Source organism: Crassostrea angulata, chromosome 9, assembly GCF_025612915.1.
Source record: "Crassostrea angulata isolate pt1a10 chromosome 9, ASM2561291v2, whole genome shotgun sequence".
NCBI classification, from domain to species: domain Eukaryota; kingdom Metazoa; phylum Mollusca; class Bivalvia; order Ostreida; family Ostreidae; genus Magallana; species Magallana angulata.
Window position 1 is genome coordinate 1 of NC_069119.1, and position 53,800 is coordinate 53,800.

Genomic DNA, 53,800 nt, shown 5'->3' on the forward strand with positions numbered 1-53,800 from the left:
AGTCGCTTTATGACCTTGGTTTCTCCGCAAATCCACGCCTCTCGACTCCCGTAGCAAGCTACTGCAGTCAGATTCTCTAGTCCTGTTGAAAAACTAGATATCACTCTAGCTTTTTTCAACAACTGCCCATTTGTCAAAGGAATAGCTGAAAATCTTTCTGTCAAAGATTTCTGTTCTGCTTTAGTGCGGTGGGCTACTAGTATTGTCTTTGTTAACTCTTCTACTGGATTTTGTTTAGATTGGTCCAAAGACGTTGACCTATCTCTTGTAGTATTTTTTATCACACTGACCTCCATCGTTTTCACAGCCGTACAAGCCATGTTCTCTGTAGGGTGCAGATCTAGAGTTCTTGACATCACTTGTGATGGACCTAGAGAACTAGGACATGTAAATGTAGATTCCGGTTTTGTTTTTCTTTGAAGACATTTATCACCTTGTTTAATCAGCAACAATTTTTTAGTTGCCTTAGCAATGCTATCTGCTACCTTACTATAAGATTTTGCTACTGGTCTTCCATTTAGTGCAGAAAGGGCACATAGTGGTATTGATTGCACATTTTCATTTGATGTTGAATTGGTGATACTGGTACATATACAATCTTTTGGTAAAGTTTCATTTGAGATGCTCTCCATCATGTTACTAACACATGAATTCTGAGTTAGGGAGGCTTCAATGTTTTCCAGCTGTAAAGAGAGTTCCCTCCCTTTGTTTATTTTTGTCTTTAGTATCGGAATTTTGATGTCGGGACCAGTCTTAAATTGATAGCAGTCCATCAATCTAGACTTGTGGGCAGCTATTATGGCAGCCTCCTTTGACATCAATATGTCCCTGTCCTCTTGAACTGTTTGGTACATAACATTGTAAATCTGGGCAAGATCAGACAGATGGTTTTGTAGTTCTCTGAGGCTTTTCTCCTTCTCGCTGTGAATTTTCATTCTGACCCTGTTGAATATACCGTCTGCTTCCTGATGCCAGATTTTCCGATGAATCTCCAATTCATGGATCATCTGGTCGTATTTGACTTCAGTCATAGAGAGTTTGGAAGCAGTGTCTGCTTTAGTTTGTCTACACTGGGGGATGACTTTTTTCAGCAGCTCTTCTATCTCGGCCTTAATCTCATTGAGTTTCGTACTGACAAAGTGAGCCATCTCAATCAGCTCATGACGATCATGGTGAGTCTGGGTCTTGCATTTATTGCAGACGGGAATGTCGCATTGTTTACAATAGGAATGACAGATCTGATTTTGATGGATGGTACAGCTAGGAAACAGCAGTTTGTTTAGGTCCGGGAACAGCACTTTGTCATGTAAACCACACAGCCCTCCTTTTCTGTGCTCTGTGTCACACTTACCACACAAGCTGATTTGACAGTTGTTGCAAAATATCTGGAGCTGGGCCGCGGCACAGATCTCGCATGTCTTGACTTCTTGTGACATTGAGTGTTCCTGTGGTATGGAGTGGTCCATACTCTCTATTTTAGATGAACACAGTTGGGAGAAAGATTGATCTCTTGAAGCTAAAGCTGCAGTATAAAAATAACGTGATGTTTGAAATCTTATGTTATTGTTGATAAGAATTAAAACTGGTAAACCACAATGTTAACAGGCAAAATAATACAGTACTTGAATAAGAAGTTTAAAAGATGTCAACAATTTGCTGTTGAACATTTTGCATGTATTTATACTACATAATATATTTAATAATACAATGATAGAGTAGAAATATCAGGAAAATAAATGATTTACATACCTGATTTCAAAATCCTATTATTTAAAAACAAATTTCATCCGATCACAACATGCCTGTGTATTAGACGAATTGTTATTATTGTTTCTTCTGGTGTATTGTTCCGTGAAAGGAAATTTTTGCGAATTCAAATTAGTTAGATATGTTACCTGTGTGCAGGTAATACAGAAGACAACACACCTGTCAAACCATAGGTAAATTATCTCACCTGTACACTATGCATCAGTGCTCTCATTGTCCAATACTTAGTGAAATTTTCATGACCCATTTCATTGCATGCTAATTGGACCACAAATTTTACTTTCATATTGGAAAATTTTGTGTCATCATTGTTATATATTACGAAATGTTTTTTCTGTTTTTAATTTCATATAGCAAGTTGATGTCTAAGATATTTTATATTCTGAAATTCCTTAAGTCCAAATATTGAAAAGCCTTACATCTGATCTCATTTAAAACTATTACAGTATAATAAATTTAAAACAATGAAAAAATTTAAAGAAAATTAGCCCACAAAAATTATGAATTTAAAGTGTTAAAAGCACATTTCCATTTGTGTACATGGAAAATTTGAAATTCATTGCCATTGAATTATTATGATATTAACTAGACTTTTATTTTACTTAAATGTTAAACTTATTAAAAAAGAGGTCGCAGAATGTAAAATGCTTGTAGTTTAAATCATTCATCTCTTAAAGAGTAACTATTTTATCAAAGATTCATTTTTTTCACAACAGCTTTCCCTCCCTCCTTTAAAAAGAGACCGCTGGAATCCACCACCATTGGATCACTGGGGGGATCTGTGACCATCCTGTGCCACCCAGAGGCTGCGCCCAGCCCCAACATCACCTGGCTGTATGAGGGACAGGTGATTCCAGGTGATAGTGGACAGGAAGGGACACCTGTCCACCTTCAGTCACTGACCAGTGGTCACCTGAGGATTGTTAACCTGAGCTACACAGACCAGGGCTTGTACACCTGTAAGGCTGTCAATATACATGGGACAGTACAGAGCTCCACTGAGCTGACAGTGCTAGGTATTTCTCTCATTTCTTATCCTATTGACTTCCTTCCTTCCAATATCTTGCTGCTCCTCTTTAAATTGCCCCACCCCTCTCTCTCTCTCTCTCTCTCTCTCTCTCTCTCTCTCTCTCTCTCTCTCTCTCTGTCTGTCTGTCCACCTCTCTCTTTCTCTCTCTGCTCATCTTTTTTCTTCAGTCTCTTAATTCTCTTCTCATCATGCAGATAATAGGTAAGTAGCTCTTATCCCTTCATTATATATTTAAACAATTTTTCAATTTGAATAGAATAATTTGTGAATGTATATGTACATGAAATTAATTTTATGTCGACAATTCAATTTAAACTCTGTAAAATACAAATTATGATGTACATATATTTAGGTAGGACAGTAATGGTGGAGCGGCCCTCAACTGTTACAGTGGTGGTGAATGGAACAGCCCTGCTGTCCTGTCGAGCTTCCTACAGCCCCGGTCTAGAACTCGTCTATACCTGGTCCTTTAACGACCAAAGTATAGATCCTGAGCAGGATAACAACTTTAAGATGGTACTAAATAGAACTGTGTACAAATCTTTCTCATACCCATAATTCAATGTCCTTATATTACAGTGTTCAAATTTAGTCAATGACATATTACTGTATAAATTATAATTTAAACAACATTCCTTCAAAAATCATACCATGTACAGACAACAATCTTGACATGGAGCTTTATATGAATTAAAGACACCCACTTGATTTTATTTCACTTGATTACAAACTTGTGTCTCTTCACGTGAAATCCATGCTAGAATTTGCTCGATGGTCATGGCCATTTTTTAACTGTAGCTATCTCCTTTAAAAGAAGACTTCTTTATAAAAATGTAGGAAAATGACGAAATTTAAATGTATAATTTCATGGGTTTTTTTATTTACTAAGTAATAGTTTTCAGCTGAACAAATCATATCTGTAAATTTAAGGTAGATCTGATGGTTAATTTGTTGTCCACCCAGCCACCTTAAAATGATGTGGAAAATTCCATTGCATTTACCATTGGTAATGTTTACATTACGTTTATTATCTTGAACAGAGGAGTCCTTTCACTGGTGATCTATATATAGTGATGACACAATTCAGACATGCTGGAGTGTACACCTGTACGGCCTCTACCCAGCTAGACTTTGTCAGTACGTCAGCTACACTGTCAGTTCTAGGTAATGTAAAGGTTCATATGATGTCATATTATCAATACTGCTATCAGCTAGGTAATGTCAAGATTCAAACTTTCATATTGTCAGTCATATTGTCGTTCCTAGGTAATGTCAAGGTTTATATGCTGTCATATTATCAATAATGCTATCCGCTAGGTAATGTCAAGATTTGAAGACTGTCATATTTTCAATCATGCTATCAGTTCTAGGTAATGTCAAGATTAAAACTTTCATATGTCAGTCATTTTGTTGGTCCTAGGTAATGTCAAGATTATAAGAAAGTCACATTGTCCGTATTTCTATCAGTTCTAGGTTATGCAACAGTTCATAGACTTTGATGTTGTTAATCATGCTGTCAGTTTTAGGTGATATCAAGATTCAGACTGTCATAATGTCAGAAATGTCAGGCATATTGTCAGTTCTAAGTAATATCAAGGTTCATAGACTGGCATATTGTCAGTCTTGCTGTCAGTTCAAAGTAATATCAAGGTTCATAGACTGGCATATTGTCAGTCTTGCTGTCAGTTCTAGATATGGTCAAGGTTCATAGACTGGCGTATTGTCAGTCTTGCTATCAGTTCTAGATATGGTCAAGGTTCATAGACTGGCATATTGTCAGTCTTGCTGTCAGTTCTAGATATGGTCAAGGTTCATTGAACGTCATATTGTTATCATGCTGTCAGTTTAGGTGACATCAAGGTTTTTTGACTGTCATTTTGTCAGTCAAACTTTCAGCTCTAAGTTAATCAAACAATCATTGATTGTGACGTCAATTTGTAGTCATGAATGATGATTTGCCAAATTGATCGTGAGATCTTGTTGAAATCCTAAATTGTTGGCTGTCCTTCTGCTTTCAATTTATGTTTGTTAACCGGGTTTTCCAACGGAAAAATCCGGTTATAAAAATGGTGAAAATGTCGGGCGGATGGGTGGGTGGGCGGTTGGGCGGGCGGCTGCCAAAAGGGTACCCTCATTGTACAGATAACTCCTCCTACAGTTTTCAAGACAGGAAGTTGTTCTTTTGCAGATCAATTGTACATATATCAGAGGTGTGCATATTGCTAGGATTTTGATTTCCGATAATATATGAAAAAAATACCAGCTTTTGAACTTGGTCATTTTTCGCAAAATATTGCATATACGCCATATAGGGTATCCTTTCACCTTATCCATTTCACTGGATACGGTTTGACATGGATTATGGATACAGTTCACATAAAAGAAAACCCGGTTTGCTGTCACATTGACAGCTTTTCACTTGTTTTACTTAATGTCAAGATTCATAGACTTGTTATATTATCAGTCATGCTGTCAATCCTAGATATTGAATGTCATTATCCCCTTATGTCAAGAAAACAATTCCATTTGAAGTTGAAGACAGCTCTTCTTGTTTTTTTATTTCAGTCTATGTGACTTGCATTTTCAGATGTTTATTAGAATAAGAAAATATGAGAAAGATCATCGACAAAGACTTTAATGGTTACAGATTGGGTTTTTCTCTGTCTGCATCAGCTGTCTTCCTTCTGTAAAATGAGAATAAATTACATCAAGTGATTTTTTTCTTCTTAAACTTGTATTTAATTTTTGCTAGGACCCCCTGGGGAGCCCTTTGGTGTCCATGTTGTCAAGAGACAATCATCCATTGATCCATACATTATTCACCTTGCATGGCAAGATGGGGCCACTCATGGGAGACCAGTGCAGGCTTACTCCATATTCACCAAGTCAAATTACTCTGAGAGCAAATGGAACATGATAATGAGTGAGTGAAAACTTTCAGTATTTATTAAAAGTAATGGGGCATTAAGATCCTGCATTCGAATATAGTTGTAAAGTCAGTGTCATCAGTCAGTAAAGATTTCCACAGCTGTGCTTTATATTATGAACGCCAGTCTGTTTTATGTCACTCTTTGCAACGTCCCTTGGTGAAAAAATGTGTGGAAAGGAGGTTAGGGAAATGACCCATGTTGTTCAGATTCTTTTGTTTGTAAGGTTCTTAAAAAAATTATAGCACATTATCTTCTGGGTCTCTGTTTCAAAGTTAGATCAAACATAACAAGAAATCATCTTGATGCAAGCGTCAAATGGGCCGCAAAAAATATAATTGTTGTATGAATCATTGGTTGTTTACATAAAAACACACCACAAAGAAGAAAATAAAAGTTGGTTGTACTAATTTTTATGGTAAATATAAATATACTTTCAGCAACTTGTTTTGAAGTTTAACATTTTACTATTATCATAAAGAATCGAGTTCGTTACTGTAAGCATTTCTAACAGTATTAATTGTTTGATCATGGCCATAGTATGAAGTAATGGAAAACACATTGATTTGTACAATACAAAGTTCAACTCATCATTTTTCTCTTGGAGATTATGTATTTCAAACCCCTTTTTTTTTTGCATTGTATTGAATGAAAACTTAATGCATTAGTTTATATGATTTCAAGGGACCACATGATAAAATAGAAATTGATTAGTTTAAATTTTCCAGTCAATTCAAATTTTCATTTCTGTCATATTTTTGCGTAAGTAATTGATATGGATGTCATTTCATGTTATTTTGTACCACATTTTACATGGAAATATAAAAAATACACACACAAAGTCATTTTATTTGACACGGCACATAGAAATTCAAATATATCAGTTATATAAAATTTAATGATATTCAGGTCTTTAGTATGTCCCGCATACCGATCCCGATGCACATTCGGCGCACCTCGGCCGATTCCGGTATCCTACTTAGATGAGGTAAGAATCTGCCGAGGTGTGCCGAATGCCCGATGCATTGTTTTGAAAAGAATGAAGAACTCCGGAATTTTCCGAATAGATTATAGTCTCGATAAAAACGCGCCAAACACGACAATCTACTAAGTATGACCTATTTTTCATTTACGAGTAAAACAAAAAATATGTGAAATTTTTTAAAAGGCATAAAACATATTTCTACATGCAAATTTACTTTTAATTCATAAAAATATTTATAATATTAATTCTAATATGTTTTACGGTGTGACCGTTGGGGCGAGCGCAGAAGGAACCACACATCTGCCATCATTGTTAAATGCAACCCGTGGACTTGCCCTAACCAAAAAACTTGGGCTTTGTGTTTGAAAACTTTTACCGCCGTAAGGAACCCAAAGTTATTAAACTTTTATTCCAATGGTCCCTTCCTAGGCTTTTACACTTAAACAAGCTACCAATGAGCATTAATAAAATGTTAAACAGACGTATTAAAATATTTAGATAAACACAAAGCCGTTTGGTTATTTTTAATGTTAATACAATTATGCTTTATCATCATTCCTTTACCTTTTAATAATGATCATTAAAATCAGTAAACAATAAATTGTGTGTCTGTGTTATTTCTCATTTTGTTCCTTGTTGTTATCTGTGTTTTAATTATTTTCCTCTGTGACATCAATTTTGTTTTTAATCTTTTTAATTTTTGTACGCTATATAAGCGTTGTAGACATGTGCCCTCACCCTTTTTTAGTGTGTGATATCCAATATTATTGAAAGGTTTGACCACATATGCAACTATAACAAATACATGTAGATATTTTAACAGTTAATTTTTTTTCTTTTATGCATTCATTACAAAATAACGTGGCTGCACGTAGATCTAATAATGATTGGACTTTTCTTTTTTCTTTTCTTTTTTAATAATTGTTTGTCACCTACCTAACGAATGCATATATGTTTAGATCAATATGACAGTAAATTTAGCATGGAACTTTCATGTGTATTTACTAAGCAAAAAAATTATCAAAACAAAACTTATCAGCCAAAGAGTCACCGTTAACACTGATACTAAGTACTTTCTACACGTTACATCCAGTACAGATGCTTGATCCACCTCTGAAATTATATAGCCCGAGATCACTGTGACGTCATACTTAACTTTTGCGCTCGACAGTTTTCGTAAATTGTCGGACAAATTCGGGGAAGGAAATGACGTCATATGTCAGCAAAAGTTCAGATAGGTACAGCTTTTTAGATAAGCGTATGTGTTGTTTACTTTAATGTTTTTAAAAGGATTTTTTATTGTTAAATGAAAATGATGTATGCGATTTACAGGTAAGAATTTTCCGTAGAAACGCTTCCTGTTCCACCATGTTGCTATGCACCGCAAAGGATTATTGGGATATGTAGAACTTTTTCACGTGGCCTCATAAAAATTTCTTTGAACAATGTGCAGATTTCAACTCGAATTTTCTCCGCTCGTACACGTTGTCTATGGAGCTCGCTACGCAAGCGGCGCTTCGCGCCGCCTCGCTGCGCTCGCTAATATGTTTTACGGTGTGACCGTTGGGGCGAGCGCAGAAGGAGTCACACATAGATCTGTCATCATTGTTAAATGCAACCCATGGACTTAACCAAACCAAAAAACTTTGGCTTTGTCTCGAAAACTTTTACCACCGCAAGGAACCGGAAGATATCAAACTTTTATTCCAATGATCCCTTACTAGGTTTATACACTTTAACAAAAACCAACCACTGAGCATCAATAAAATGTTAAACAGACTTATTAGAATATTTTGATAAACACAAAGCCGGTTTTGTTTTAAAAAATTTTCTCTTCTTTACCTTTCAATAATGATCATTAAAATCAATAAATTGTGTGTCTGTGTTATTTCTCATTTTGTTTTTAGACTTTTCTTTTTTAATAATTTTTTGTCATCTACCTAACTTATACAATAAATTTAGCATGGAACTTGCATGTGTATTTACTGAGCAAAAAAAATCATCAAAACAAAACTAATCAGCCAAAGAGTCCCCGTTAATAGTGAGCGCAGTATCAGTATTAACGGTGACTCCCTACTGTGTACTTCCTACACGTTACATTCAGTACAGATGCTTGATCCACCTCTAAATGTATCGCCGGAATATTAAACGCGAGGTCACTGTGACGTCATACTTAACTTTTTGCGCTCGACAGTTTTCGTAAATTGTCGGACAAATTCGGGGAAGGAAATGACGTCATAGGTACAGTTTTTACGTAAGCATATGTGTTGTTTACTTTCAATGTTTTTAAAAGGATTTTTTTATTGTTAAATGAAAATGATGTATGCGATTTACAGGTAAGAATTTTCCTTAGAAACGCTTCCTGTTCCGCCAAGTTGCTATGCACCGCAAAGGATCACTGGGATAGTAGAACGTTTTCACGTGGCCTCATAAAATTTTCTTTGAACAATGTGCAGATTTCAACTCGAATTTCCTCCGTTCGTACACGTTGTCTATGGAGCTCGCTACGCGAGCGGCGCTTCGTGCCGCCTCGCTGCGCTCGCTATTAAAAAAGAACTATCCCGCAGAAACGCAGTAACAATATTTAAATGTGTATCAAATAACGGACCGTCTTCCGGCGGCCCGTAATAATGGTAGTTGAGACATGAATGTTCTGAAAGATTTTGTTTCATTCTCTTATCTAATATAGTGCCGATGTGTGATTTCAGATATTCCTCTGAATTCGGTTACAGTGGAGGGAACTTTGAGGTCCGTTAAGGTCCTGCACCTGAGTCCTGGGTCCTCCTATCGATTCAAGGTCCTAGCCATCAACATCTACGGAGCTGGACCAACAAGTGCCCCTTCAGGTGAGATAATACAACATTACCATTGCTGTCAACCTTTGTTTTGTGATTTTAGATAAAGCTGCTTGGTCCGATTTTTTTGTAATTACAGTATCAAATTTTTTTTCATACAAATCATTTATCTTAGAAAGTTATGGATTTTCTCCTATTTACACCAGCAGCATCAATCTCCTTTAGAAATATTCAAAGTAAATAAAAATAATTTCTCTTTGGGCAAACGAAAAAACAAATCAAAATGCATCACGGGAATGTTTAGAAAAGGTACCGCTTGGTTTCATCCACCGAATGATTGGGGTTATTCAATCCGCATGCTAAGCATCGATTGTAAAGAAAGCAGACTTTAGAAATATTGGCGAACAAAACGTACACATGTTTATTTGTAATTTGTCTGATCATTTAGACCTTTATTTAAAGCGATGTCAGATTCGTAATACAACTATACCCGTCTCGTCGTCAGGGGTGAAATTTAACATGAGGCGAAATAACGAGGTACCTTTTAATGTCGTTTGTTTTGTTAGCAAATTTTGTACGTTTTTTTCTTCATTGAAATTTGGCATAATTGACGGGTAAAACTACTGCAATGTCTATTATTATACATATACTAAGCATAGCCATCGTTTAAAAGCGTGCATAAAATTTGATATAAAATCGGACCGAGCAACTTTAAATAGCAATCCCAATATTGTGACATTCCATTTTTATCAAAATTAGAATTGAAATCTGCCAAAATGTTGAACATTTTATAACATGTTCGTTACATTATTTTTTATTTCATTTTCAAAATATTAATGTCTTACAATAAAGTGCATTTGGAAAAAAGCATCAGCTACGAAAAAGCATGTCATGAGTCCAAAATTTGCTTGCCCATACCAAAAAAAAGTACATATAGGCATACTTTATCTGTGCCTAAAGAGTACTTCATATGTACCTATTAAAATAGGTACAAAATAGGCATACCTCAAAAGTATCAAAAATGAACTTAATATTTTTTCAATGTACCTACTATGTGCCTATACTGGACTTATCTTTTTCATGGTGTACCTATAAAATGCCTATGCTGGACTTAAACTTTTTGCAGTGTACCTATAAGATACCTATGCTGGACTTTGTCTTTTTGCAGTGTGCCTGAAATGTGCCTATTATTAACTTAGATATTTTTATAGGTACCTAACATGTGCCTAATTGGAACTTAGAAAATTTTAACTGTTTTAAGTATTTTTCCTGTTGGACTTAGAAAATTTTCAGTGTGCCTAAAATGTATCTAGTTTAGACTTAGTAATTTTTAACTAAAGCTGGTGTACCTAAAGTGTGCCTTTTTGGAGACTTAGTCTTATTTTTATTTTTTTTTAATGATTTTTTTTAAGAATTTGCTGAATAACATTTCCAATCTCATTTGTCTACATTTCATTGTAGGTTCTAGTGAGATTTTATGCATGCATTTATTTTTTCATTTAACTTTTTTAAGTATTTCGTTTCATACACTTTCATTTGAATACTACTCCTGCACATAACAATTTTGACTTGTAGTACATGTAGTAAAAATAAAACAAAATGCAATATACAGTCATCATGTAATATGCCACCTTTGCACACAAATCTATCATACATATTACTTGCTTTATAAATTTGAAAGACAGTCAAATCAGACATATTAATGCCAAAAATGAAAATGATAGATTCAGTGCTCTCAGAGGCAATAATAACATTTTATTTATTACAATTACCGTTACACAGCATGTTTCATTTAAGAGTACATATTTAATATTTTTAAGAAATGCAGTCAGTTCACTAGAAAGTCAAACTGTTCTGGCTAAGTCTACAGTTCCTCACTCCTTCTCAATTCTGTTTGGTGTTGCCGAAACAAAACAAAGTTCATCGCTCAACAAAACACATACACATACTTCGCAAATGTCCTTCACTGGCACAGCTACAATATATCTTCTTGATGGTGGCCTCAATGGTATGGAGTGGCTATTCGCAGCTCTTTGGCAGTTAGGGATTGTAACTGTGGATCTTTCCATTGGGTGGATGAGCGCTAGAACACATGTCTCTTCATTTACATTCACTTTAACAAAAGTTTTCACTTCACCAAAATTGTCCTTGTATTTAACAATGGCATTGTTTCTTCTTTGCGTGGATTTGTATTCCGTACTATGCACAATCTGATGTCCTATGGACAGACGTTTAAAGAAAAGTGCTGAATTGAAATCTCCAAGTGTTTCACAAATTGCGGCTTCTTCATCTGGAGCAAATGTCCTGTTGTTATATGCACCAACTACACAGAATCCATCTCCAATACATTCACCAGTCCTCTGAGGTTTTTTCTCCATCATTTTCACATACAGATCCTTCTCACTTGTTCCATGCTTTAGAGACTTGGCCAGTTTTGGAAGACTTTGATGGACACCAACAGCAAACGCAATCTGTGTTTCGATATGCTGGGTGCCATGGAAAAGATGTCGTAGCTGTCCATTAAAGTCTTCAAAATAGAAGCATGAGCTGGCCCATAATGGTCCAAGGTCCATCACTTTGTCTGTCAAATGGAGCAGAAGATGTGTATTGGATGTTGAATATCGTTCTCCATAAAGAACAGGAATGTTAAGCACAAATTCCATTACCATCTGCCTACAGTGGAGGATGTTGGTTGCTGATATCTTCTCCTGTAGAAGGATGTATGTGGAAAACACAAGGAGGGAGAAATGGTGGTACTGTTCTGCTGGTAAAATTCCATAAAGGCAAGGCAGTCCATAATACAGGAGAAAGTTCTTGAATTCAGCAGCCTTATAATGGGAAACATCAGTAAGAGATCTTGGCAGTCTAGTGATAAAACTCGGTGGTTTGATGTTAAGAAGGCGTTGGTCCACTTCCTGAATTTTTGAGGAGATGCTGAAAATGCTGTTCCTGTGCGACTTGTCAAACCATAAATTCAGCAGCATCTTGACGACTCCAAGAAGGACACAATGCATATAATCAACTCCTACTCCTCGAACGATATCAAAGTTTGGGAGGTAGGAAAACCATGTTAGTCCTTTCACACCGAGTATGGTCTGTGTTCCTCCATTTGCTTTGTTTTGTTGTGCCTGTTCTCCGTTCCTGGTGAAGGAATCATGGGTTCGCAGATCATGATACCCTGTTGTAGAGTCCATGTTGAACGGATACACAAGGGTGTGGCCTCTCTCACTTGTCTGCACAGTCCTTCCTGGAGCATGGCAATAAGGACAGCCATAAAATCCATTAAACTGTGTCATGTTTTGGAAAAGGCACCGGGCTGGAGAGTCAAATGTTCCATTCAGCATAAGGCCCCTTACTGTCAAATTCTCCATTTGCAATCCTTTAATAGTACCCATACCAAAAAAAAGTACATATAGGCATACTTTATCTGTGCCTAAAGAGTACTTCATATGTACCTATTAAAATAGGTACAAAATAGGCATACCTCAAAAGTATCAAAAATGAACTTAATATTTTTTCAATGTACCTACTATGTGCCTATACTGGACTTATCTTTTTCATGGTGTACCTATAAAATGCCTATGCTGGACTTAAACTTTTTGCAGTGTACCTATAAGATACCTATGCTGGACTTTGTCTTTTTGCAGTGTGCCTGAAATGTGCCTATTATTAACTTAGATATTTTTATAGGTACCTAACATGTGCCTAATTGGAACTTAGAAAATTTTAACTGTTTTAAGTATTTTTCCTGTTGGACTTAGAAAATTTTCAGTGTGCCTAAAATGTATCTAGTTTAGACTTAGTAATTTTTAACTAAAGCTGGTGTACCTAAAGTGTGCCTTTTTGGAGACTTAGTCTTATTTTTATTTTTTTTTAATGATTTTTTTTAAGAATTTGCTGAATAACATTTCCAATCTCATTTGTCTACATTTCATTGTAGGTTCTAGTGAGATTTTATGCATGCATTTATTTTTTCATTTAACTTTTTTAAGTATTTCGTTTCATACACTTTCATTTGAATACTACTCCTGCACATAACAATTTTGACTTGTAGTACATGTAGTAAAAATAAAACAAAATGCAATATACAGTCATCATGTAATATGCCACCTTTGCACACAAATCTATCATACATATTACTTGCTTTATAAATTTGAAAGACAGTCAAATCAGACATATTAATGCCAAAAATGAAAATGATAGATTCAGTGCTCTCAGAGGCAATAATAACATTTTATTTATTACAATTACCGTTACACAGCATGTTTCATTTAAGAGTACATATTTAATATTTTTAAGAAATGCAGTCAGTTCACTAGAAAGTCAAACTGTTCTGGCTAAGTCTACAGTTCCTCACTCCTTCTCAATTCTGTTTGGTGTTGCCGAAACAAAACAAAGTTCATCGCTCAACAAAACACATACACATACTTCGCAAATGTCCTTCACTGGCACAGCTACAATATATCTTCTTGATGGTGGCCTCAATGGTATGGAGTGGCTATTCGCAGCTCTTTGGCAGTTAGGGATTGTAACTGTGGATCTTTCCATTGGGTGGATGAGCGCTAGAACACATGTCTCTTCATTTACATTCACTTTAACAAAAGTTTTCACTTCACCAAAATTGTCCTTGTATTTAACAATGGCATTGTTTCTTCTTTGCGTGGATTTGTATTCCGTACTATGCACAATCTGATGTCCTATGGACAGACGTTTAAAGAAAAGTGCTGAATTGAAATCTCCAAGTGTTTCACAAATTGCGGCTTCTTCATCTGGAGCAAATGTCCTGTTGTTATATGCACCAACTACACAGAATCCATCTCCAATACATTCACCAGTCCTCTGAGGTTTTTTCTCCATCATTTTCACATACAGATCCTTCTCACTTGTTCCATGCTTTAGAGACTTGGCCAGTTTTGGAAGACTTTGATGGACACCAACAGCAAACGCAATCTGTGTTTCGATATGCTGGGTGCCATGGAAAAGATGTCGTAGCTGTCCATTAAAGTCTTCAAAATAGAAGCATGAGCTGGCCCATAATGGTCCAAGGTCCATCACTTTGTCTGTCAAATGGAGCAGAAGATGTGTATTGGATGTTGAATATCGTTCTCCATAAAGAACAGGAATGTTAAGCACAAATTCCATTACCATCTGCCTACAGTGGAGGATGTTGGTTGCTGATATCTTCTCCTGTAGAAGGATGTATGTGGAAAACACAAGGAGGGAGAAATGGTGGTACTGTTCTGCTGGTAAAATTCCATAAAGGCAAGGCAGTCCATAATACAGGAGAAAGTTCTTGAATTCAGCAGCCTTATAATGGGAAACATCAGTAAGAGATCTTGGCAGTCTAGTGATAAAACTCGGTGGTTTGATGTTAAGAAGGCGTTGGTCCACTTCCTGAATTTTTGAGGAGATGCTGAAAATGCTGTTCCTGTGCGACTTGTCAAACCATAAATTCAGCAGCATCTTGACGACTCCAAGAAGGACACAATGCATATAATCAACTCCTACTCCTCGAACGATATCAAAGTTTGGGAGGTAGGAAAACCATGTTAGTCCTTTCACACCGAGTATGGTCTGTGTTCCTCCATTTGCTTTGTTTTGTTGTGCCTGTTCTCCGTTCCTGGTGAAGGAATCATGGGTTCGCAGATCATGATACCCTGTTGTAGAGTCCATGTTGAACGGATACACAAGGGTGTGGCCTCTCTCACTTGTCTGCACAGTCCTTCCTGGAGCATGGCAATAAGGACAGCCATAAAATCCATTAAACTGTGTCATGTTTTGGAAAAGGCACCGGGCTGGAGAGTCAAATGTTCCATTCAGCATAAGGCCCCTTACTGTCAAATTCTCCATTTGCAATCCTTTAATAGTAAAAACAAAGTTAAATTAACATAAATAAACTAAAAAAGAATATAATGATTATCATGATGGAAAACATTCTTCAAAATGCTTTCTTTATGTGGATATTTTGTTTTTTTGTTTTTTACAGTTTTATCAGTTCCTAATATCTAACAGCTGTTTTTATTGAAATATGACTACATTTAATTTTATTTACAAACCATTTATAATGGTTTGAGACAAAACAGTAGTTAATAAAAAGCATACACCTTGTGATATTATATGAAGTGAAATGGGTAGATGAGATTTTAAGTTGAATAGTAATTTTACCTGACTGGTAAAGGTCATGAAGACTTTGTGCAAAAGGCCGTAGGAATGTGCAGAAGTCTGGTTTACTGTAGCCAAACCATAATCCTCCAAAAATACGATTCTTTCTGGAAAACCTGCAATTTTATAAAATAATAATTAAAGCCTTAATAACACAATAATGGTAATCATACCATAAACATGGACAAAATACTTTGACTATCGTTACAAATTTTCAATAAAAACTTGACTGAATATTATTGCATACCTCTGATGTGGCGGAAGTTCATTGATGACGAAATAGATTGGCCAAATGCAAAAATTGGAAGAACGGAATAAGGACACTCCATCTGTGTTCATCTGCAATGAGATGTGAAGTTCTCCAAGTTGAGCATCAGTTGTCCCATGAAAATACCCATCCTTTCTGAACCTCTCTTTGTACAGCTTTCCATCACAGATATCATGGATTACGTTGTCATCAGTGCGTGCAGAAGCTTTGTACTCTCTGATTTGTCTCACCAGTTCTTCATCTAATTTAAATGTAGATAAAAAATGTGTTAATTGGCATACAAAAATTAAACAACTTTCACAAAGACAAACCATTTTAGATAATGTTGATTCAGTTAAAAATTAGTCAATTAATTCAAAACAGGTAATTAGCAGAACACTAAATTAATATCGATCAATAATCAGCTTAGTAATAATTTGTATTAAATTTATTAAAATAGGGCAGTAACTTTTTTTCAATGGTTTTAGTGCTATTTTTACTTCCTAATGATAATAATAGGTAAGCCATAATTTAAAGATTTACATTTTTTTTCGAGATTAAAAAACTGTTTTCAATATTTGCAATCATTAATCAAGTACATGATAAATCTCTCAAATGGATTGTGGCAAATTGACAACATTTCCAACAGGTCGTATAAAAATCAACCATCATGACAACACTTATTTATTATTATTTGCTATTAAAGAAAAGATATTAGTTTCTTGCATAAAATGCTTTAAACATAATTCAATTTATTCTAATTTTGTTTAGATTCCAAATCTTTTGATTGGAACCAAGTTTGTAAGTAACAAAAAAAATCCCCTAAAAATGTACCTGCAAAAAGTGAAGATAACTGGGATACAATAGGTATGACCAGGAAGTACGATGTTGTGTTCTTCTTAGATCTGGTACTGCAACTTGGGCACATATCCACCTTTTCTTCTCCATGGTACAGAAAACAGTTCTCACAATAGTAATGGAACTGTAAAGGTGATTTACAGTTCCTAAAGAAGTCCATGAAGGTTTTCATGTTCCGCTGGCACAGATTTGGTGTGAGGCAATGCAGGTCTATCAGGACCAGTAGATCAGCTATGGCTTCCCCGGTCAAAGAGTGTCGCATTGCATACGAAATCAGCAGAATCATGCTTGTGGCCAGGGTTATAGTAGCTCCACTGTATAGAGGCTGATCAGCTTCCGACGTATTTCCTGAAATGAGATGAATTTTTTATTTTAATATACACTTTTCAGAATATTTTAAGAAATGAACAACTTAAAATGTCACAAGGATATGAACTTGGTGGGTCAGGTGATCAAATCCTTGAAGCCTGAATGGCTTCTCAGAAGATTAAATCACGCACAAACCAAGTTCGTATCCAGGTGATTACTTATAGTTATATTTGAATAAGACAATTCAGAATTTTTAAAATTACCAAGATGTTATGTTCTGATCACAATAATCCTACCCACAAGCAATGAGCACATGCTATGATCATTGTGACATCATAAAACAGTACACACAGAATTTAATGTATTCACTATCCTATAGGTTCACATAAAGAAGCATATAAATTTGCAAATGTAAATATGATTGAGTATAGCTTATATTGACTGATTAACCTTTGAGTTATTCATAAGTTAACTGTAAACTACTTCATTGGTTGTCCAGTTTTTTAATCCAAAGTCAGCATAATATTTTGATCGACCTCAAGATAATTTGAATCAATATATAAAAATTGATTTGGAAAAAAAATCTGGTCACAAAATGGACCAAGATTTATCTTCTCCATTAACAATGTTTCACTTGGCATTCTCTAATGTCAATCAAAATTTTAGAGTTGGTTGTCTAGTCATTAGCAAAATACAGAGATTAGGAATTATTTAACATATCAACAAGTCTTGATCGTTCTATGATTTTGATATTAATATACTGAGTGCTGAATGGAAAAATCAGGTTTATAACAAAATATTTACATTTGCAAATATATTCCCTTATATGAACATATAGAATTGCGAACACATTCAATTATGGATTAACTTTTTCATGACGTCACAATGATCATAGCACATGCTTATTGCTTGTCCCTTTGATTATTGTAAACATAAAATCTAGGTCATTTTAACAGTTCTTAATGATTTGACTTTTTCAAACATAAATATAAGTAATAAACAGCAATGCTCAAAAAGTTCACCGGGAAATGAAGGTGGTTGGTAAGTGATCAAATCTACTGAGAAGCCCTTTTGGGCTTCACTGGATTGGACCACGTGACCAGATAACTTCATATCCTGGTGAACTTCTTAAATTGCTCTTTAATTCTTAATTAAATATGACAAATAAAATGAGACATTGAAACTTTTTTAATGGACCTCAAAGTTGCAAATTAAAAAATGCCTCCATGAAAAAATCAATAACTTACTGGGTTTTTTTTAAATTGTTTTATACCTGCATTGGAAGGGACACTGGTCTGATCACTATCACAACCATCTTCATCTTGCTCAAAGTCTTCATCTTCAATCCTCCAATATTCATCCTTGCTTGCAAATTCTCCTTGCTCTTCTTCAACATCAGAAATGTTAGGTACACCCTGTAAATATACAATATTTATTCTAAAAAATGGAAAATAAGACTTTTCTCAAAACCAACATTACATTTATGCATATGCACAAAATATTGAGATTATTATGAAATCAACCTGCCTCTTATTCTATATCAATACAACATTTAATTTACGGCATGGTTATATTAAAAAAACACAAATTTGCTTTTTTGTATTCATGTGTAGATGGGAATTTTTGTGATAAGAATATAGGGCTGACTGCACCCACGCCCCTGAGCTGGATCTCATTTGGATTTACATCTCAATTTTCAAGAGAGAATGTCACACCTGTTGCGATCCGTATCATTAATACTCTATTTATTATACAATTATGGTCATGTTTAAATAGAAATAATCAAATAGTTACATTAAATAAAACAAACCTGGTTGTCGAGAAATGCTTGCTGGTGAAACGAATCTATGAATTTCACTGGAGCATCGTCGGACACGGTCTCTTGGGGCACACAGGAGGCATCATTGCGTTCATCATATGTATTTTCTTCTTTCGTCATTCGCCAAAGCGAAACTTTCGGAACTGGGACAGATTTATCAGCGAGATAAACTTTATATCGACCGCGTTTTTGGGGATTCATGTTTCTACATTCAATAATGGCGCCTTCTTCTTCGATTTTACCGGATGTTGTAACCGGAAGAAAACAGATCGGCATTTTCCGTATTGCCGAAGTTTCATCATAAATGTTTAACTATCGATCAGCGAAGTGATGACAGTTTAATAAATGTTATCATATATAAAAACGACAAATTATTATCAACTGGTTATCTTATAAGTTCAATTAACCTATATTTCAATAGTCTATTAATTTCCGATGTTGAAGCATTCTCCTCGCTGATTGGTCAAAAGTCTTTGCGGGAAAACGAAGCATTTTCATTGGTCACGATGACCAGTTTGAAAAATTTAAGCAAGACCGTAGGTGAAAGGCCAAAAGGTCGAAGGGAATAAGGAATAATTTACCCGTATTTACAAACAAGATGCACGCTCTTGTGGAATGGATAGACGAAGAGAAAGTAAGCACCATCAGTCTGACTCGAATTAAAGAACCGAGGAAAGATTTTAGCGGCTACAACGTGGGTGAAACGGTGAAAGCTAGCTGCCATGGCTTTCCAGGAATCCATAGTGCACGGATTTTGATGATCAAAGGTTTGTGATATTAAGGCATGCATATAAGTTTTTTTAGTTAAAAAACGAATTATTTTGTTATAGGCCTTTTATAAATGAATTCTTTGTTGTTTATTTCAAATTGAAGTGCAGTTCTAAATGCATGTGCACCCAACCTATAGTAGAAATACATAGTTATATTTTTCTCTTACTATTGAAGTCTTGTGTGCCCTATGCGCCAAAATTTTTAAATTGAACTGTTTATAGTATTGTTATTATCATTTTATGAATTTAAATATAAATTAATCTGTTTTCTCTTATCATGATTTAGAATCATCAACAGAGGGAAAGAAAGCATTGGAGAAAATGGCAGAGGAATACATTGCAGAGAAAAATGAAAAACAGAAGGGTAATTATGCATCTTAAAATCACTTATTACGTGAAATACATGTACCTAGGTTGACCTATTACCTTCCAAATGTCCTTGATATTTTTACCATTTTAACTTGTACAGTACAGACTGTACATCTCTCAATTTTTTTTTTGTCCACCACCCCCCTTAAAATGAGGTATGTTTATTATACAAGTGTAAAGAAAAAAGAATACTGATATAAAAGATGAAACAAATCAACTCAGTTTACTGTATGGATACCTAAAAAAGTATATACAAATCAAACTCAACAACAATTGCTTCATTTTCTTAACCTAAATTGTGCCAGCAGCATTAAACAATTTATTATTTTGTCAGACAATTATTAATGATGGATTAACGAGGGCTTGGGAACATTTAATTATTTACACTTGTTACTGTAAACATTTGTTTTCCCTTAGTTGAAAATGTCACACTTTCATGATAGTGGTTTTAATCATGGCACATAACTGCCAGATAAATTTTTTTGTTTGGCTGGACGATTTTACATTTGGCAAATATGGACGATGCTTCGTTACTTACCATGACACTTCATAATATTTTATACAAAAAATGGGTTCTGTATGTTCTTAAACTAATTGGAGTACTTAGTTTCCCTAACGTCACTTTGTTGTTTCTGGAGAAGGGTCGATATTTGTTCAAAGTCAAACCTCTGCGGGGGAAAGAGAGAGAACACAAAAGATAGGATAAGTTCTATCGGCTTCGCATCACTGTCCATGAGATTGATAAATCCAATATATTTTTGTAGTCAGATAGTACAAAACCCATCATGTAATAATATACAACTTTTTTCACAATCAATTGACACTACTACAATAAAAAGAACATTATAAATGCTAAGGATCAGCAAGTCCTTTTGTGTAACAATTTAAAAGTGTTTTATATTTTTCTTTCCAGAAAAAAGTGTGGAAGACGTGAATGTCCAAGATCTGAATAACAATGTTGCAGTTCCCATCGGTAAGATACCAGTTTTGATATCTCAGTGCTCATGCTCATAATACTAGGATATTGACATGCACTTTTTTTTTAAGGAAAGAATTTTTTTTTTCAAAATGAGAGGGTCTTTCAGCTTTTCAAGTTTATCAATAAATAGACTGGTTTAGTCTAGTAAATAATTGATGTGGTTGAGTAATACATCTGTGTTTTAGCCTAACTGTGAAACAAAAACAAAATATTGAAAAAAAAATTGGGGATAAAAAAGAGACATTTGTCAAGTTATTTTGAAAAATTTCCCAAGAATTTTTGGGTATGTAAGAAACATACACGTTCTTTTAAATAACATGTTTTAGAAAGTAATTACTTTGAGATGATTTATACAAAAGACAAGTATTGAAATGGCATGTAAATGACTTCAAACATACAATGCATCATTGGAATTCGTAAAAGCATTTTATTTGTTTTTTAGACAAACCTGTTGCCAAAAGAGGAAGAAAGAGCCAAGTAAAAAAGGATGACCATCAAAAGAAATCAAAGACATCTGACAACAAAGGTTTATACCTGTTACTGTATTACTTACTCTGCATTGTCATGTTAAAGGAACTTGGACATGATTTGAGCTCAAATTTTTCGCACACAATTATTTCAATTTAGAATTGTCAATATGGATATTTTGATAGCTTTGTCAAAAGTTGAAAGTCAAATATCAAGTAACAAGTGAGTTACCATGGTTAGAATTCTTTGTTTTTAAGCATAGCTCGAGTCCTGTTATTGTTAACATAATTATGTGTTATAAAAGTACAAGTTTCAATCTAATATTGCTTTTTATTGTTGATAAAATTATTTATGAACACATTAAATCAGTTTACATTGTTTGCCATAAGTTTTGTCAAAGAAATGATAATATCTTTACATTATTTGTAAACAAATATAAGACCCGAGCTTTGTTTACATAGCAATTTATCTTGGTTGTTATATAATTTCTAACATTCAAATTTTGGTGAATCATTCAAAATACACAAGTAAACCATTTTACAAAATTGAAAATAAAATTTTCATCTAAAATCATGTTTAAGTCCCTTTAAAGGAGCATGGTCACACTTTTGGGCTAAATTTTGTTTTTCTATTTTTATTGCTTATGATGCTTTAATTAGTAATGCACTCCTAATGATCTAACAAAAATCATGACTATATACCCCTGTGAAGAATACAAATAATGAATATATTTTTGAATTTAGTAAGCTTCAATCAATATCTCTGCAATTAACATGGATAAGAAGCCAAATATATTTGTTTTGTGGAATAATAAGCTACCAATCTTGACAAAATAGTTACGTATTTTCAAGTACCGGTAATGAAATATCTTTCTCCATAGAAAACAAAGCAGAACAACAGAAGAAGAGGGAAGCCAGTGTGAAGAAGAGAGACGAGAACCTCAGAAAAAATGCAGAGTTTCTACAATCTTTGAATGTTTTCAAAGAGCAGGTATGTTTGTTAACTTTAAAGAAACAGATAAATTGTGATTATTAGATAAAAGTTGAATAAAATATGAAAAAACAAGCCAGAATCAATTTATGCAATTGAAAATGATTTCGGCCATCAAAATTAATTCCTTTGTTCTCAGGCTAGCGGCTATTTAATTTTACATTTTGCTTTTGCTCATATTTATTATTAGACGAATAGAATAAAATTCTGCTAGTATGCTTACAAATTTTAGATTTAGAAATGCATTTTAGATACTCTAGGCAGTAAAACACTTATTTAATGTTAATTCATAATCAAAATGTTGCTCTGAAGTGACCCTCTGCAGGACATACTGTTTCCTAATTAAATTTTGTATAGCATATTTCTGAGGTGGGTAGTTAAGGCTTAATTTTTGGGAGTTGATTTAAATCAACTCTCCTATGCACTTACTCGGGCAAACCGAAAGTGAAACAGTGTTTGGACCTAAGCACAAAACAATACTGCCGACAACACTTAGTTCCTGAAAATAATCAATAAATTCAGATGCAATGTATTCTGGAGCATTGTTTTTCAAGAAAACCTATTTATTAATACCATGAAAATAGTAAGATTTTAAATGTTACAAACAGTTTAGATATTTTTTGTAGTCGTATGTATTCATACGTACTATAGTCTTGTTCAACCAGACGCTCGGCTGTCTCCGTTAATATCCGACAAAACAGAAAGTCTCTCTTGCTTGTCGTAGATAAACGGAGACAGTCGAGCGTTTGGTTGATCAAAACTAGAGTTCAATCTTGCCTGGATCCATACAATATCACAGAAATATTTCGATTACTGATACTACTTGCCATGCAAAATCACATATCGCTGATTTTAAAATAAATGATAATCGATAAAATCAACTCCCGTCAGTGCTTCAGTACTTTGATTATTACTTTTCTTTTATGCAGAGTCTTGGAGCTTGTATGCCATCATCTACTCAGGAAGGTCAGTATCATCCACCATCCACCCAGGCATCCACATTTTACCCCCACATCAATCATGGAACTACATTCCATCCCTCACCAAACCAGGGAACCTATCCCCAAGCCGACCAGGGAGGTCCATCATATACCCAAGTCACCCAACAAGGCATGTTTCATCCCCAAGTCACATATGGAGCAATTTATCCCTCTTCATCCCAGGTTGCTCCATACCACCACCCAGCTTCCCAGGGGGCTCCATGCCATCCCCCATCTTCCCAGGAGGCTCCATGCCACCTACCAGCTTCCCAGGGGGCTCCATACCACCAACCAACTAGCCAGGTGTCCCAGTCCTATCCCCATTCTACCGAGGGACCAATGGTTCATCCCCAAGTCACCATGGGATCATCATCCTATTCCTTTCCCATCCAGGGAGCATCAACCCAGCCTACAGACCCTCAGCTGGTTCCATTCCACCCCAGTGTCACCCATGGAGAAAAACACCATCACCCAGACACACAAGGATCAACATTTCATCCCCAGGCAGCTCAGACATTCACTTCCCAACCCCTCCCTCCTAGCCAAGGAGCCGCATTTCAACATGCTTCCACTTATGGGTCCACACCAAATCCTCCAGCCACCAAAGGCAACAGCTCCAATCCCAAGACTGCACCCACAAATACCCCAGCTACCCAGAAAGCCAAATCCCACTCCAGTAAAACCCAGGGTGACCCATCACATACACCCACCCAGCAGGGATCAACTCCCAATACCTCATCTAGTCTTCTCAATGCCACCTTTTGCATTAAAGAGGTATTGAATTGCAAACAGCCTTATAAATAGACCATTTATTAAAAATGTGTTAGATATACAATCAGAGATATCAAGGGTTAATATTCTAAATGAGAATACATCTTCCAGGAAAACATGAAATTGATGATGTGATTTACTCATGATGTTTTAATTAATTCTAACTCCTTTACAGATCCCTGGAATGACAGATGACATTGAAGAAGGAGAGAGAATTTTGAATGATTTTCTTGGGAAGACAACATATGCAACAACTAATGATGAGGTATTGATAATTGAAACAAGACACTTGACAACTTAAATTTTATGCATGTCAGTAATTAAATAATAAAGGAGTGTGTCTACTACATTTTCATACATCTAAATATCCTATATTTCTTTTTTAAAACAGCCAGATACACCTTGTAAAGAAAGTGATGAGCTTCAGAAATGCATGGCTGCACTGAAGAAGAAAGATGAAGAAGTAAAGGAACTCAGGAGTCTTTTGAAAGCTACCCAGGAGGAATTAGAAATGCTTAAATCTGAAAGTCTTAATGGAAATGGTATGTATTATCCAAAGTGCTTTGTGCAATTAATCTGAATTTTTAAATATTTCCATTTATTTATAACTTGTTTATAATTCATTTTTTATTTTTCAAGGTAACTGGAAAACTCAGTCTGATGGTAGACCACGAGCAGGACTTGTTCCTAAAGAAATTGCAAGCATTCACGGTGTAAGTAATATAACTTTACCGATTAGACCGCTTAAACTGTTTTGTAAATTAAAGTAAATTATGAAAATGTGAGTTTAAATATTAAATGTTTTACTTTAATACAATAGATTGGAATAAAGCTTTTCTTCTAAAGACATGTTTTAATTTTGATTGTATTGATTTAGATGATGGAGCTGATGCCTCACACTGGAGTGTTCGTCTACCCTCGAGATATCAGATCAACCAGCAAAAAGCCAAGTGGGACAGCAATGGCGCGGCATCTGATGTCAGTATTTTATACCAATAAGGAATTGATTGACCGGGGAAATGTCATGGGTGTGAATGGAAAAGAAGGACTCAACAAGGAGATTGTGAAGGCCATTATAGGTAATGTGTTCATCTTAAAGTAACATGGTTAGCATATTCTTCCTCTGGGCACCCTTTACAATTCCTCTGACCTTGCAGTGTCTATCTTACGATAATTTTTGTAACATTAAATCTAATTATATCATTTTATGTAACTGTGATAAAGCTCTAGGCATTTTTTAAAGCAAACTGTAATTTGTTTTGAAAACTGATATATTTCTTGTACAAACTACTACTTATTGATAAATTTGTGTCTTTGGTCTTACTAAACCATAGTATCAAAATACTTTTAGACTATGTGGTGATAAAAGGAAAAGACAGCGAGTCGTGTGTGAAGCTAGCCATGAGGTCAAAGATTACTGGACTGGTAGCCTTTGAAAAGAAGAAACTGAACCAAAGCCTGCGGACTGACATTGAGGACTGAGGGAGTGTCACAGTGTGATGTTAAGAAAAACTGTTATTTAATTGACAATTATTTTGTGTATCTGTGATAATACCTAAAGTGAAACAAAGGCCCCATAATTTATGTATGAGGCATGAGGCCACTCAACATTGTATTATGAATTACATATTCAGAATAGTAGCTTATTTCATCTATTAAAAGTATAGATAAATTAATAACTTATTTATGCATACCGGTATATAACATAATAGTAGCTACTATCACCACTGTACATAGGTAACATATATGTGTAATAGTAGCTAGTATCACCTGTGTTAATCTTTTGTGTACATTATTTACTGTTCTTAGTACGAAAGAAATATACATGTACTAGTATACTAAATAGTAGCTACTCTTTTTATGTGTTAGAGAGATTATTTATAATTGATTTAATATATATATATGTTGTTTAAAACATGTTTATGTCAGTAAATTTATCAAAAAGGTTCCTTTTTCAATGCCTTGGTGTACCTATTTTGTGCTTTTTCTGCATGTAAAGTAAGTCTATTTGTGTACCTAAAATGTACCTAATATGTATCTAAAGTATACCTACTTTTTATAAAAATGTGCCTAACATGTACTTTAAGTATACCTAAATTGTGCTGTCATCTTTAAGTAAAGATATGCCTTAAGCATGCTTTTGACTGTGCCTAAAATGAACCTATTTGGTGCCAAATGTATGCCTATAATGAAATTGTACAGATGTGCCTAAAGTATGCCTATAATAGTACCTCAAGTATGCCTATGATAAGATTGTCTTGTGTACAGACGTGCCTAAAGTATGCCTATAATAGTACCTCAAGTATGCCTATGATAAGATTGTCTTGTGTACAGACGTGCCTAAAGTATGCCTATAATAGTACATCAAGTATGCCTATGATAAGATTGTCTTGTGTACAGACGTGCCTAAAGTATGCCTATAATAGTACATCAATATGTGTGTAATTGCTAGGCACATATTAGTCATGCTTACTTGTTAGACATACCTTCATCATGCTTTTTATGTACTTTTTATATGCCTTTATTTTTTTCTAAAAGAAATAAATTTTTAAAAAGCATGCCTATGTTGTACTTATTTTGGGAATAAGTACAAAATTGGCATGCCTAGAATGTGCAAATTTGGAACCATGCCTAATAAATGGTTCCAAACTTGCATACTTTAGTTATGCTTTTTTTGTACCTAAATTTTTAGACAAAAAGTATGCCAGTAATGTACTTTTTTTTGGTATGGGTAAAAACAAAGTTAAATTAACATAAATAAACTAAAAAAGAATATAATGATTATCATGATGGAAAACATTCTTCAAAATGCTTTCTTTATGTGGATATTTTGTTTTTTTGTTTTTTACAGTTTTATCAGTTCCTAATATCTAACAGCTGTTTTTATTGAAATATGACTACATTTAATTTTATTTACAAACCATTTATAATGGTTTGAGACAAAACAGTAGTTAATAAAAAGCATACACCTTGTGATATTATATGAAGTGAAATGGGTAGATGAGATTTTAAGTTGAATAGTAATTTTACCTGACTGGTAAAGGTCATGAAGACTTTGTGCAAAAGGCCGTAGGAATGTGCAGAAGTCTGGTTTACTGTAGCCAAACCATAATCCTCCAAAAATACGATTCTTTCTGGAAAACCTGCAATTTTATAAAATAATAATTAAAGCCTTAATAACACAATAATGGTAATCATACCATAAACATGGACAAAATACTTTGACTATCGTTACAAATTTTCAATAAAAACTTGACTGAATATTATTGCATACCTCTGATGTGGCGGAAGTTCATTGATGACGAAATAGATTGGCCAAATGCAAAAATTGGAAGAACGGAATAAGGACACTCCATCTGTGTTCATCTGCAATGAGATGTGAAGTTCTCCAAGTTGAGCATCAGTTGTCCCATGAAAATACCCATCCTTTCTGAACCTCTCTTTGTACAGCTTTCCATCACAGATATCATGGATTACGTTGTCATCAGTGCGTGCAGAAGCTTTGTACTCTCTGATTTGTCTCACCAGTTCTTCATCTAATTTAAATGTAGATAAAAAATGTGTTAATTGGCATACAAAAATTAAACAACTTTCACAAAGACAAACCATTTTAGATAATGTTGATTCAGTTAAAAATTAGTCAATTAATTCAAAACAGGTAATTAGCAGAACACTAAATTAATATCGATCAATAATCAGCTTAGTAATAATTTGTATTAAATTTATTAAAATAGGGCAGTAACTTTTTTTCAATGGTTTTAGTGCTATTTTTACTTCCTAATGATAATAATAGGTAAGCCATAATTTAAAGATTTACATTTTTTTTCGAGATTAAAAAACTGTTTTCAATATTTGCAATCATTAATCAAGTACATGATAAATCTCTCAAATGGATTGTGGCAAATTGACAACATTTCCAACAGGTCGTATAAAAATCAACCATCATGACAACACTTATTTATTATTATTTGCTATTAAAGAAAAGATATTAGTTTCTTGCATAAAATGCTTTAAACATAATTCAATTTATTCTAATTTTGTTTAGATTCCAAATCTTTTGATTGGAACCAAGTTTGTAAGTAACAAAAAAAATCCCCTAAAAATGTACCTGCAAAAAGTGAAGATAACTGGGATACAATAGGTATGACCAGGAAGTACGATGTTGTGTTCTTCTTAGATCTGGTACTGCAACTTGGGCACATATCCACCTTTTCTTCTCCATGGTACAGAAAACAGTTCTCACAATAGTAATGGAACTGTAAAGGTGATTTACAGTTCCTAAAGAAGTCCATGAAGGTTTTCATGTTCCGCTGGCACAGATTTGGTGTGAGGCAATGCAGGTCTATCAGGACCAGTAGATCAGCTATGGCTTCCCCGGTCAAAGAGTGTCGCATTGCATACGAAATCAGCAGAATCATGCTTGTGGCCAGGGTTATAGTAGCTCCACTGTATAGAGGCTGATCAGCTTCCGACGTATTTCCTGAAATGAGATGAATTTTTTATTTTAATATACACTTTTCAGAATATTTTAAGAAATGAACAACTTAAAATGTCACAAGGATATGAACTTGGTGGGTCAGGTGATCAAATCCTTGAAGCCTGAATGGCTTCTCAGAAGATTAAATCACGCACAAACCAAGTTCGTATCCAGGTGATTACTTATAGTTATATTTGAATAAGACAATTCAGAATTTTTAAAATTACCAAGATGTTATGTTCTGATCACAATAATCCTACCCACAAGCAATGAGCACATGCTATGATCATTGTGACATCATAAAACAGTACACACAGAATTTAATGTATTCACTATCCTATAGGTTCACATAAAGAAGCATATAAATTTGCAAATGTAAATATGATTGAGTATAGCTTATATTGACTGATTAACCTTTGAGTTATTCATAAGTTAACTGTAAACTACTTCATTGGTTGTCCAGTTTTTTAATCCAAAGTCAGCATAATATTTTGATCGACCTCAAGATAATTTGAATCAATATATAAAAATTGATTTGGAAAAAAAATCTGGTCACAAAATGGACCAAGATTTATCTTCTCCATTAACAATGTTTCACTTGGCATTCTCTAATGTCAATCAAAATTTTAGAGTTGGTTGTCTAGTCATTAGCAAAATACAGAGATTAGGAATTATTTAACATATCAACAAGTCTTGATCGTTCTATGATTTTGATATTAATATACTGAGTGCTGAATGGAAAAATCAGGTTTATAACAAAATATTTACATTTGCAAATATATTCCCTTATATGAACATATAGAATTGCGAACACATTCAATTATGGATTAACTTTTTCATGACGTCACAATGATCATAGCACATGCTTATTGCTTGTCCCTTTGATTATTGTAAACATAAAATCTAGGTCATTTTAACAGTTCTTAATGATTTGACTTTTTCAAACATAAATATAAGTAATAAACAGCAATGCTCAAAAAGTTCACCGGGAAATGAAGGTGGTTGGTAAGTGATCAAATCTACTGAGAAGCCCTTTTGGGCTTCACTGGATTGGACCACGTGACCAGATAACTTCATATCCTGGTGAACTTCTTAAATTGCTCTTTAATTCTTAATTAAATATGACAAATAAAATGAGACATTGAAACTTTTTTAATGGACCTCAAAGTTGCAAATTAAAAAATGCCTCCATGAAAAAATCAATAACTTACTGGGTTTTTTTTAAATTGTTTTATACCTGCATTGGAAGGGACACTGGTCTGATCACTATCACAACCATCTTCATCTTGCTCAAAGTCTTCATCTTCAATCCTCCAATATTCATCCTTGCTTGCAAATTCTCCTTGCTCTTCTTCAACATCAGAAATGTTAGGTACACCCTGTAAATATACAATATTTATTCTAAAAAATGGAAAATAAGACTTTTCTCAAAACCAACATTACATTTATGCATATGCACAAAATATTGAGATTATTATGAAATCAACCTGCCTCTTATTCTATATCAATACAACATTTAATTTACGGCATGGTTATATTAAAAAAACACAAATTTGCTTTTTTGTATTCATGTGTAGATGGGAATTTTTGTGATAAGAATATAGGGCTGACTGCACCCACGCCCCTGAGCTGGATCTCATTTGGATTTACATCTCAATTTTCAAGAGAGAATGTCACACCTGTTGCGATCCGTATCATTAATACTCTATTTATTATACAATTATGGTCATGTTTAAATAGAAATAATCAAATAGTTACATTAAATAAAACAAACCTGGTTGTCGAGAAATGCTTGCTGGTGAAACGAATCTATGAATTTCACTGGAGCATCGTCGGACACGGTCTCTTGGGGCACACAGGAGGCATCATTGCGTTCATCATATGTATTTTCTTCTTTCGTCATTCGCCAAAGCGAAACTTTCGGAACTGGGACAGATTTATCAGCGAGATAAACTTTATATCGACCGCGTTTTTGGGGATTCATGTTTCTACATTCAATAATGGCGCCTTCTTCTTCGATTTTACCGGATGTTGTAACCGGAAGAAAACAGATCGGCATTTTCCGTATTGCCGAAGTTTCATCATAAATGTTTAACTATCGATCAGCGAAGTGATGACAGTTTAATAAATGTTATCATATATAAAAACGACAAATTATTATCAACTGGTTATCTTATAAGTTCAATTAACCTATATTTCAATAGTCTATTAATTTCCGATGTTGAAGCATTCTCCTCGCTGATTGGTCAAAAGTCTTTGCGGGAAAACGAAGCATTTTCATTGGTCACGATGACCAGTTTGAAAAATTTAAGCAAGACCGTAGGTGAACGGCCAAAAGGTCGAAGGGAATAAGGAATAATTTACCCGTATTTACAAACAAGATGCACGCTCTTGTGGAATGGATAGACGAAGAGAAAGTAAGCACCATCAGTCTGACTCGAATTAAAGAACCGAGGAAAGATTTTAGCGGCTACAACGTGGGTGAAACGGTGAAAGCTAGCTGCCATGGCTTTCCAGGAATCCATAGTGCACGGATTTTGATGATCAAAGGTTTGTGATATTAAGGCATGCATATAAGTTTTTTTAGTTAAAAAACGAATTATTTTGTTATAGGCCTTTTATAAATGAATTCTTTGTTGTTTATTTCAAATTGAAGTGCAGTTCTAAATGCATGTGCACCCAACCTATAGTAGAAATACATAGTTATATTTTTCTCTTACTATTGAAGTCTTGTGTGCCCTATGCGCCAAAATTTTTAAATTGAACTGTTTATAGTATTGTTATTATCATTTTATGAATTTAAATATAAATTAATCTGTTTTCTCTTATCATGATTTAGAATCATCAACAGAGGGAAAGAAAGCATTGGAGAAAATGGCAGAGGAATACATTGCAGAGAAAAATGAAAAACAGAAGGGTAATTATGCATCTTAAAATCACTTATTACGTGAAATACATGTACCTAGGTTGACCTATTACCTTCCAAATGTCCTTGATATTTTTACCATTTTAACTTGTACAGTACAGACTGTACATCTCTCAATTTTTTTTTTGTCCACCACCCCCCTTAAAATGAGGTATGTTTATTATACAAGTGTAAAGAAAAAAGAATACTGATATAAAAGATGAAACAAATCAACTCAGTTTACTGTATGGATACCTAAAAAAGTATATACAAATCAAACTCAACAACAATTGCTTCATTTTCTTAACCTAAATTGTGCCAGCAGCATTAAACAATTTATTATTTTGTCAGACAATTATTAATGATGGATTAACGAGGGCTTGGGAACATTTAATTATTTACACTTGTTACTGTAAACATTTGTTTTCCCTTAGTTGAAAATGTCACACTTTCATGATAGTGGTTTTAATCATGGCACATAACTGCCAGATAAATTTTTTTGTTTGGCTGGACGATTTTACATTTGGCAAATATGGACGATGCTTCGTTACTTACCATGACACTTCATAATATTTTATACAAAAAATGGGTTCTGTATGTTCTTAAACTAATTGGAGTACTTAGTTTCCCTAACGTCACTTTGTTGTTTCTGGAGAAGGGTCGATATTTGTTCAAAGTCAAACCTCTGCGGGGGAAAGAGAGAGAACACAAAAGATAGGATAAGTTCTATCGGCTTCGCATCACTGTCCATGAGATTGATAAATCCAATATATTTTTGTAGTCAGATAGTACAAAACCCATCATGTAATAATATACAACTTTTTTCACAATCAATTGACACTACTACAATAAAAAGAACATTATAAATGCTAAGGATCAGCAAGTCCTTTTGTGTAACAATTTAAAAGTGTTTTATATTTTTCTTTCCAGAAAAAAGTGTGGAAGACGTGAATGTCCAAGATCTGAATAACAATGTTGCAGTTCCCATCGGTAAGATACCAGTTTTGATATCTCAGTGCTCATGCTCATAATACTAGGATATTGACATGCACTTTTTTTTTAAGGAAAGAATTTTTTTTTTCAAAATGAGAGGGTCTTTCAGCTTTTCAAGTTTATCAATAAATAGACTGGTTTAGTCTAGTAAATAATTGATGTGGTTGAGTAATACATCTGTGTTTTAGCCTAACTGTGAAACAAAAACAAAATATTGAAAAAAAAATTGGGGATAAAAAAGAGACATTTGTCAAGTTATTTTGAAAAATTTCCCAAGAATTTTTGGGTATGTAAGAAACATACACGTTCTTTTAAATAACATGTTTTAGAAAGTAATTACTTTGAGATGATTTATACAAAAGACAAGTATTGAAATGGCATGTAAATGACTTCAAACATACAATGCATCATTGGAATTCGTAAAAGCATTTTATTTGTTTTTTAGACAAACCTGTTGCCAAAAGAGGAAGAAAGAGCCAAGTAAAAAAGGATGACCATCAAAAGAAATCAAAGACATCTGACAACAAAGGTTTATACCTGTTACTGTATTACTTACTCTGCATTGTCATGTTAAAGGAACTTGGACACGATTTGAGCTCAAATTTTTCGCACACAATTATTTCAATTTAGAATTGTCAATATGGATATTTTGATAGCTTTGTCAAAAGTTGAAAGTCAAATATCAAGTAACAAGTGAGTTACCATGGTTAGAATTCTTTGTTTTTAAGCATAGCTCGAGTCCTGTTATTGTTAACATAATTATGTGTTATAAAAGTACAAGTTTCAATCTAATATTGCTTTTTATTGTTGATAAAATTATTTATGAACACATTAAATCAGTTTACATTGTTTGCCATAAGTTTTGTCAAAGAAATGATAATATCTTTACATTATTTGTAAACAAATATAAGACCCGAGCTTTGTTTACATAGCAATTTATCTTGGTTGTTATATAATTTCTAACATTCAAATTTTGGTGAATCATTCAAAATACACAAGTAAACCATTTTACAAAATTGAAAATAAAATTTTCATCTAAAATCATGTTTAAGTCCCTTTAAAGGAGCATGGTCACACTTTTGGGCTAAATTTTGTTTTTCTATTTTTATTGCTTATGATGCTTTAATTAGTAATGCACTCCTAATGATCTAACAAAAATCATGACTATATACCCCTGTGAAGAATACAAATAATGAATATATTTTTGAATTTAGTAAGCTTCAATCAATATCTCTGCAATTAACATGGATAAGAAGCCAAATATATTTGTTTTGTGGAATAATAAGCTACCAATCTTGACAAAATAGTTACGTATTTTCAAGTACCGGTAATGAAATATCTTTCTCCATAGAAAACAAAGCAGAACAACAGAAGAAGAGGGAAGCCAGTGTGAAGAAGAGAGACGAGAACCTCAGAAAAAATGCAGAGTTTCTACAATCTTTGAATGTTTTCAAAGAGCAGGTATGTTTGTTAACTTTAAAGAAACAGATAAATTGTGATTATTAGATAAAAGTTGAATAAAATATGAAAAAACAAGCCAGAATCAATTTATGCAATTGAAAATGATTTCGGCCATCAAAATTAATTCCTTTGTTCTCAGGCTAGCGGCTATTTAATTTTACATTTTGCTTTTGCTCATATTTATTATTAGACGAATAGAATAAAATTCTGCTAGTATGCTTACAAATTTTAGATTTAGAAATGCATTTTAGATACTCTAGGCAGTAAAACACTTATTTAATGTTAATTCATAATCAAAATGTTGCTCTGAAGTGACCCTCTGCAGGACATACTGTTTCCTAATTAAATTTTGTATAGCATATTTCTGAGGTGGGTAGTTAAGGCTTAATTTTTGGGAGTTGATTTAAATCAACTCTCCTATGCACTTACTCGGGCAAACCGAAAGTGAAACAGTGTTTGGACCTAAGCACAAAACAATACTGCCGACAACACTTAGTTCCTGAAAATAATCAATAAATTCAGATGCAATGTATTCTGGAGCATTGTTTTTCAAGAAAACCTATTTATTAATACCATGAAAATAGTAAGATTTTAAATGTTACAAACAGTTTAGATATTTTTTGTAGTCGTATGTATTCATACGTACTATAGTCTTGTTCAACCAGACGCTCGGCTGTCTCCGTTAATATCCGACAAAACAGAAAGTCTCTCTTGCTTGTCGTAGATAAACGGAGACAGTCGAGCGTTTGGTTGATCAAAACTAGAGTTCAATCTTGCCTGGATCCATACAATATCACAGAAATATTTCGATTACTGATACTACTTGCCATGCAAAATCACATATCGCTGATTTTAAAATAAATGATAATCGATAAAATCAACTCCCGTCAGTGCTTCAGTACTTTGATTATTACTTTTCTTTTATGCAGAGTCTTGGAGCTTGTATGCCATCATCTACTCAGGAAGGTCAGTATCATCCACCATCCACCCAGGCATCCACATTTTACCCCCACATCAATCATGGAACTACATTCCATCCCTCACCAAACCAGGGAACCTATCCCCAAGCCGACCAGGGAGGTCCATCATATACCCAAGTCACCCAACAAGGCATGTTTCATCCCCAAGTCACATATGGAGCAATTTATCCCTCTTCATCCCAGGTTGCTCCATACCACCACCCAGCTTCCCAGGGGGCTCCATGCCATCCCCCATCTTCCCAGGAGGCTCCATGCCACCTACCAGCTTCCCAGGGGGCTCCATACCACCAACCAACTAGCCAGGTGTCCCAGTCCTATCCCCATTCTACCGAGGGACCAATGGTTCATCCCCAAGTCACCATGGGATCATCATCCTATTCCTTTCCCATCCAGGGAGCATCAACCCAGCCTACAGACCCTCAGCTGGTTCCATTCCACCCCAGTGTCACCCATGGAGAAAAACACCATCACCCAGACACACAAGGATCAACATTTCATCCCCAGGCAGCTCAGACATTCACTTCCCAACCCCTCCCTCCTAGCCAAGGAGCCGCATTTCAACATGCTTCCACTTATGGGTCCACACCAAATCCTCCAGCCACCAAAGGCAACAGCTCCAATCCCAAGACTGCACCCACAAATACCCCAGCTACCCAGAAAGCCAAATCCCACTCCAGTAAAACCCAGGGTGACCCATCACATACACCCACCCAGCAGGGATCAACTCCCAATACCTCATCTAGTCTTCTCAATGCCACCTTTTGCATTAAAGAGGTATTGAATTGCAAACAGCCTTATAAATAGACCATTTATTAAAAATGTGTTAGATATACAATCAGAGATATCAAGGGTTAATATTCTAAATGAGAATACATCTTCCAGGAAAACATGAAATTGATGATGTGATTTACTCATGATGTTTTAATTAATTCTAACTCCTTTACAGATCCCTGGAATGACAGATGACATTGAAGAAGGAGAGAGAATTTTGAATGATTTTCTTGGGAAGACAACATATGCAACAACTAATGATGAGGTATTGATAATTGAAACAAGACACTTGACAACTTAAATTTTATGCATGTCAGTAATTAAATAATAAAGGAGTGTGTCTACTACATTTTCATACATCTAAATATCCTATATTTCTTTTTTAAAACAGCCAGATACACCTTGTAAAGAAAGTGATGAGCTTCAGAAATGCATGGCTGCACTGAAGAAGAAAGATGAAGAAGTAAAGGAACTCAGGAGTCTTTTGAAAGCTACCCAGGAGGAATTAGAAATGCTTAAATCTGAAAGTCTTAATGGAAATGGTATGTATTATCCAAAGTGCTTTGTGCAATTAATCTGAATTTTTAAATATTTCCATTTATTTATAACTTGTTTATAATTCATTTTTTATTTTTCAAGGTAACTGGAAAACTCAGTCTGATGGTAGACCACGAGCAGGACTTGTTCCTAAAGAAATTGCAAGCATTCACGGTGTAAGTAATATAACTTTACCGATTAGACCGCTTAAACTGTTTTGTAAATTAAAGTAAATTATGAAAATGTGAGTTTAAATATTAAATGTTTTACTTTAATACAATAGATTGGAATAAAGCTTTTCTTCTAAAGACATGTTTTAATTTTGATTGTATTGATTTAGATGATGGAGCTGATGCCTCACACTGGAGTGTTCGTCTACCCTCGAGATATCAGATCAACCAGCAAAAAGCCAAGTGGGACAGCAATGGCGCGGCATCTGATGTCAGTATTTTATACCAATAAGGAATTGATTGACCGGGGAAATGTCATGGGTGTGAATGGAAAAGAAGGACTCAACAAGGAGATTGTGAAGGCCATTATAGGTAATGTGTTCATCTTAAAGTAACATGGTTAGCATATTCTTCCTCTGGGCACCCTTTACAATTCCTCTGACCTTGCAGTGTCTATCTTACGATAATTTTTGTAACATTAAATCTAATTATATCATTTTATGTAACTGTGATAAAGCTCTAGGCATTTTTTAAAGCAAACTGTAATTTGTTTTGAAAACTGATATATTTCTTGTACAAACTACTACTTATTGATAAATTTGTGTCTTTGGTCTTACTAAACCATAGTATCAAAATACTTTTAGACTATGTGGTGATAAAAGGAAAAGACAGCGAGTCGTGTGTGAAGCTAGCCATGAGGTCAAAGATTACTGGACTGGTAGCCTTTGAAAAGAAGAAACTGAACCAAAGCCTGCGGACTGACATTGAGGACTGAGGGAGTGTCACAGTGTGATGTTAAGAAAAACTGTTATTTAATTGACAATTATTTTGTGTATCTGTGATAATACCTAAAGTGAAACAAAGGCCCCATAATTTATGTATGAGGCATGAGGCCACTCAACATTGTATTATGAATTACATATTCAGAATAGTAGCTTATTTCATCTATTAAAAGTATAGATAAATTAATAACTTATTTATGCATACCGGTATATAACATAATAGTAGCTACTATCACCACTGTACATAGGTAACATATATGTGTAATAGTAGCTAGTATCACCTGTGTTAATCTTTTGTGTACATTATTTACTGTTCTTAGTACGAAAGAAATATACATGTACTAGTATACTAAATAGTAGCTACTCTTTTTATGTGTTAGAGAGATTATTTATAATTGATTTAATATATATATATGTTGTTTAAAACATGTTTATGTCAGTAAATTTATCAAAAAGGTTCCTTTTTCAATGCCTTGGTGTACCTATTTTGTGCTTTTTCTGCATGTAAAGTAAGTCTATTTGTGTACCTAAAATGTACCTAATATGTATCTAAAGTATACCTACTTTTTATAAAAATGTGCCTAACATGTACTTTAAGTATACCTAAATTGTGCTGTCATCTTTAAGTAAAGATATGCCTTAAGCATGCTTTTGACTGTGCCTAAAATGAACCTATTTGGTGCCAAATGTATGCCTATAATGAAATTGTACAGATGTGCCTAAAGTATGCCTATAATAGTACCTCAAGTATGCCTATGATAAGATTGTCTTGTGTACAGACGTGCCTAAAGTATGCCTATAATAGTACCTCAAGTATGCCTATGATAAGATTGTCTTGTGTACAGACGTGCCTAAAGTATGCCTATAATAGTACATCAAGTATGCCTATGATAAGATTGTCTTGTGTACAGACGTGCCTAAAGTATGCCTATAATAGTACATCAATATGTGTGTAATTGCTAGGCACATATTAGTCATGCTTACTTGTTAGACATACCTTCATCATGCTTTTTATGTACTTTTTATATGCCTTTATTTTTTTCTAAAAGAAATAAATTTTTAAAAAGCATGCCTATGTTGTACTTATTTTGGGAATAAGTACAAAATTGGCATGCCTAGAATGTGCAAATTTGGAACCATGCCTAATAAATGGTTCCAAACTTGCATACTTTAGTTATGCTTTTTTTGTACCTAAATTTTTAGACAAAAAGTATGCCAGTAATGTACTTTTTTTTGGTATGGGTGGCTTTTGACTTTTAAGGTCAAATATTGTGCGATTTTTCATCATTTGAACATTTCAAAAAAGTGGTTACTGAGTTATATATGTTATTTTTGATATGATGTACCTTCATCTTTTTTTTTTTTAAAGATGTCCAATACCACTATAATTCATTTTTATAAAAAGAATGAGATGATATAAATATTTTATCAGTAAAAACATTGGTGTTGTAGATGAGTACCCAATCCCAGGAGCTGCCCCTTCTAAAGCTCCAGCAAATGTAAGAAGAGGGAAAGGAAAAGTGGGCAGTCTTCACATTGTATGGGAGGTAAGTACTCAAAGATCTCTTTTAATGATGCATGTTCAAGGCTGACAATTTTACTTATCTCCATGTTCGGGATATTTCCTTGGCTAAATCTTAATACAGTTACTGTTAATTCTTTATTTAACACGAGGAATTAATATCTGCATAAAATTGCGAGAAGCCACCTTGCGGATTTTAAAAATCTCGCTTTTATTTTTTGGCCAGATGTAAACTATTTGGAATTATGAAAATACTGTGGAATCATTAAATTTCGTGGGGGCCAATTTTCGAGGATTGCTTTAATTTTACAGGTCGTTGGGACGTAATTTCTTGTGTTCTCTTGTATCTACAAGAGGAAATGTTACTTTTTTATTAATTTGAGGAGGATGTTAGTTTGTGGATGAGTGGTATCCACGAATTCCACGAAAATTAAGCCACAACGAAATCTAATGATTTCACAGTAATTTGGCGTTTCCCGATTTTATACTCTCGCGATTTGATGCAAAACAGTTGAATTGCGGGATTAAGTACTTGTTTAAAATAAGGAATCTACATTATATACTCCAAATTACCTGATTTTTGCAATTAATGTACTGTGGAATTATTGAATTTCTTGATGGCTCAATTTTCATGAAATTCATGGATACCTTTAAATCCACGAATTAACATCCTCCATGAATAAATAATTTAAGGTTAAGGTGGCTCACTACACAGTGAAATATTTTCTCAAATCAGCAGAAAATTACTTGGTTATGATAGATATCATAATGGATAAGAAGTATTTATTGAGGCAAAAAAATGTGCAATTTTGGATGAAAAATTACATTTTCAAAAATTGAATTCAGTTAACATGAACAAAAGCTCCAGGCAGATTCGAACTTATGATCTGCAGTTCAGAAGCCCAATACTTTAGCCACTGAGCTACGATGATATGCAACCCAATCGAACGATATATACAGTTGAACAAAACATTTAAATTGCCATCTTGTGACATAGTGTCTCAAAAAGTATAAGTGAAGGTGTAGTGAGGTACCTTAAAAAGTCATACTTCCTTTTAAAGGTATAAAAGAATTTACGAAACTAGGTCCCCACTAACCTGTTGATTTTAATGAATCCACAAAAATTAGGCACAACAAATTTTAATTATTCCACAGTAAGTTTATTTTAACACAAAATTTTGATGGAGTATTGATCCTAAGATTTGTATTTTTTTTCCATGCAACAAAATTCTTGATGAAGAGATTGTCTTATTCATTATTATGTACATGTTTTTACCCTATATCTTCAACTGTTCTTATTTAAAGCAATATGAGCTGTATTTTTTATAATTTTATTTTGCTGCAAAAACCTGCTACTATGATAAGTCTGCATATAACGTAAACTTTTATGATAAATAAGATTTGAAAAAATCATTAATCTTTATCAAAGGAAAGATTTCTTTTCTAAGGAATATATAGCAAATCAAATTTTGTACAGGACAACAATGATTTAATTTTGCTCCAAATAAGGCTTCTTAACAGCCTTTTCCACAAAAATATGGCTAACAGAAATTTAAAACAATGATATTTTTGTCATTTTAGTAAAAAAAAAACATTTTAGTAAAAAAAAAATTTCAACTTAAAAAATGCAGCTCATATTGCTTTAAAATAAATCTTAAGAATATTATTTTAAAATATCTGGTTGAAAAAAAAGCTGCTGTCATCTTGATTGGGGTGTATAACTCTATATATTTCTCAGTATGTCAATGTCTTTTTTTTTGTCATAGCCCCTACCCCCAAAGGACCAGCATGGGTGGGGGATAGGATATATTGTGGAGTGGAGATTACCCCGACAGGATGTACGCACAGAAAATTCTTGGGAAAAGGTAAAAGACTGTGTTATATCTTTATTATTGTGGTTTCATTCATATTCATGAATACTTGTGTGAGTTGATTAACACAGGGCGAAAATAACCAAGTATACAATATTTTAATAATATGTTAAGAGAAAAATGACCTGTATGCTGTACTAGTATTTCATGTTACATGTAAGAGGAAAATGACAGCTGTTTATGTAACATTGTCTTACAGGAATTCCTGCCTGGTAATGTGAGCGAGTTTGTGACCACTATTCCTGGGAGGAACCAGTACTACGTCCAGTATGAGGTTCGAGTGACGGCCTACAACATGTTCGGGGTGGGGAGGTCCTCCCCCATACAGTACATCCAATCAGCTGATGACAGTCAGTACATTACAAAGCCATGATTTTATATTAATGGCTTAGAGATGATTTGTCATATTTCAAGATATAGCCATCCTACAAGGATTTTTTGCTATTAAAATATTTCTAATAAAATGACACAATCTAAATGCATTATTGATTCATGAAGTTGGATTTTTGATATATTATTTACTGATAAATTATCTAATTTATTCAGTGTGTATTTCATCATTATTGATGGTTTTTCTCCTTGTACTCAAAATGAATTTATTCTTCAGTCACTATTTTTCAGTTCCGGTGGCTGTCCCCAACATGGTGTGGGTGGAGGCCTACAATAGCACCGCCCTCATGGTTCACTGGACCCCGGTCCCCAACACCAGGGACAGTATGAAAGGCAGACTCCAGGGATACAAGGTAAATGATTGTCCACTATTTTTACCATATATGTAAAGGATTCACTAATCATATGCTTTTTCAAATTTCAGGAGTCCAAATTTTTTCTTTTACACCCATAGTTAAGCATATATGTAGTTTACTGATAACTTTAAGAATTATTCATTTTTCTGAATAATGTTAAACTCTTTGTCTTATTATCTGCATCAATGCTGCAATACATGAGTAGTTACATGTATGACCTGTCTCATCTATCCAGGTAAACTACTGGTTGCGGTATGGTGAGGACGAGAACCAGGCCACTCAGGCCAGCTTCAATGGACAAATAGAGCAGGCCCTGGTCATTGGTCTGCTGCCCGACACCTGGTACTATGTCTCTGTACAGGTGTACAACGACGCAGGCAACGGACAGAAGAGTGAGAAGTACCCACAGAAAACATTTAGAAGAGGTAAGACTGTGAAGTACTTACAGATACTGTGCAGTAAAAGTAAGAATAAGGCCTACCAACTGAAAATATTTAGAAGAGGTAAGATTGTAAAGTACTTTCTGATACTGGGCAGAAAGGGTCACATAAAACACTCAGAAGAGATGAGAAGTACCCAATGAAATGTTCAGAAGGGTAAGATGCACTCAATGCATACCTTCAGAAGGATTGAGAGTGAGAAGTACATACAGAAAACATTCTGGAGGGATGAAAGAAGGATGTACCCTTGTACATAATCATACATAATTTTTTAACTTGATCTTCGCGTTTTGGAGAATTTTGAATAAATATTTATTTTCTAGTAATGCATGCTGCTTTCAAGTCATATTTTATGATGATGCTGATTAGCTTTTACAATTTTATGAAAAAAAATGAAAAAACAAAACTCTGCTAAAAGGGTAGTCTACCCTTTTTGAACGGATAACTACTCCTACAGTTCTCAAGATAGGAACTTGGTCTTTTGCAAATCTATTGGACATATATCATAGATGTGCATATTGCTAGGATTTTTATTTCTGATAATTAATGAAAAAATACCAGCTGTTGAACGTCGTATTTTTGCAAAATATTGCATATGAAGTACCCCATTTCTTGATATAGGTAGTGGTTGACAAATTGATTATAGATACTGTTCACACAAAGAAAACCTGGTTTACTGTCACATTGACAACTTTTTTCTTGTCTTATAAAATTGTTGTATTTGGTTTGTTGTTTAGATTAATGATAGAATTCTTTATCTTAGCCCCCAGGATGTACCCCACAGAAGTGCATGTCCACTCCTACAGCTCTGACTCGGTCATGGTCAGTTTCCGTGGAGTCTCCACCCAAGTAGAAGAGGAACCACTCCAAGGATACAAGGCAAGTACAGTGAACGCTTCCAAACTAACTGCCAGCGAAACCAGACAAATTGGTTTGTAGAGGTTGTTAGTTACTAAGGGTTCTTATAGTGAATATTTTCTAAAATGGCAATCTGTACGGCCAGACAAAATTGCCTAGTTACAGTGGAAATAAGTTGCATGTTGGTAGAGATTATATTTCAATAGATTTAATAATTAGCTTTGAAAGAAATTTGTATTTTATGGTTTGTAAGGGATATTGGTTTTCACTTACAATTATAAATCTTTTGTAATCTGATATTTATTCCGTGATTACTGTTTTTTTAACGTGTACTGAAAGACATATCACTCTCAGATTCGGGTTTGGGAGACGTTTGATAACTCCAAACAAGCCTACGATATAGATGTGGGTCGAGCTGTGAGTGGGATTGTGTCTGGGATAAAGAGGCATTCAGTCTACAAGATGAGGGTCCTGGGATACAGCAGGGGAGGGGATGGAGCCATGAGTTCCCCACCCACACTGTTCACTCTAGGTAAGTGGGTATTGTAGCCTGGGATACAGCAGGGGAGGGGATAGAGACAAGAGAAACGCATCCTCAATATTCACTTTAGGTTAGTAGGTAAGGTAGCTTTAAGTTAGACCTCATGGAAAATAATTTTGTATAATATATATTTTTACATTTTGCAATGTCTTTATCCTTGATAAAACTAAGAATCGATTTTGTATTGAATAGTTTAAAACGTGTTATTACTGACTTCTTAATTAGTTAATATTGTAAGGTGATCAAATGTGATCGTGATCGGATGTCATCAAATATATCATAAAACCCTTTTTGCTTTATTAGATTTGATTATTCCAAACCGTTTTTGGTAACCTCGTAAAACTAAAAGAATGATGCTTTATTCCTTAAATAAAGCTCAACAAAATATGCTGGTAATAAGTTAAAATAATCGAAAATAAGATCAAATACTTGTGGGGTTCTTCGCTATGAAAATTGCACACAACCTCAATAAGTGTAGGAATTAAATGAAGAAAATTTTTGTAAACGAATAATAATTATAATGTAGTCTTAAAATATTGAAAGAAATAATTTTGAATAACACGTTGTAAAAGGTTCATCAGTTAAAAGTAATTGGAAATCATTAAATAATAGTGAGCTCAAAATGGTACTCCATTTTGAATTTTATTTAAAAATTTTCAAGATGAGTCTAACTGGTTGGATGAATGCTATCATGCTTAGCTTCTGTACTTTGGATGTGATAATGCAGCATTCGGTCAAAGTACCGAATGTCTGTGTACACACATACACACACACAGACATATATATATATATATATATATATATATATATATATATATATATATATATATATATATATATATATATATATATATATATATATATATATATATATATATATATATATATATATATGAAAATGATTAAGTTATTCAATGTCTTATTCTTTAGGTGGCTATATTTTCTACGACAGTTCCAGTACTTTAGTTCTCCCAGCCATTAGTTCCGCCACAGTTTCTTCTTCTTATATAATAACCATTGTGCTGACAAAGATATGTTTATACCTTAACACAATTTCTCTTGAAATTTAGTGTATTGTTAATTTGATAGCAAATTCTTCAACATGTAATTCTAATTTGAATTCTAATTCTAGAAAAAGGAGTTCATTTGTGTTGGACTGAAATTAACTTTAAGTGGGTTTGATACATTTCAGGAGTAGAAATAAAATGATCTTCAAAATGATCCCAAATGTCGTTCATGCATCTTGATTGTTTGTCATCTGGGTCTCATTTGAATAAGCGTTTTACAAAGATAACTTATATCTTAATAGTACTAGTAATTGTCAGTACTGAATATATTTTGTGAATTTCGTGTTTAAAAGTGTTTTTTTATGACAATGACTATCTCACCATAAAGGATTTTTACGTTCGAATTGTAGTTATGATTTGTATTTGTTTGTACATGTTCATTGGTGCTACTGTATTTCCTGTTGCACTATCTTTGAAAATCCACGTTTTGCCAATGCTTGATTATAATACCCCCGCTCAGAAGGAGAAGGGGTTATACTGTTTTACCCCTGTGTTTGTCTGTCTGTCTGTCTGTCTGTCTATCTGTTTGTCTGTCCGTGTGCCTGTCTCTCTGTCCGTAACAAACATTTCTGTCGCATTTTTCTTAGAAACTATTCATTGCAGATGCTTGAAAATTAAACACATTATTTGTTTTAGCATTCCAGATCGTGGGACATATTTTTGTACCAATCGGACGTCAACTTCCTATGAAATGACGACATTGCTTATTTTGCATATTAACATCAGAGCGAGTGTATTACTAGTGAGCATTGGCACACAGATCCCTGTTGAAAATGGGTGTCAATTGATCTTTTGTTATTGTGCCAGAAGTCTTTCATGTTTTTTTCTTTATTCCTCCTCTACGATATTACCAAAAGAGTTGTCTTTCATCTTTTGAATTTCCCTTTAACTTCTTTTCTTAGGGGAAGAGAATCATTCAATTTTGTATATATTTATATCTGTATGCATATATTCACTTTTGAATATTAATAAACTCACTTTTTGAATTTTCCCTAGTTTTCTATGATTTTACTTAGTATTTAATCAGGTTGTTTTTTTAAAAAACAGTCTTTAGATGATATATTATGTGATATGGTCTACATCTTGTTCTTAGCTATAAGGATGACTCATACGGCCCACGCTTACAGAAGATTGGTTATAGTTCTAGAAATACAGATCATTAAAATCATTACACAGTAAGGGGCTGTTTTTTCACTATGTGTAATGATAATCGTTAAGGAACAAAAGCTAAGTTGTACTTTCTAATGCAACTATTTGGAACGAATTCCTAAGAATAGGACATTTTAAATTTAAGAAAAATAGAGATTCTGAAGCTCTCCGTTAAAAAAAAAGCTGATATTGCTGAAAATTATTGAAGTATAAGTAATGAGGAATCATTGTTGGGAGTTGATTTCAATCAACTCTCCTATGCAGTTACTCTGGCAAACAGAAAGTGAAACAGTGTTTGCAATTAAGCACAAATCATCACAGCTGACAAGACGTAAATCTTAAAAATAATAGATAAATTCGGTGTATTGTATGCTGTACCATTGTTTTTCAAAAGAAACGTATTTATAAATACCTTGAAAATAGTCAAATTTTATATAGTACGAACAATTTAATTGTTTTTTGTAGCCATGTATTCCTACGTCATGAGTTAAATGCAATCTCGTTCAACTAGACGCTCGGCTGTCTCCGTAAATCTCCGACAAGCATAGAGTCTCTCTTGGTTGTCGGATATTAACGGAGACAGCCGGGCGTTTGAATGAACGAGACTAGAGTTCAATATTGCTTGGATCTTGGATATGAGGTAGAGCATTATACATTTACATTGTCTATATCTTATCAATACAAACGTGTCCCTTTTAGTTATGCATCTCTGGTGCTTAACACAAATTAAATATATCCCATTTCACAAATTATATAGCTTCTATTTTTTCAATTATTTGCTTAAGAAAACAACAAAACAGCGTTTATCTAATATGTGTGTTACTCGGGTCATTTGATTTAAAGTACACCATACAAAAGTGATTATAAGAATGCATACATTGTATGCACCTATGATAAAAATTGGCCACCTCTTTCAGGATTTTTTTTTTATTTTTGATGAAAAAACACCATTAATCTAATACATTTATAATCATAATAACAATTGCAATGATTATCAACATTTCATATAAAAACAAATTTTGCCTAATGTCTCGATATTTTGGTTGTTCCTTCCCCAAACTCATTTTAAAACATAACTGAAAGCTTTCTCTCTCTCTCTCTCTCTCTCTCTCTCTCTCTCTCTCTCTCTCTAATTCTAAACTGACATTTGCATACATGTACATGACGCATTTATTTAAGGAATAAGGAATATTTTCTTTAGTATTATAAATGATAAAATGCGGTCAGGCTCTTCATGTTCAATAAAGCCTTTCTGAAAAATTTGATCAAGCCTGGTCTTATTTGATTATCTCATAATCATAATATCCAAAGATAACATTTAGTGGGAATAGAAGCAGCAACCTTGTACATGTACAACACCTTAATCATTAATTTTCTTTATACTATTTTTCCGCCTACTTTGATATAAAGGGGAAATTTGTGTCAAAGTCATCTCGTTTTTGTTATTTAGTATATTTTTAATACCAGAACCGGAGTTTTAACACCAACAGTTGTGGAGATGATTTTTGTATTTCTTTTGTAATGAATCATAGATTGCGACTCCAAATACCTTGTCATTTCCAATTATTTGGTTATTTTGCTGAAAACAATATTTACATGTAATGAGCAGAGCTTTGTGAAGTGTGTTTTGTTTCATGTGGCATGAGTGTTAAACTTTAAGAATACATAACGAAGCAAAATAGCCCGTCTTGCGCTTCGTCAATGATACCCGTGTTTTTACTGTAATTTTTTTTCTCAAATTGATGGGGATTATGTTAACCTTTTTTTAGCAAAGCCTCTTACCATTAAATGCTTCTTGGGAATTAATTGATAATACAGGCATCATCACGTAACGAAGGACAATGCCAACGGCTGAAGAATTTTTCTTTTTTTAAATAGTAGTTCCTTATGTAACAAACATGACTCGAATCAAACGAAAATCCACATGTCAAGCAGCCATTTAATAAAAATATTTTGAATTATTGGTATACTGAGACTGATTTTTTTCCGAAATTTTTCCCCCCACAGATCCCCCACCCCCCCCCAAAAAAAAGAAATACATCAGGGCAGGCCATTTTCAGAGAGACGGGGATGTTAATCATCTAAAAAATAATTTTATGTGGCCTGAGACAAGCAAGCTTTGTGTCAAAATTAAGCATCTAATTATTTCCATTAATACAAGACATGACACAAACAGGAATTAAGCATTTCTTAAACAATAACCTTGAACTTGCTCAATTGATCTGGGTTAAGGTCGTGACACTCCCTCAGGTTATAAGCAATGTTAATGTGAATTAAGAACTTCCAATATTTGTCCATAAGAAAGATATGGACCCGACATGAATTTTACACTTTTCTGCCAGTGACCTTGACCTTGCCCGAATGACCTTGGATCAAGGTCATGACACACCCTTAGGTCATAAGCAATCTTTATTTGAAGTAAGAACTTCCAACGTCTCTCCATAAGAAAGATATGGACCGGACACGAATTTTGCACAGACAGACGGACGGACAAGGTGATTGCTATAACACCCCCCCCCCCCCAAACTTCGTGCAGGGGGTTTAAAAAGATGAAGAAATAGAAGAGAGAGAGAGAGAAAGAAGAGGAATATTTGCTTTTAATATCCACGACCTGATCTGACATACATTGGGATATACCAAGTGCAGAATGATGCCAACTTTCATTGATAAATCATTAATATTATACATGATTATATAATAAACCAATCATCTTTACGGTACGTTTTTTTTACTTGTTTTTCCATCTCCGAGCACGATTTTCAGAGTTGAGAGATAATTACGGCTTAATAGGTAGAAATGTATAAATAGTCGAGTAATATATAGGTAGACTATATACGTGGGAAGTACAACGAATCCAGTACAAGCTGTTTCTACAAATTATTGAAGCCCTCAACGAAACGCGGCCAAAATCTTTGCATGAACTAGTCCAAAAAATACAATCATATGATATACCTTTCGAGACGAGCGTCTAATTATCTATTCATAATAGAGACATAATTATGGGTTGAAACATCGTAAACCAAATTAGTAGTTATTATTTCATGTGCTGCTGAGTATATTGACATTCTTGCAAATAACAGCTAATTGATTTATTGAACAGTGATAAATTACTTTAAAATTTTTATCAAGCTAAATCAAAGGAAAACGTTATTAATTTTGTTGCTTCTTCATACATTTCGTAAATGAAATATAATTCAATGACGTAAAGTAACGCTTTTAAAGTATGTTTTATACTCATCTCTTTTTTTGATAATAAATCAAAATTTATCTAAATTGATAATAACAAACGTCTGCTGCATTTGTTATTGTTATTTTTTTTTTTCGATAAAGGAATTTTATAATCCAAGTTAAACATTTGATTGAACCTCTAGTTCTTTGGTGCTGAAATATGAGCCGTCAATTCGTTCGACAAAATTTACGCAAACAATGGTAATACAGATACGCAAATGAAAATGAGTAGGTTTTTAATATTTTTTAAACGAATTGAATTCCTCTAAAATCTAAGATTTTCTGGTAAAATGTTCTGTAAAGTAGCACTAGCCACAACGAACCGTCTGTGTCCATATGTCAAGGCACGCAACTGAACAAGGAGCATAGAATTCTTTTAGCGCAGGGATCTACAGTTCAAGGAGTGTAAACCTGGACTAGTTCATGCAAATATAAAGGCGGTGTTTCGTTTAGGGCTTTAACAATTTGTGGAAACAGTACTGGATTACGAGGAACCAGTGGAAGTTGACCAAAACAGACGTAATGTGGTCAAATTTCTTTGAAGGAGTGATAATCCTGGCGGTCGTGTTCTGATTTCATTAAAGTTTTATAAAGCTGGTATTTAAACCGTATAGAAAGGCTTGCCATAATCTTATCAAATGTCGCAATTGAACATATCGGAGCCCTACATGATTTGGTAATGTTTCGATTCTAATGGCCCATATTTAACAAGGGGGAATGTCTTATATTTTATACATTTTTTATTGGTCCATCTAATTTAGAACAATGCCATGTTGATCTTACAATTTTTTTTCACTTTGCGTAATCTATGACATTGAGGTAGATTCTGTGGCTATGGAATGTCGTCTACCTTGTGATAAGGTGTTATTAATTAAGTCCAAGCTGGAAGTCATTATGTGTAGAAAGAAAGTCCCTTTACGTGATTTGCAGTCTCTTATTGGTCTGCTTAGCTTTGCCTGTTCAGTTGTAGTTACTTGGTTGGGTATTTCTGAGACGGGTAGTTGATTTGACTTGTGGTGTGAAGAATCCTCACTATTATATAAGACTTACCTGTGGAGCAAGAGCTGACCTTCATACATAGTGCTCCTTTATTCCACATTACAATGGTAAATCTATACTGCTGCCCAGTTGTTGGTTATCTGTATTGTATTGGGATCTAATCCCCCTAGTGATGCACTTTTTATTTTATTTTTTCTTAACCTTTTTTTTAAATGTGTGTTAATATTATGTTGAATTATAGAATACAGGTATATCTTAATTTGTCGTTATTGATTTCGGCCGTATAATTACCATTTCCTGTTCCTAATGCTTGTTTTTTTTTTCAGAAATACAATATAACTGAATTAAATGTATGCATTACGTTTCCAATATAACTTTTTATCGGTTTACTCTTAAATGACCTTTTTAGAAAGCTAATGATTTTTAAGGCGTCGAGCTAATGCTCGGCAGCCTTCTAGCGATCGTCTGGATTGGCAATCGTCCAAAAATTCATGCACTGCACCGCCTTTTATATGCGCACAAAGTAATAAGTCCCTTAAAGTATTAAACGTATTACAAGATTTTTATTCCATTTATTCAACAACATTGTGTACAAAAAATCCAACCTTGCCTCCCTGGTTATTGATAACTCTTTGCATAAGTATATATTTGCCTATTCAAGAATGGCGGATGAATACAAAAGGTGTAAACATTACTAAATATTATTTTAGTTTATCGATTACATTTTAACTGGAGACCGTGCCCGATAGAAATAAAATTTGATATGTAAATTTATTTGTTATCGGGCACGGCCTCCAAAATAAATGTAAGCGATAAACGTATCTAGTGATTTTGTTGCAATAAATAAACACGATAATGCAGTCGGTTTGGTCGAGCAAAAAATAGCACTTGTAAACAACCATACCATAGGTAATCTAGTTTCAAACGGGAATTGAAATAAATAAAAGTATGTTTTATTATTATAATTAGAGACACACTGTAATCAATGTATTCACATTGAAAATTGTTGTTTAAAGCAGAAAGAAAATACATGTATAATTATTTTTAACTTTGAAATTTCTTTGATTTTTGTAACTAATATGTTTTACGATGTGACCGTTGGGGCGAGCGCAGAAGCAACCACACATCTGTCATCATTGTTAAATGCAACCCGTGGACTTGCCTTAACCAAAAAACTTGGGCTTTGTTTGAAAACTTTTACCGCCACAAGGAACCCAAAGTTATTAAACTTTTATTCCAATGGTCCCTTCCTAGGCTTATACACTTAAACAAACTACAAATGAGCATTAATAAAATGTTAAACAGACTTATTAAAATATTTAGATTAACACAAAGCCGTTTAGTTTTTTGTTAATGTAAATACAATTATGGTTTATCATTCCTTTACCTTTTAATAATGATCATTAAAATCAGTAAACAATAAATTGTGTGTCTGTGTTATTTCTCATTTTGTTCCTTGTTGTTATCAGTGTTTTAATTATTTTCCTCCATGACATCAATTTTGTCTTTAATCTTTTTAATTTTTGTACGCTATATAAGCGTTGTAGACATGTGCCCTCACCCTTTTTTAGTGTGCTATCCAATATTATTCAAAGGTTTTACCACATATGCAACTATAACAAATACATGAAGATATTTTAACAGTTTAATTTATTTCTTTTATTTATTCATTACAAAATGACGTGGCTGCACGTAGATCTAAAAATGATTGAACTTTTTTTTTCTCTTTTTTAATAATTTTTGTCACCTACCTATTGTATGCATAATTATGTGTTTGGATCAAGATGACAGTAAATTTAGCATGGAACTTGCATGCGTATTAACTGAGCAAAAAAAATTTCAAAACAAAACTAATCGGCCAAAGAGTCACCGTTAACACTGAAACTGAGTACTTTGTACACGTTACATCCAGTACAGATGCTTGATCCACCTCTAAATTTATTGCTGGTATATATAGCCCGAGATCACTGTGACGTCATACTTAACTTTTGCGCTCGACAGTTTTCGTAAATTGTCGGACAAATTCGGGGAAGGAAATGACGTCATATGTCAGCAAAAATTTTACGTAAGCATATGTGTTGTTTACTTTAATGTTTTTAAAAGGATTTTCTATTGTTAAATGAAAATGATGTATGCGATTTATAGGTAAGAATTTTCCGTAGAAACTCTTCCTGTTCCACCATGTTGCTATGCACCGCAAAGGATCACTGGGATAGTAGAACGTTTCCACGTGGCCTCATAAAAATTTCTTTGAACAATGTGCAGATTTCAACTCGAATTTTCTCCGCTCGTACACGTTGTCTATGGAGCTCGCTACGCGAGCGGCGCTTCGTAAAGGTTTTACCACATATGCAACTATAACAAATACATGAAGATATTTTAACAGTTTAATTTATTTCTTTTATTTATTCATTACAAAATGACGTGGCTGCACGTAGATCTAAAAATGATTGAACTTTTTTTTTCTCTTTTTTAATAATTTTTGTCACCTACCTATTGTATGCATAATTATGTGTTTGGATCAAGATGACAGTAAATTTAGCATGGAACTTGCATGCGTATTAACTGAGCAAAAAAAATTTCAAAACAAAACTAATCGGCCAAAGAGTCACCGTTAACACTGAAACTGAGTACTTTGTACACGTTACATCCAGTACAGATGCTTGATCCACCTCTAAATTTATTGCTGGTATATATAGCCCGAGATCACTGTGACGTCATACTTAACTTTTGCGCTCGACAGTTTTCGTAAATTGTCGGACAAATTCGGGGAAGGAAATGACGTCATATGTCAGCAAAAATTTTACGTAAGCATATGTGTTGTTTACTTTAATGTTTTTAAAAGGATTTTCTATTGTTAAATGAAAATGATGTATGCGATTTATAGGTAAGAATTTTCCGTAGAAACTCTTCCTGTTCCACCATGTTGCTATGCACCGCAAAGGATCACTGGGATAGTAGAACGTTTCCACGTGGCCTCATAAAAATTTCTTTGAACAATGTGCAGATTTCAACTCGAATTTTCTCCGCTCGTACACGTTGTCTATGGAGCTCGCTACGCGAGCGGCGCTTCGCGCCGCCTCGCTGCGCTCGCTATGATGAGTTATTGTATTATAAACGCATCACAACATATTATATATGGAAATATAGTGATTTTTGTTTTTAAAGAACGCAAAACATAATTCATTTACTTTTTTTATTCTAATATGTATTATTTGATATACGACTATGAGTACAAATATTCAAATTATTGATATCTTATTTTATCAATCTATATAAAAGAAAATGTCAGCTCGATGCCTTTGTGGCCGTTCCGGCCTTTGATTTTAGATAGCTGAAACAGACATGTACTTCAACTTAAAACATAATATAAATTGAGTAATCAGTTTTTGTTTAAACCTGTACATAGCATTTGGAGGTGATAGATAGACATTTGATTCATATCTGATTCCTGTAAACTTACAATCTTGTGCGCTCAATTTCTTTTGTTATTTTCTTATATTTCTATATAGAGCCTTTCTTCTAAAGGAGACCAATATAGTCAAACCACGGTCATAACCGACGAGCCCTCTTACTAAGTATTTTCTGGACCCGTTGATTTAATTGTTGCCCCGTCATTTTTGCAAAGTCGTACAACGGTTAAATATGTGTGCCAAACACAATTAGGGTGCAAGACATATATATATATATATATATATATATATATATATATATATATATATATATATATATATATATATATATTCTCCACCCTTGATGTTTCTATGGTTAAATCCGTGAAATATTTGTTTAAATTGGAAGATTAATATGTAAACATTCAAATTGAACTTAAATATTGGTATGTTGCAAATATTCAGTTCATGCTGTAGAAGCTAACACAGGTACACTATCAAGGCAATTATAGCGACAACTGCTCTCCAATCAAATATCACATTTTGTTTTACTGATTTCTATATAATAAAGCAGTTTTTAAAGAAATTAATCGCAATCCTTTATTTTATGGATTGTAACATTTAAAGGCCATTTAAACTTGCCAGTATGAAAGCCATCACATTTAGAGTGAATTTTGATACAATT

General features: G+C 33.9%; 8 protein-coding genes across 8 annotated transcripts; 6 read left to right on the forward strand and 2 right to left on the reverse strand.

The window, feature by feature from the left end:
* Nucleotides 1-6: 6 nt before the first annotated feature.
* Nucleotides 7-1,513, reverse strand: LOC128163153 (uncharacterized; the record flags this gene model as incomplete). The annotated part of the gene is made up of 1 exon (XM_052826684.1): nucleotides 7-1,513. A coding segment is annotated over exon 1 (1,460 nt), but the record flags the coding sequence as incomplete, so codon positions are not given.
* An 82-nt stretch (nucleotides 1,514-1,595) lies between these two features.
* LOC128163155 (contactin-1a-like) lies at nucleotides 1,596-10,698 on the forward strand. The gene is made up of 7 exons (XM_052826687.1): nucleotides 1,596-1,605; nucleotides 2,484-2,783; nucleotides 3,150-3,313; nucleotides 3,838-3,961; nucleotides 5,550-5,720; nucleotides 9,418-9,555; nucleotides 10,673-10,698. The coding sequence occupies exons 1-7, from the start codon at nucleotides 1,596-1,598 to the stop codon at nucleotides 10,696-10,698; spliced, it is 933 nt and encodes a 310-aa protein (XP_052682647.1).
* Nucleotides 10,699-13,590: 2,892 nt separating this feature from the next.
* Nucleotides 13,591-19,424, reverse strand: LOC128163156 (uncharacterized). The gene is made up of 6 exons (XM_052826688.1): nucleotides 18,891-19,424; nucleotides 18,354-18,495; nucleotides 16,748-17,119; nucleotides 15,914-16,175; nucleotides 15,670-15,782; nucleotides 13,591-15,362 (listed from the first exon to the last, which is right to left on the reverse strand). The coding sequence occupies exons 1-6, from the start codon at nucleotides 19,173-19,175 to the stop codon at nucleotides 13,858-13,860; spliced, it is 2,679 nt and encodes an 892-aa protein (XP_052682648.1). The 5' UTR covers nucleotides 19,176-19,424; the 3' UTR covers nucleotides 13,591-13,857.
* A 73-nt stretch (nucleotides 19,425-19,497) lies between these two features.
* Nucleotides 19,498-24,259, forward strand: LOC128163161 (adhesive plaque matrix protein-like). Its single transcript, XM_052826691.1, has 6 exons — nucleotides 19,498-19,666; nucleotides 19,956-20,033; nucleotides 20,952-21,011; nucleotides 21,460-21,543; nucleotides 22,366-22,475; nucleotides 23,405-24,259. The coding sequence occupies exons 1-6, from the start codon at nucleotides 19,498-19,500 to the stop codon at nucleotides 24,257-24,259; spliced, it is 1,356 nt and encodes a 451-aa protein (XP_052682651.1).
* Nucleotides 24,260-24,436: 177 nt separating this feature from the next.
* LOC128163177 (uncharacterized) lies at nucleotides 24,437-26,942 on the forward strand. The gene is made up of 4 exons (XM_052826706.1): nucleotides 24,437-24,768; nucleotides 24,866-24,939; nucleotides 25,104-25,305; nucleotides 25,578-26,942. The coding sequence occupies exons 1-4, from the start codon at nucleotides 24,660-24,662 to the stop codon at nucleotides 25,706-25,708; spliced, it is 516 nt and encodes a 171-aa protein (XP_052682666.1). The 5' UTR covers nucleotides 24,437-24,659; the 3' UTR covers nucleotides 25,709-26,942.
* A 4,105-nt stretch (nucleotides 26,943-31,047) lies between these two features.
* On the forward strand, nucleotides 31,048-35,846 carry LOC128163163 (adhesive plaque matrix protein-like). The gene is made up of 6 exons (XM_052826693.1): nucleotides 31,048-31,253; nucleotides 31,543-31,620; nucleotides 32,539-32,598; nucleotides 33,047-33,130; nucleotides 33,953-34,062; nucleotides 34,992-35,846. Exons 1-6 carry the CDS (start codon nucleotides 31,085-31,087, stop codon nucleotides 35,844-35,846), a joined length of 1,356 nt encoding a protein of 451 aa, XP_052682653.1. The 5' UTR covers nucleotides 31,048-31,084.
* Nucleotides 35,847-36,023: 177 nt separating this feature from the next.
* On the forward strand, nucleotides 36,024-38,529 carry LOC128163176 (uncharacterized). Its single transcript, XM_052826705.1, has 4 exons — nucleotides 36,024-36,355; nucleotides 36,453-36,526; nucleotides 36,691-36,892; nucleotides 37,165-38,529. Exons 1-4 carry the CDS (start codon nucleotides 36,247-36,249, stop codon nucleotides 37,293-37,295), a joined length of 516 nt encoding a protein of 171 aa, XP_052682665.1. The 5' UTR covers nucleotides 36,024-36,246; the 3' UTR covers nucleotides 37,296-38,529.
* On the forward strand, nucleotides 37,989-45,333 carry LOC128163164 (contactin-like). The gene is made up of 9 exons (XM_052826695.1): nucleotides 37,989-38,026; nucleotides 38,735-38,849; nucleotides 40,591-40,689; nucleotides 40,895-41,045; nucleotides 41,317-41,438; nucleotides 41,677-41,866; nucleotides 42,645-42,760; nucleotides 43,094-43,271; nucleotides 44,211-45,333. Exons 1-9 carry the CDS (start codon nucleotides 37,989-37,991, stop codon nucleotides 44,348-44,350), a joined length of 1,149 nt encoding a protein of 382 aa, XP_052682655.1. The 3' UTR covers nucleotides 44,351-45,333.
* The last annotated feature ends 8,467 nt before the right edge of the window (nucleotides 45,334-53,800 follow it).

Coding starts and splice junctions, on each gene's coding strand:
- LOC128163163 (XM_052826693.1), top strand. CDS start 31,085: ATGCACGCTCTTGTGGAATGGATAGACGAAGAGAAAGTAAGCACCATC. Junction 31,254..31,542: donor ACGGATTTTGATGATCAAAG/GTTTGTGATATT, acceptor ATCATGATTTAG/AATCATCAACAGAGGGAAAG. Junction 32,599..33,046: donor CAATGTTGCAGTTCCCATCG/GTAAGATACCAG, acceptor TTTGTTTTTTAG/ACAAACCTGTTGCCAAAAGA.
- LOC128163155 (XM_052826687.1), top strand. Junction 2,784..3,149: donor CACTGAGCTGACAGTGCTAG/GTATTTCTCTCA, acceptor ACATATATTTAG/GTAGGACAGTAATGGTGGAG. Junction 9,556..10,672: donor ACCAACAAGTGCCCCTTCAG/GTGAGATAATAC, acceptor GTCTTTTTGCAG/TGTGCCTGAAATGTGCCTAT.
- LOC128163161 (XM_052826691.1), top strand. CDS start 19,498: ATGCACGCTCTTGTGGAATGGATAGACGAAGAGAAAGTAAGCACCATC. Junction 19,667..19,955: donor ACGGATTTTGATGATCAAAG/GTTTGTGATATT, acceptor ATCATGATTTAG/AATCATCAACAGAGGGAAAG. Junction 22,476..23,404: donor TGAATGTTTTCAAAGAGCAG/GTATGTTTGTTA, acceptor TCTTTTATGCAG/AGTCTTGGAGCTTGTATGCC.
- LOC128163164 (XM_052826695.1), top strand. CDS start 37,989: ATGTATGCCTATAATGAAATTGTACAGATGTGCCTAAA. Junction 40,690..40,894: donor CAGAAAATTCTTGGGAAAAG/GTAAAAGACTGT, acceptor ATTGTCTTACAG/GAATTCCTGCCTGGTAATGT. Junction 41,867..42,644: donor ACAGAAAACATTTAGAAGAG/GTAAGACTGTGA, acceptor TCTTTATCTTAG/CCCCCAGGATGTACCCCACA.
- LOC128163156 (XM_052826688.1), bottom strand. CDS start 19,175: ATGCCGATCTGTTTTCTTCCGGTTACAACATCCGGTAAAATCGAAGAA. Junction 18,496..18,890: donor AAGCATTTCTCGACAACCAG/GTTTGTTTTATT, acceptor GTATATTTACAG/GGTGTACCTAACATTTCTGA. Junction 17,120..18,353: donor CAGTGTCCCTTCCAATGCAG/GTATAAAACAAT, acceptor ATCTCATTTCAG/GAAATACGTCGGAAGCTGAT.
- LOC128163177 (XM_052826706.1), top strand. CDS start 24,660: ATGGCTGCACTGAAGAAGAAAGATGAAGAAGTAAAGGAACTCAGGAGT. Junction 24,769..24,865: donor TGAAAGTCTTAATGGAAATG/GTATGTATTATC, acceptor TTATTTTTCAAG/GTAACTGGAAAACTCAGTCT. Junction 24,940..25,103: donor AAATTGCAAGCATTCACGGT/GTAAGTAATATA, acceptor GTATTGATTTAG/ATGATGGAGCTGATGCCTCA.
- LOC128163176 (XM_052826705.1), top strand. CDS start 36,247: ATGGCTGCACTGAAGAAGAAAGATGAAGAAGTAAAGGAACTCAGGAGT. Junction 36,356..36,452: donor TGAAAGTCTTAATGGAAATG/GTATGTATTATC, acceptor TTATTTTTCAAG/GTAACTGGAAAACTCAGTCT. Junction 36,893..37,164: donor GATTGTGAAGGCCATTATAG/GTAATGTGTTCA, acceptor AAATACTTTTAG/ACTATGTGGTGATAAAAGGA.